Below are 72,089 nucleotides of genomic sequence, written 5' to 3' on the forward strand. Positions count from 1 at the left end.
AAAACCTTACATTTAGAAAACAGAAGAATTGTTATCCCCTGTAGCATACGTACAAGCAGCAGGCTCCCCAGGGCACTGCTAAGGGATGGACTGGAAGCCATGGAAAATACACACATTTGCATGCAAGACCGTGGAGTGCCCACTGGACAGTCTCCAACCACTCTGCAGACTCCTGGAGGTGCAGAGAGCGCATTTCAGTCTGCACCACAAGTCAAATTCACTCTTGCTGGCATAAGCAGGTGAACAGTTCCACTGTATGTATGTGCAAAGCAGATTAAAAGATCAGATTAATAATTTTTATGAAAAGTAGTCACCGCATATGGCAAAGTCATTTTCATGTCTAGTGTCTCAACCATTCCCTTTTTAGTACCCCGAAGGGGATTAGAGAAATTGGACTAATTGCTTAACAAATTGCCTTTGTAAACCAAAGGCATTTTTAAATGGTATGAGACCAGAAAAGTTTTATTTTCTTGCTCTTTTATAACTAAAGGTGTCCAAACTAATATTTTTTTTAAACTTTGGCACTATAAGTGGGTCTCAAGCTGAGCTTTTATTTACCAAGTCATAGCTGAAAGCCAGTTCTGATGTCCAAGTTATAAAAAATGCCTGAAAACAGCAACTTCTAATGGAAAAGCTGAAGTTGCCCGAGCTTTGGTGAGGTAAATCTGCCACTGTAATAATCTGTTTTTTTCTATATGCCTCACCTCACCTCAGTCTTTTTGTGAGGAATTTATATTGCTAGAATAGAATTCCCCAGTGGAATGTGTATTCTTTATAGTATTGATGAATTAACCCCCCCTGTTTCGTTCAGATGTGGAATTTTTGTTCTTGTTTACCTGCTTTAATGTTCTGAACAACCCTTTATATACTGCATATCAAGTATTGACCACTTTGCTGTCTTATTTCCAGTAAAAATTACTAGCAGTTATGTTAAAATTTGACTAAACTCCTTTTTAGTGTGTCTTCCAGAAAAGCTTCCCTGCATAGCAGAGCACACACTTTCCTTAATCTTGGCATTTTGCTCCTCAGCTGCCGTCATTCCATCTGAAGCATTTACTTTGAAATGCCTGCCAAATATTTTTGCCCTGGTACCACAATAACAGCGCAGCAATGTGGGAGTGATTCAACTTGGTGCGTTTACAATGAGAGCAGCCTACAGAGAAGCAGGCTCAGGAAAGTGGTCTGTGCAGTAGGTTCTCCTCGTGAGATCCAAATCTTAAGCCGATCTGCTAAACCTCATCGAAAGTCATGCTTTCTCATTCTTGTAAGTCATTGTGTCTTCTGATAAACAAGACAGCTTGGATGTGACTCTTTTGGGTTTTGTTGTCCACTTTACTTTTAGAAATCAAGTTAAAAATAGTACCTTCTAGAAAGAGCTGCGTTAGGCAATGTCTTCAGTAGTGCTAATCTGTGTAGCTCTACTGAGATCAGAGGAGCTCTCCTGATTCACCCCAGCTGTCTCCCTGGCCCCTTTTTGTGGGTAGTTAACTCTTGCACAGGTGCTGAGGTTGTTTGGGCAGCACATCACCTGTCCATGTGTTTTCCCTCAGGAGAATGCAAAGCACATCACAGACCCTGCTGTTAAACTTCAGCGCTGAGGTATAGGGAGCATTCTGCAACAGTCAGGATCTCCAGGCTTCAGCTCATTCAGATTCTGGCTGCCTTGTAAATCTTTCTTGCCCCACTTCAGTGGAGATAAGAGGGATTGTATGCTAGAGGTTCAGCTGAGAAAGACCACCCAAGTCATAGCTTGTTTCACTTCTGCTGACCTCCTCTGATATGCCCATCAAAGCAGTGATTAAAATACAGAGCAGGAACTTTGTGTAGTGCAAATGTGTTCCATCAATCTCCTTTTCATCTGGCTCTTCAAATACTTCAGACCTGAGTAAGCAGCTGAAAATTTTGCAAACAAGAATGAGTAGATGTAAAGACAGGTTTTTTTCCCCCTGTTCTGGAGCAGGACGATCTGTTTACCTTTCCTAAGGAGCTGTCAATGGAGTGGTCATCATGAAATATGAATTCACAAATGGTGCACTCCTAGGAAAACAAGTACATGTAGAAACTTGTTCCTTCTATTTTCAAGAGGTTAGTGTTTTGTTTTTTTGGGGTTTTTTTCCCTCTGCTATTTGAGTTTGGCAGCAGGCTTTCAGTTTTAGTTCCAGTGCAGCCTTTTAATAGACATTTAGTTGCCTGCTGTAACTAGATGGGTCTGAACCTGCAAACATTTTACTCACCTGTTTGGCTACAGTTGTAAAAGCACATAGGTCAGGAAAGTCAAACAAGTGAATGAGTGGGGGACCACGATGCATTCATTTTATATGTGCTGCTACATGCATAAACAATAAGAAACCCACTCTACCCTTTAAACAGTCTCCTGTGTTATTCTCCTATCCACTCTATGCTATTGGTGTCTTTTCATCGCCAGCCTAATGCTACTGGCTCTAATAGATAATTTTCCATATGTGAGATAAAACCTCTACCTGAAAAAAGAAAGGAGGGTTTTTTTAGGAGACCTAAAGAGTAAAGGGGGCATTGCTGGGGGCATTGCATTGCTCTTACAATACATGAACATACTCCATCAAGCAGGAACCGGTTGCTTCATTGAGCGCTGTGGGGAGCCTGACCCACAGCCGGGACCACAAGCATCCGCAGGGAGGAGACCGTACAGCTGGTGCGGAGCTTGGGCTCAGGAGTGTGGGCTATCCACGGCCTCCTTTCTTGGGCCCGCCATTGTCTCTCCCTGCCTGCAAGGCACCACACACACATATCCATCTGTCTCCAGACGCAGCTTGATATACAGTGCAATTCCTTATGTGGGCTTTCTGAAGCTTAGTTCTATATATATCTGCCCTCTCCTGTAGCTCCAGGCCTCACAGACTCATACAACACATACACCCATACAGATAAATGCAACAGAAACCTCTTGCTTCTGCAGTGTTTTGGGCTTTGCACACCCACACAGGGGCTTTATTTAGTTTGGTCTGTAATCTTTGGATATGGGATGTTCTTGCTAAATCATCTTGATGTCTAGGAGACGTGCACTGGAGGAAATCCAAGTACAGCTGTCGGGCAGAGCCATGCTCACGTGTACCAGGATCTTGTGCTGGGCTCTGTTGGAGGGGTGTACCATTCTCTGCATACCATCATGGTCTCCTACACCCTTTGCAAAGGTAGAGATATCTGAAGAGCATGAATAAAGTTGTCTGCGTTTTGACTGGCCATTGTGTGGAGGAAAGGAATGAAGTCTTTGGACATTTCCCTGTTTCATGAGCACCCACAGAGGTGGCATTTATAAAAGAGCCCTTAGCACCCCTGCAGCCCAGCCCTGTTGAAGTCAGGTGCACTGCACTCAGTTTCACTTGGGCCAGCCCCTTCAAGGTGATGCAGACCTGCATGCCTCTGTACTTGCCTGTAAGTGAGCATATATGTACATTAACCACGTGATCACAGTAACACATAGCCACTTCTGCTGATGTGATTTTGACTGGTGTGATTTCTAGAGAGTCACCATTTCAGCTCTCCACTATTATGCTTGGTTGAGATGGGAGGTGAGGGTAAAGGAAGACTACAGGGTCCTGTGTGAGTATTTCAGGGTGTCCAGATCACTGAGCCAGATTCTTTAAACCACCAAAAAGTCACCTATGATTTGGTTCTCTAGTCATATAATCTGAGGTCCCCTCCTGCAGCCAGTAAACGTAGATATACACCTTTGGGGTGTAATCAATCTTAACATAGGTGTCTAGGGGATACATACAGTGAAACTTCCTTTGGAGGTACCCATCATTTTCCATTAACTTCATAAATAAAACTGTATGAATTGAGACAAAATGTCTGCAATTTGGACAGATTAAGTTAGGTGGGACAAATTTGCACCCAGATCCCACTCATAACACCTATAAGTCACCTTTCAGCTCAGCAACAAGACTAAAAAACCAAGGATTGTCCCCAGTAAATTCCAACCCACATCTGCCCCTGAGTTAAGAAACCTTATTTTTCTGTTTGGGAATTTCTCTAAATTCTCTCATGTTAGTGTTTGGTGCCTTTTAGGAGGCTTGGAAAGATTTGATACGCTAGCAAGTCAAAGAGTCACCTGTTCTAGATCTCTTCATTCTCTCCAAGTAAAAAATAAATGAGAAAAAATGTTTTGAAGGTACTCAGGTGGCAATCAGGGATAGATCAGAGCAAACAGGAGAAGGAATGATCTGTGCAGGTGGTTGCTGAGAGAAGCTGGGCTCTTGTACTCTGCCATTGTTTTTGCAGGTGAGATCTTTGCCTTCATAAGCTGAGGAAGTCTACAGGCTGGATGGGTTTGAAAGACAGACATCTGCCTTTGAATTCTATTGTTATTATCATGGAATCATTTTACATAATTGACACCTTTTACAAAAAAAGGTGGTTTGGAAGATATTTTGTTTATACTGTAGCTAAACTCTGCCTGAGTTGTCTAGTCCCACTGAACCATACAGTATATTCATCAATGCATAGTTCTCTTGCATTTCAGTATTTGTTATGAAAACCAAAATTCTTACTCTGAGCTATTTATGCTGGCAGTACTTCAAAGGGAGAAACTGCTTTACTTCATACCAGCCTCTGTAGCAGTGGGGAAGAATACCTTTCCTAAGATCATTTATATCTTGTTAACCTTTCGATGCAGATTTGTCTGAACAGATTTTTTTCCTTTATTACATACCTGCAATGACAGGAACTTGTTTGATAAGACACTGACATAAGAAGATAAGTGTTCTTGTTTAGTGAAAGTAAATTGACCTGTGAATCAAAACATCTTTTAGTTTCTTTCTTCACTTGTTGGCAAAACAAATACAAGAATTTCCAAGCTGCAGAAACATAATATCCTATTCCTTGCATGGAAGGGCAGCAGCCATCATGCACTCTTGCTGCCAGAGCTGGGAACAATGGGTTGATCCTCCAAACTGTGGCAGAGCACTAGCAAAAAGGGACATTTTTGGTCAGGGTAGAGCAAAATCATTTAGTTTTCTGTCAACAGCTCCTCCATTTGTTTCCCAGAGTCTTTACCATACACACGTGCAAGTCTTCCACTCTGGGCTGTGCCTTGACTTGTAGTATAATCAAGACACTCACAAGACCAGCTAAATTATTGCCATCAGCTCCCATTTATCTGCTCTTTTAATTCCTTCCAGAAAAGGTTCAAGAGTTATTGTTTGTTTTGCAGAAGGAAAGCATCAGACATGCCTTTGTGGGAGCCAAGATGCCAGAACTGCAGCCATGCCATAGTGTGGAGGTGGGTGTGCTCTGCCAAGGCAGCGTGGGGGGACTTCTCCAACTGGCAGGGGAGGCTGCGCTGCCGTGCTGAGCACACCCGTGTTGCATTTGTCCTCTGCCAGGGAAAATTTAAGCACAGCAGGATACGGCCAGCAGTGATTTGAGCACGTAAACCATGCCCGCTCTAAATGAAGAGAAAACCCTGCATTGCCCCAGGATCTGCTTGTTTCCATGAGTTTAGAAGTATGTGAGGCCAAGCTAAAACTGTCTATGCCCAAAGCACCGTGCAACACTCCATGCTGTGATGCCTTTGGATTGCCAGCTCACTGAGATGCGTGGGTGAGAACTAACCTCACTGCCCCTACCTGCTTGCAGATTCCATCAAATGTTGCCTTTTCCCAGATGTTGTTCAGAAAGGGGAGATGCTGATATAATCATTATATTGTATGGTGGGCACAGGTCTTGTGGCATCACAGCAGTCTAGAGCTGAAGTGCATGTGTATTTCGAGTAACTGGAAGTGGAAGATGGTACACCATTAAAATGCAGTTGCATTGAATGCCATAATAAGTGAAAAATAAGACAGCAGTACTCAGAAAAGCTCCAGATTACAATAGTTGTGTAATGACTCTTGCAACACACCTAATTTTGTTCAGGTAAGATCAAGCCACACTTACCTGTCCAGGATTTCTTCCTGGAACAGGTATATGTTTATCCACAGGTTTTATAACTTAGGACAGAGATTAGGTCTCATTTCCCTGAAGCTAAACAGAAGTACAATGCAAACTCAATTTTTTCCCAGTTTTCAGCATAGAACGGCTGTGTTTATGTTAGCAACCAGTGCCGGGGCAATGGGGCCAGCTCCATAGAGCTAAACAGTTGGTGTTGAGGCTGCTATACACATCTTTTAAGGTGATTTACTCTGGGCTAGGGCTAATCTGATCCCACAGACCAAATACCCAAGAGCAGCTAGGCTGCATCAGGCAGGCCAAAATGCAGTAAATGGGCATAAATGGGAGGTTTGCTTTGAAAGCACACTTCTGAGAGGAATTAAAGTTCAAATGCCCTGTAGTGTTAGTGTAAGTGTACCTTGAGTCTCCTCTGTTCCCCTCCTGGACAGTCTTCGCCTCTGAGTGGAGTACATCAGGTCTAACACAGTTCTTCAAAAGCACAAATGCTCTTCTAACAGCAACTGTAATACACTTCATTTGGTAATTGTGTGTCCCTGTGTGGATATTCACGAGAGTCTTGAAAGGTATTTGTGGGTCATTGCATGAGCCATTCAAGGAGGGTGTCAGAAGTGCTACTGTGTGTTACGAGAGTGCCCCTTCTGCAGAAATAGAAAAGTACTGACAGGGAAAACCAGAAGAAACGTCTGAAGTGTGAAAACAGATTATTCAAAGCTTCTGTCTCCGTCATTTGTGGTTTGTCGAACACAAATAAATGCAATTGCTGCAAACCTTGTGGAACAGCAAGTGATGAAGTCTCAGAATTTATGTGTTATCTGTGATGCGTACGTAATAAATGATAACTAAACACCCAAGTGGTTACACACATGATAATGTATTTCGGCTATCACATGTTTTCAGTTATTTTTTGATTTATGTATTTTCTATTGCTTGCAATGTTCTCTTAAATGTCTCTGACTTATTTTCCTACACCAACTTCATCTTTCTTTTGCTTGGCAGAGTTTGATATTTTTTCAGCTTACCATTGGGGGCATTCAAATTATTTATTTATTTTTATATGAACAGCATAAGTGCTCCAGCACAACTTCTTGGAAAAGTGCTAGGTTTAACCTCATTCTGTCATCTGTACAGTAGCCAAGCAGGGCACATTGTTAGTACTCTGTGAACAATGGGTATTATTGTTATATTAACTTGGTTTCATTTCTTGGGGGAGAAAAGAAAGATTGGTGGATTTAGTACGAGATAAACTAAATAACAGGCACATGCCCAATTTGGATTTTACTGAGAGCAATAGAGTAACTCCAGTTAACATCACTGGGAATGGGGTTAAGCTTTTAGGATTACATCTGTTTCACCATCTGTAGTCATCCATATGTTAGATTTCTAACCTCACCCATAGGCTCTCCACATCCGTGGAGAGAAGCCGTAACCTCCTGAGGGGCGTTGGTCCATCCTAAGGTGCCTGGGAAATGTGTGGTGAATTGTCCTCCCTCTGCTGATTGCATCATTCTGCTTTCCAAATTGTTAATGTTACAAGTTTTTTTACTGGAGTATCTTGAGCTATGAATATCCCACAGTGGTGTTTTGAACACAGTGAATTTCTGCTAGAGTTTGGGCAGCATTCTCAAAGCCCACAGCTGAGCAACACTGAGCTTGCTCATGCAGAGGAGCATCGGGGAGCAATACCCAAGCTCTGGGTGGATGACTTAACTCTGGAACAGGAGCTGGCTTTAGCCCACATTGTGCCTGGCTTGATTAGCCTTGAAATAGCCATTCCTTATCACCGTTTCCCTTAGCATCAATATTGCTCTCAGGCTCGAGGGCTATTGTTTCCAGGCAGCTTTTCCTCTATGGCTGAAGGCTTCATGCAGAGGTCACTCACTTCATTTTCCATCTGTAATGACTGCAAAATCAGCCTTGTATGCTGCACCTGAATGGCGGAGTCATTCACTGACACATTCCTTTTCATTTACAGTTTATTAAATGAAGTTCACCATGGCTTGAGTGCTGAGCTGAATGGATGGCATCTTAGGAGGGGCAGAGCTTCCCCTGGCCTAAGCTGAGGACACATTTTATGTCGTGTTTCTCTGCTAACTAGGAGAAATTCTGACATATCAGATATTATTGTTATGTGCCTTCTGTGTCCTGTCGCTGCTAAAAGTAGATGTGGGGTGCCATCACAAACGAAATATATTCAATGCTTTTGAGGAAGTCTGAGACTGTTTGCCACCTGTGCATTGCTGGAAAGATCAAAACTGAGAATAGATGCACTGAAAATCAGCACTTGTTCTGTCTGAACTAATAAGAGCTGGGCTTTCAGGCTTGAGCAGAGGTAGAATGGATCTTGATGTATTCATCCCCTTGTAAACTGCAGACTCTTCTATTGATCCCCTTAGCAGATCTCTGGGGATACTCTTGAGACACCCACAATAATGTGGCAGATCTAAGTCAGATTTTCATGGACTGGAATGCAAGGAGCACAGTGGATAAGTAGAGTTTGGAGCTGAATCCTGAGCAATTATTCTCATTTATTATAAGATATCTTCACAGGACTTTGACAGAGGTTGTGCTTATCCTACGTGCAGAGCCACTGGGTCTTACACCCAGCATGAGGCTCAGGCACTGCTTCCTGCCGCCCCTGCCACTGTGGCCACGTCCCACACATGTAAAGCGCAGGCAGAAGTCACAAATCCCAGTTGCTGCCTAGCTTGACAGCATGTCCTCAGCCATGTGCCCCCCTCCCACGCACATAAGCGTTTTTGGCCATCGCCCAGCACAGTTCTGCTTCATGCAACAAAGGAGATAACTCTTAGGAAGTCTCCCTATCTGCTGAAAGGTCCCTTTGCATTTCGAAGTTACACCAGCTCAGATACAGTGTGGTTTATTTTAAGCTTTGAAGTCAAGCTAAGAGTAGTTTAAAATATGTTAAACTTTAAAGTGAATTCAGAGCACTTGAACTTTGGAGCAGTTTTTAAAATATCGTAACTGAAAATCACTGCAGCATTGACAATAAGCGAAGTGTTGAGAGAAGAAGCTGCAGCTTGCAGGAGAGTATGAAAATATGTTAGAAACAACTTTCTGCCAGAGACAAGGGGACAGCTGATATCTAAAGCAGGAAAAAAATCTCTGGGGTTAAGAAGAAAAAAAATATCTGAAAGCGTTCCAAAACATTTCACCAAAGAAAGTCCAAGTGTTAGTGACAGATGTTAATGATGTTGCTTAATGCTTGACTGGCAGGTAGTCAGATACTTGTGAGCTGAGTGTGGCTTAAGAGCTTACTTGAAAGCAAATAGAAGCTTGAAATGAGGCAACACGGGTTCCCAGTTCTGTGAGGAACATGGGAACTGCTGTGAGCTGTGAACACACATCTGTTTAGCCCAATATCCTGTCTTCAGCATTGGCCAGCAGCAGATGCTTTGGAAAAGGAAAGAAATACAGCATGTATGTAACATTCCTTCTCCTCCTATAATCCCCCAGATCCTGGCAGTCAACAGTTTAGGGACTTCCTAATGCCAGACATTGCATCTGGACTGTTGTTTTTAATAGCCATCAATGGACCTATCTTCCACAACTTTGACTAATCCTTTTTTGAAGCCATTTATACTTTAGGCCTCTGCAGTATCTTATGGCAGCAAGCCCTTGGGTTGAATTATGCCGTGTGTTAGAAAGAACTCCCTGGTGTCTGTTTTGAACCTGGTTCTCAGTAATTTCACCAGGTGTCCCAGTTCCTGCACAGTTAAAACCAGCGATGACTGTCCCTTGCTCAGGCTCTTAAGGCTGGCTCATTTTAAAGATGCAGTTTCCCTTAACCAAGCAGAGAATTCTTGCGCCCTAAAACCTGCTCTGTATCTCTGTTGCCCTCTCTGTTATACATTGCTTCAAATAGGGTCATCCTACAGGATTTAAAAAATGAGAACACCATGTTATACTACTTCCTGTACCTTCTGCGTATTTATAATCTCTATATAGTGGACTGTGTTCACATATGCTTAAAAAGAATACAAACCCTTTTGAAAACCAGTGCAATTGCCTCTTCTGTTTCTTGTTCCTCTTACAAAAGCTGATATGGTGGGTTCCCAAGGGCAGTAGAAGGTGACAAAGGGAGGAGTGAAATGATTCTTGTTTCAGGGCATCTCCGCTGACTGCCCCCAGCATCACTGCAGGGCTGTAGGGACCACCTCCAGCTGGGCTTCCCCTCTCCCCACTGCAGTTTTGGGGCCACCACCACAGTGATCGTTGCAGTGGGGAAGCTGGAGAAGACCATAGATGTCTCTTGCATTGCACTGCGCTAATTGGACTGCCTAATCTGCCTGTGACAGCTGTCCCAGCAGAAGGGTGTGAAGTGTTTTCCAACAGGATGAGCTCTTCTCCCCCTTCTTTTCTTTGCCCGAAGAGAGACCTTTCACTGCCTGGTGAGGGAGAAGCCCTGGCTTTGGAGTCCAGCTACAGTTACATGAGAAGCGATCCTGTTTCCCATGGCCTCCTTTTTAAAGTATTGTTACAGCTGCTAACTTGTGCTTTTTCCTCACGAGGAGTCCCTGGTTCCTGTCCTCCCCACAGCACTTTCCACCCTGCAGTGGGAGGCTCCGCGGAAAAGCAGCCGGGTTGCCCTGAGCATCTCAGCCACACAAAGAGAAAACCAGACAATTTCCAAGCAAGCTCTTGATTTACGAGCACTTACCCAGCTAAGGTGATTAGCCCAAAATGTTGACCTAAAGCCGCCAGTGGGAGGCAGCTCTGTTGCTGCTGTAATTGGGCTTACCTCATACCCTCAGATCAGTATCTGATTTATCACCACAGCAGTTCTGCCCTAAAGTACTGAGCCTAAATGTTCTCCTGCTTCCCTGGTGGAGAAATCACAGGGAGATAGGTTTAGAGCCAAATTTTCAGAGGCAGCTTCCAAACTTTTTCATCTCTTTCAGCCCTTGAGCTTTTGAGTGCATTACAAATGAAATAGGTGAACACTCCAAAATCGGGAAGGTTGCTTCATTAAGCACAGAAAATCTAGGTGCCCGATGACAGACCAGATTCCTCTCCCATTAATATTCTACTCTGTGGTCATGGACACCATCCATGAGCTATCCAAGGGTGTTCCCACAAAATATCTGCACCATAATCTGAAAAATAGAAAAGCATGGTAATGACCTATGGTGGATGCTCCAGTGGCCGTGGTCACTGGAAACAGCTAGTCTGGCTTTGGGGCATTAAAGCCCAATTAGGCCACTGAGGTTTAAATATGCACATACATGTTTTGCTGAATTGGTGCCACACTGCACAAAAATTACATTTCTGACTCTGAATTTTGAATGTACAAATACTTTGGCACCAGAAAGAGAGCATGCAAAGAGTTAGAGGCACGAGTCTGCAGGGCATATTGAGGCCCTTGTGAAATATGGCCCTGGATTTTGGCAGCTGAAGTTGACTTCATAGCCAGAGGGTGAAGCAAAATATATTCAAATTTCTATAGTAAACACATCTAACAGACCTTAACTTTAGCAGTGAGTCTATTACCACTTGCATTCAAAAATTGCATTTTTAATCTGTTATGTCGTTTACTGCTATTTAAAACCTTTTCTGCTCCATTAAAATAGTTATGTTAATATGTACTACAGGAGAACTTGCTCTTGAAATGACAATGTTTGGGTTTAATCCTTACATTTCTTTGAACAAGTTTGTACATACTTCCTCAGCTCTAAAAAGAAGCTATCCTTCACGTTTAGCAATGGTGAATTTGAAACAAAAACGAAATGGTGTGTTGCACATGAAAATTGAGCCTGGATAATTGTGAAGGGTCTTTTTGACAGTCACTGCGCTGTAGCTAGAAGGTCACTGCTAAATTGTGGAGCAATTACAGTCCTCAGAAGAACTGCTTGACTTCTGTTTTACGCTGCAGTAACTTAATGAAGTAAAATTGGACCAGTGCCACGACATTTAAGGAACTGTGTTTTGAAGCCTCCTTCACACCAAAGTAATTTGCTGTGACATGTCGCACATGTCTCAGAAACACATTTAGAGATAAATCATTAAAATGTCAGCGATCATTGCACTGTAGCCATGCGCTGAGGATGTCATGCCAACATTCACTACATTTCTCACCTGCTACAGGAGATGTGTGTCAGAGAAGGTGAATGGCCAACAGAGGAGTCATTTCAGAGGTTTGTGTTCAGCTGTATCCCTGTGGCTGAAGTTGCTGTGTTCATACTTTTCTCCCCTGCATAAACACTAGAGCGATTTCTCGCACATCATGGACAGTCATTGCTGCATGGTGGGAAGTGGTGCAGTTTACAGTGGGGTTTTTTCACTGTGACTGGAAAGAGACTGGAAAGACCCTTCACTCACACACTTGAATCTAAATGTCTTGGTTGGTTCAAAGCTATTTATGTAGCACATCTCCTAAATAATGAACAGCAAATGCTGACCAAAAGGATTAGCCTGCCAGCCCCCTAGCCTATCAGCAGTACCTCACTGTGCTCTTTTATTACTGCCTTCCATTTCCATTTGTGTAGCCAGATTTTAGGGAAGATGTTCTGCCCACAAGTGCTGCTGTTGCCCGTGTTTTAACCCATTCACAGCTTTCATTCACAGTGCGGTTTCTGTTGTGAAGCTCTCCTTGTTGCAGAAACTCTTCATGACACTGAAGACCTGCTCACCTGCTGTTCACAGCTGGTCTGGGACCCAAAATGAGAAGCTATTTGCAAAATGAGAAACATTTGGAAAGAGTGGCACCATGAATTAGTCTAGGTTTAGGTAGATTTCCTCCAGACTAACAAACACCATATTGGATTGAGAAGCAGCTGCCGGTAGAAATCTTCCGGAGAGAGGGAGACTTTGGCTTTCTTCCTCTTGCTGATTTCTTCCCTTGAAATGAAGCACTTGAGATTTTTTTATATCTTCCAAGTTCAGAGCTATGAACACTTAAAAATTCAAGCATGGTTTTGTTGGTTCTTGCTATTTCTCTGTTGACAAGGAAGAAAAAAGCCTTAGGAAAAGTTCCAGTCCCACAACTGATTCCACAAAAGCTCATGTTTGTGTATTAAATCACTGCCTGAGCTCTGGGGCTGCCTGCTGACCATCAGCTACAGAGTTAACATGCTAAACATGGAAAACACAAATCCACAAATTACAGATACAACGACCATGATCTTGGAAACCACTGATTTTCTTTATCTACTGGCAAATAAATGCTTAGAGACAGAAATTAGTCTTTAAATATAATTCCATATGCTTAAGCTTTTCAAATTTGTAGAATTCTGCATTCTTGCAGAACGGTTGTCACCTTTCTGGGAATTCAGACTGGCATTTCTTGGAACCTGTATTGTACCTTTCTGCTCGCTAAAGTCCTGGTGTTGTAAGCTGATTCCACCTCTGCACCGCACCATAACTTAAAGGGTGCTTCAAAACAAACAGCAGTAGATTGATTTACATGCCTGGATACTATTGGAATTGCAAGGCCTTTGTTCTCATGTTTGTTTTTATTTCTAAGAAGATATCTTTCTAGGATAACTTTTTAGGGAACTGCTTTAAGTCATGTTTTACTTGTGTCATACTCTAACTCATATTTTTCCCTTTAAAAATTGAACGGTTATTACATTACAAAAAATCTTCATTTTCCAACTCCTGTAAATGCATCTTTTCAGCCAATTCCAGCGCTGTTAAGAAAATGGAGGAGGAGGGGTAATGCTGCTTAAATTCCTGAGCAGGTTGCAGGTGCATTTGTTTGTATTAAAAGGAACGTCTAACAGAATCCTCCTTTGTGACACACTATAGCAACTTTTCAATTTTCTCTCATTAGCTGGTGGTACTTCCTCCTCAATAAGGTACTATTGTGCTGCCTCAAACCTGATCTGGGAAACACTGTGGAGCTGTCAAGTCATCAACCTTAAAAAATGGATAGTTAATCTTTTCAGGTGACTTGTTTCATTTCCTGTAGCTCATGTAAAATCCAAATATTTAGCTACTACAAACAGTGAGTTCTTCACCTGGGTTTCACTGATAAAGCAACAAAGATTATTGCTTCTAAATTTTTTTCATTTTCTTTTTTCTTTTCTGCAGTTTGAAAATTAATGCCTCTGGGTAAATAGAGCCTCATTTCTAGAGGCACAATAGGACACTTCATTAAGAAGGCATATAATTACATTTTGTGAGGTTTTTAGTTTTGTTTACATGGATTTTAAAAATATATGTCACCTTTCATTTTTTCTGGTACTCTCAGATTTTTGGTTCCCATCCTTTGGATATGGTGCACGGAGAGCATTAGACTACCAAGTCTTTCATTGACCTAGTCATGGGGATGGAGGATGCTTCATGCAGGATCAGACTCCCCACTGTCAAAAAGGCTCCATCACCACAGCTTATTTGCTTATTCTTTTGACCTGCTTTAAGACTCTTTTGCGCTTTGGTATCACCTTCCTGACAATCCTATACTAGTTGAGAAAGGATAGATTGTGATGAATAAAAAGTGAATCGGGCATTTTTATCTCAATAGAAATAAAGGACAAATCACCTACAACAAAACAGGCGATAATGGTAGATGGATCTTATAAACTCCATGGTGAGTCCCAGCATCATAGAAAAGGCTAAAGCAAAAGGATTTTTGCTAGTGGGATATAACACATAATTAAACCATTTTGCATTATAAGAGCATTAGAATAAAATGGGCAAAGCCTCTGCTTCCTGAAAGCAATACAGTTGTGTGTGGCTGTTCTTTTTTGTTTATTTTGGGATTTGAGTGGGCATTTATGAGGCTGGTCTTTCTAGCCAGAGCCTTTGGGATCCTCTTTGTGCTTTGGTGGAGACGCACTGAAACCTGAGGGTTCAGGAAGGCACATACAGAGGGGACACAGCAAGACAGGAGTCCTGAGAAGCAAAGAGCTGGTGAAATCCACGGCAGTGTCTAAAGAGGAAACCCAAAGAAAAGCCTGAGAGCTGCCCTCTTTATGGATTGCGTGTTTAAGACAATAAAAATTAGATACTTAGGAAAAAGAAAAGAAAGATCCTGTATTGCGGAGAAACACTTTCAGTCTACCTGTTGGGGCAGGGACAGATTCCATCTCAGAGCTGGCAGAAAGCAGAGGGAGAGAAGATTACCTCTGAAAAGGGTTGCCCTACTCTTTGCTTTTTTTTTTTTTTTTTTTTTTTTTTTTTAAACGTGATTCTTGGAAGATGTGACATGAAATCAAGCTGCACAGTCTTATGTGGTGCCAGTGACATCAGAGGTTTCCCTTACAGACTAGAAAGCACAAGTAGGCAGTGTTTTCTGAAAGCTGCACCAAAGCAAAAATTCCTGAAGTTTTTAAGTGGAGGTACCTGTGGTGCATTCATTTCACATCCCAGTACACATCTCTGATTTCTGGGCTACTCCTCTGAAAGGTGGGCTATTGTTCAGGAATTTAGTGTGCAAAAGAGGACAGTAGTGGAGGGGAAAGAAGCAGAAGAGAGAGGGAATTTAGGAAGACAGCAGGAAAGAGAGAACGCAGGATACAATTTAAAGGGGTAACTATGGGGTAATAAAACAGATTTACCCCTGGTCAAGAAAGCAAGTTTTCCCCCCCCTCAGAGTGACTATCACACTAGAACATAACCTACACGTTATCACGCAGAACTACACACTCCCTAGGTTTGGGCTGTAAATTAGCGTCTGAAGTCTGGTAAGTGTGGGCTTGGTTCCCTCTGAGCTCACTCTGACAGCCCTCCCGCGCTATAATATATTAATATAGTCATGATAGCCTGGAGATATAACTGTGACGGCACAGAACTTGATGTGCCCCCGGTGAGCTCTTAATCCTTCTGTTTCACGGTGTTCTCACTGCTCAAAAGCATTGCAGTTTACAGCGCAAAAAACCCCCAGCACGTTAATTTTACAATGCTGAATACCAAAGGAAGCATGATAGATAACATTTACATTTTGTACCAAATAAATTTCCAGTAACAAATATTATTACAACAAATACCAAAGGAACTTAGAATTGCTAAGCTATTTTGGAATTGCTTTTCCATTGACTTTCGGAGCACCCCATAATCCTTCCCTATATATCAGTTCAGAAACTCTGAAGCCTCCTTTATCACAACCAGCTGACCCAATCTCAGCTGTTCTTTGAAAATAAAACCACATGCTTTCTTAGTTACTCCATGTGGAGATCCATTTAGTCCCTCTCTTCCGATAGCTTTTGTTGCCAAAAAAAAGTTTTATGAAACAGCAGTAGCTGCTCCACAGTTGGACTTGAATCTAGCTTCTAGGCAGGATCCCCAGGTTCATCTCTATGCCTCAAACAACCGCCCCCAATAAGCCCTACCTTCTGGAGTTTTGTCTCCTTAACCTTATGCTGTGGCAGAGCTTTTCCCCCTGGACGCCTGATCAATTGGAGCTGATTACTCACTATGTGCGCACATTCCACCCTTCACTTCTGGAACGCTTTCCTAACTTTTTTTGGGTTGTCATACCTTCAAAATTACTTGGCCCACAAGCACTGCATATGTTTTGTTTTGTTAGCCTCACTAAGAAGAGGCTGTGTTTGGGCAGGTTGTATTTAATGTAAACATTCATAAAAATAAACTGACCTTTTGCTGACTCCAGGTTTTGGTGCAGCAATGACTTAGCTGAAAAAGAGGTAGAAGAACATGGTTTTGCAGGTAGGAGACAGAAATACAACAGGCTACTGACCTGGGAAATGCAGAAAGCTGCCAGAGGATGAGCTGGGAAGTGGTGGAGGAAGGAGGCAGGAAAGCTGCCAGGCCACAGGCAGGGAGGAAGGTGAGAAGAAGGCTCAGCACAAAACACTGCTGTTCCAGTACAGCTATGAATGAATGCATATGAGTGGAGTCATACAGCATGTAGTGACAGGGAACACCACTACTTCTACCTCTCATAACCTGCTCAAAATCTGTGGGACGTCATGAGATGAGCTAGCTGGACAACGTGGACTGAAGCTGTGAGCTGAAGATCCACTGGTCACTCCTCTCCATCACTCTGTTACCACCAAGATGATGCAGACCTTGCCAGCAAGTATGGGGGAAATCATCTAGTAACATGGACTACAACTGCCCAAGACTGAAGCAGCACAGCACAGGATTGATGCTGAAGGGGAAAGAAAACCACACAGCAGGCCTGGTGAAAGCACATTTCCCTTCCTGTCTATAAAACGAATAATTTGGGTTTCCTCTCAGGTGTTAAGCTCTTTCAATGCAGCACTAATACTGTTTAAATCTCTGCTTTGCTGGAAGACCTCATCCCACCTTGCTGAGTGCTGAGATTTCAGATATTTGTACCTTCTTTGATGGTCTGCAACAACTATCAGGAAGATATTGATGCTTAGGGAAGTCCAGGCACACCTCCTCTGGGACACCCCGGCTGGCACCAGTATGTCAGCTAAGCCCTCCTGCTTCTCGCAGAGTTTCAAATCAAAGCTCATCAGGGTTTCATGACTTTGTTGTCAGTGAATGCCATGGCCTCAGCCATGTTTTACAGAACCTACAAAAGATGTGTTGCAGCAGCCAGACTGACAGCAGCCTTGTGCCCGTGGAGCACTGACATGCTTGACGACAAGGCTAAAGCAGAGCAGGGCAGGACATCGTAGCGAGAGGCTTTGGTTCAGCATTAAACCTTCAGCCCATCAGGCCTTGTCTGGCTTCCCGGCTCACGGCTCTGGCTTGCCCCACGGCAGCAGCCACACAGCCCCTCTTACTCAGCATCTGGGGATGTTGTGGTTTTAGGAGAAAGGAAGAGGGAAGGAGGCAACGAGGAGAGATCATGAGAGAACACTGGGAACTGGTGCGGCCTGGAAAGAGTTTCTTGCAGGTATAGTATTTTGGCACAGACATCACAAGGCAGGGTCTGGGTATTTCTGTAGTGATATAACTGTGTAACAGCTCACTCGCTTCATGGGGATGTTGGAGGCATGGCAGAAAATTGTGTCAATGACCTTGTTTGACCTCTTTGCACAAATTCACAGCTCCTGCATCTGTGATGCAAAGCCATAATGTCCTTTAAAACAAGCTATTCATAGATACAAGGGAATCTGATTCCATGCTTCTTGTTTGCTTTTTCTGCCTTTACCTTAAAGCCATCTGCATAGTTCTTGGAAGTCCCAAGAGATCTGTTCTGCTGCAGAAATGGCAATGTGATTATAAAAAGATTTGCAAGATTGAGAACAAGAGAAAATGAATTGTCCTTATACAGCACCTTGGGACCAAAGGATGCTGACAGCTGTGCACCTTGAACTGTTCTCCTGGCAGTGGTGCAATGATATGATAAATGTAGTTTAAGGATGACTGGGAATTCTGAAGCTGAGCATTTTTTATGTTTAGTTTTGACATTTTAAAGCAAAAAATTACCATTCTTCTGTTTGAAACAACCTTTTATTTCAAAATGTTACCTATAGTGATAGCTATACATACTGCTTGTTAAATGGTCCCAACAAAAAGATTGAAATATTGTGAAATTACTGAAGAAACTACCAAACCTAGAAGTAGCTTATGAAGCTTCTATGAGCAGTTTTTGCAAAGTCCCAGTTCATGAAGTTTTTTGAGATCATGATTGTTCTTCCCACAGTGAAAGGAACTGTGAATGAAAGACTCAAAGACATCCATATGTGAAGAAACTATTTCCCACTGTCTTTGAGAATGCCTGGGAAACATAAGGAAACCACTGACAATTAGTGGCCACGTAAAATAGTTTGCTTTTCCGCTTTGTAATCATAAAATGCATTCATCTGGCAGCCCTGGTTTTGAAGGAACTGGTTTAATGGATCCATCCATGGCAGATGTTACATTTGCTACAGTGACTGTAAATTGATTCTGGGAATTTGCAGCATCTTCCCAGACAATGCATGTGAGTGTGCAATCCCTTTTCACAGAGAACCCTGTTAGAAAAGGAACACAACTGCAAAAATAATGAAAGAAACAAACCAGCAACCCTCCTGGCTGCAACAGGCAACATCAAACCAGCCTTCCACTGGCCTGTGGTTCCCACTCAATATTCTTTAGTTCCCAGGGTCAAAACAAAGTATAGCAGTAGTTCACTAATCAGTTACATATAAATACATTATTTTCTAATTTAGGTTTTCAGGGAACTAAATAATAACCTAACATATTTTCAATGAAAACTTTAGGTGTATAATTTCTCTTTGCTTAAGTTGGCTATGAGTTGTGGGTAATTATCTCAGTATCTCAGTATCACAGTTATCTCAGTGTCTTTTACACTCATCTAGTGTTTTCTTAAAAACTTTCATAATCAACTAAAATGCTACAGCAATAGTGACGGTTTCTGGACACCTATACTTCCCTGTCCTCTCTTTGTATCTTATTTGCCAGATAAATATTTGCTTGCTGTTTGGAGTCTGAAAACCAGCACCTTTCATACTGTCCTCCATGCCCACGTGTGATGAATCATAAATCTTTCATTTCTTCTTGCCTTTCGAAGGTCCGCCTCAGCAGTGACATTTTTTTACTTCATTGTGTATCTTTTTTGGCTGCCTGGTTTAGCTTTTACTGCATTCATCAGGTGATACCCTAGAAGGATCCCTACTGAGATCTTGACAAGGTGTTTTGTTTTGCCTTTCTCATAGGTACTTTGACCCTGCTGGGCTCTGGCCTGATGGGGCTCGGTCTCACACTGACTCAGAACCTGCAGTTTGTGTTTGCCTATGGTGGGAAAAATTAAGGTAGCTTGAACCTAAGAACTTTGGTATGAAATGTTATGTAAAATGATGATAAAGGCATGCATTAATCTTCTTGGCTTAAAATTTACTTAAAACATATTCTTTGGGGTTTTTCTACTCTTTTGAGGGACAATGTTCATAATAGTTGCAAGACTAACAAGTGTTCCCTTGCTTTTTTCTCATATCGGATTGTCTCTTATGGTCTTCTGAAGGTGATGTCAGTCAGGCTTAATTTTATATTCCAAATGCTAGTTGTGAAATAGTGACTTAATCTTACCATCTTGTGACTCCTTTATGGGGAAATTGTGATGTACAAACTTTCTGACACACTCATTGTGTGTCTTCTCTACCCGAACACATGTGGCCATATGCCATAGTTTTGTTTATGGAATGTGGACAGCTAAATGGGATGGGACTTTGGAGAAAAAACAACTGCAAAGAAAAAATGAGAGAGCAAGCTAATCTGAAGAGAAGGTGGCAGGTGAGAAGAAGAAAATCAAAGTGGTAATGTAAGACAGACTAAGAGGAGCCAGGGGCAGACCCAAGTCCACTGTAAATCACCTGTTTCCATAATAGTCCAAAACCAGCACTTTTGTTTTTCTGCTTGAAACCTGAAAGCAAAAAAACACTTTGAGAGCTTGGGTCACTTTTGTATATGGTGTGGATCACGTGCAAGAGCCTGGCGGGGCCTGACTGTCAAAACCGAATATAATTAATTACTCAGTTGTCATCCATTTTATGTGTGTTTCAGATGCAAATTCCCCAAGAAGCTTGATTTCGATTTTTCCAAATCATCTCTTTTCATGGCCTACTACAGAAGAGCATTGCCCTTGAGACATAAATTCTAGCTGAAGATAGACACAGCATAAGCTATAGCTGCTTCAAGAAACACACGTTTCAGATGGTGCCCGAACAAACCGTGGAAGTGGGATGTGCAGAGACTGCCAGAAAATCCACCGCTGGTCTATTTTGCATTGATCAAATAAAGAAGGAAAAGTGCCGATTCCTGGAAATAAAAAAGTGTGCAGTAGAGTTTACTCTGCCTGATGGATCAAATGATGGAGCAAGAGAGGAAGATGATGTAAATACAGACCCTGTGCTTGCGTGTGTGTGTGCCTGAGTGTGCTGGAGGCAGCAGAGGTGGGCTGAGGGGCTGACTCAGTTCTACTAGGCTGGGGGAGACTTTCCTTTTTTGATACTGTCTGACTATAACTAACAAAGCCTCTTGCTTTGATCTTGTGGCAGTGGAAATCCGGCTAAAGCTGCCGTTTTGAAAGTTTGTGGTTCCTTTCATTATTTCATTGCCTACCCTGAGTAAAAGAAACAATGTGGTTTGTTTTAAATTGATGGCTGTGTATTCATTACTGCAGTGACTCTGAACATTTTCCTCTGCTAGGTCTCTGTAAGCTCAGCCCCTGACTATTGTTCAACTTCTGAGACTCAGAGGTAAAAGGTATGTCCTCCTGTAACCACACCGTAAATAACTTTCATGGTGGTGACCAATGTGAAGTGAATCATTGGTCTCGGGAAGGAGGTCTCAGGAAGAAATGTGTCCTTAAACCAGCCCCTGAATCATGTTGATATTGAGTTCAGCAGCAAAGCCCCAGTCCCCAGGAGCACAGGCACTGAGAAAGGGACTGATCGTCCTGGGACACTGTAACAAACACAGCACTGGAGACACGAGGGAAATAAATCTGTTGTGACTTTACTCCCACCTCATCTATACCATCCCATACTACTACTGCCATTAACCTTTTTACATCCTCCAACTCCTTCGGCAGATATTTCAGCTACTCCTTTTTCCTCTGTCCCAGATTACTTTTTAAACTCTTTGGAGCAGGGGCGATTTTTGCTCTTTGTTTTATTCCTTACTCTTCATTTGAGCTTGACATTGCTGTCATAAAAATATTTTTTAAAATAATACAGATGGAATGCAATTGATTTGGTGTCTTTCATGAATAATAAATCATTAAAAATAAATGTTAATTTGAGGAACATCTTTAGCTGACAGCACTGTGTTTTCTCAAATATTAAAACATTTTATTTGTTACAAGATGTCATTGCATCAGCTTAACTAATAAATTCTTGTGCAGAAAACTGTGCTGAAAAAAGCCCCCAAGTTTCTAACTCCTGGGAAATTTAATTAAAAAAAAAAAAAAATTTGGTCCAGACTGGAACACAAACTGCTTTTTCTTCACTCTTTCTCTCTCTCTGTTGCGTTCTTTCACAGCTCTCCTAAGCCAGAGCTATCTTGACCATAACTCCATTGGAAGCCCTGGGGTCTCCCTGAATTTCTGGTTCCATCTGTGGAAACAAGGGATGAGAACTAGTCACCTTAATGGAGGCTCCCAAGTCCAAAAAAATTCCTGAATTTCTAACTCCCTAAAGCCTCCCAGATGGATCTGGGTATGGGACCCCTGCCCCCATTATCACGCTATGGCCCATTGGCAGGAAGATATTTTTCAAATGGAGTTGGGTACCCTCATCTTCCCATCCTGTCCACATGTCCTGCACCGAGAGCAGCGTGGGCTGGTGAGAGAGGCCAGGAGCTGCTCAATCCCATACTCTTGGCTGCAGGAGCAGGGAGACATGAGGATGTTAAAGGAGCTGAACCAAGCTGTGGGCAACTTCAGAGGCCACCATAAGCTCACACATCTCTAGCTGAGCCTGGCTGCTCAGAATTGTGTCCATGGGAAGTCCTTTCACTGACAGCTGATGGTGATGCTAGGGAAAAAAAAAGAAAAAGCCACCAATGTTTCTGGGGTCCCTTTTGCCAAGGGTCATTGAAATCAGCAAGTACTTCTGCAGTCAGAATACAGCATACAGAAAATAATGCAGATTTGGATAACGAGGAGAAAAAGAAATATTAAACTGCTTCCTCTTCCCAGAATATCTTCCAGCATCTGTCCTGAATAAGGAAATTGCATTTTAGGAATGGAATACTCTAATAGAAAAAAAAAACATAAATCCTGTGCATTAAGAGAAGGAGAGCACCAATGTCTGCATCATCAGAACAGTCTCTGACACACATACTAGTAATGCTGTACAGCTCTGCTGGTCTGTGGAAATAAAGAAAGTGAGTTTGATACAGCAGGGAATTAACCTTATCTTACAGACACTTGCTGGTCCAGTTTGGATGAGCAGCCAGGATTTCAGGCGTGCGAGTCCTTCTGCAAGTGCAAAAGATGCTGAAATGCAACTTCAGGCTTTTCCCAACCTCATTGCCTTTGTGGCTTCACGGTTGTCCCCTTCATGTTAATTCTCTACCTAGTATTTGCACCTCAGGTTTCCCTGTTTTCTGAGAACACCAAAGCCACAGCTCAGCAAAAGTGGTGGATGTGGAGTGATTCAGATACGCACCTGAACCTTTCAGAAATGGATTAAGGAGATCTGCTTTTTCTCATCTTCCAAATGATTAATGATATATTTACATTTTACATTTTTCTGTTTCTGCAGAAACAGCAAGGTCACTCTGTACTTGTAGGAAGCTGAGGAGAAGCCCTGGACAGAGCAGCGGGACACCCCCCCAGAGCACACAGCCAGAGCATCTCCAGGGGCTGGAGGACTTTCATTGTTAGCTTGCCTTCCTTGGTGGAAAGAAAATGAAGCGACTGAAGTTTGAGATTGAATATAAAAGTGTCATAAAGTGTTACCATTGAGAAGGCAGGCCCAGCCATGTTTTTCAAAACTTCCCATATCTTCCCTGCCTTTTGACAGCTTCTCAGATAACTCACATGGTGAAGCAGACATGTTGCTGCAGCAAGCACCAGGTGGAAAAAATCAAAGTAACAGCCTGCTGCAAGGCTCTTGTTAGCATGGCAAGTTTCATATCGACACCTGGTGTGCAGACACCCCGTCCTCCACACACACGCACCGAGCCCGGCTTTTAAAGAGCTGTTTGCCGTCGCCTCTGTGCTCCAGAAATCACTCCTGCCTGTAATAATTTAATTTCATTCAACAGCAAAAACAGAGGGAGAAAGAGGCGTTTTTAAATGCCAGGGTCATTGGCTAATTTTTCTGTCTAAAATACTTAGTGGGAAACAGTGCATTAAAGGTTTGCTCACAAAGCTCTCACTGAGGCTGCAAAGTTATTCCCATGAGAAGCTGGAGCCAAGAGCAGGGTGTGTAGGAGTGACCGCTCACCAGTGTGCTTGTGACTCACTGTTGGCAAAATGAGCACCTGTGCGTCCTCCGGAGCTCCTGGGGAGCAAGGGGTGATGCCCTGAGAGCTGGACCCGATGGAGTCTGCCTGCTTTAAAGAGCAACTGGTGATGCAACTCCATTCGGCACATGAACAGCTTTTCCCTTCTGAATAGCCGTAGTTGTCAAAATAGCAAACCTGGGCTTCACCATTGCAAAAATCAGGCTTTGATACATCGTGTCTCTTTGCCAGACATCTAACAGTAAAGAAACTGCTTGGTTCAGAGGTTCACAGAATATGAGCCAAACCTCATATTTTAAGACAAAAAAATTAATTTCTTAGGTTTTTACTGCTGCCACAATTCCTGAGCTGCCAAGGTAGGGTGTCTCATTTTTAGGTATTTTAAAAACTGATTTGGTTAAAAAAGCTTCAGCCATTGTCCTAAACAGCTGACAGGTTCCCACCAGCCCTCCCTGTGCCAGCTGGCTCTTGTATTCACAGAGTGTCTTGGCAAATGGTCAAATACAACACACATTTTAAGCAGCTGGATTAACCTAGAGATTCTTACCAGAACCTTTTCATCTGCTTTTCAGAGACAGACCACTGCCATTTAATTATACTTTAATTGAATGAAAAAACAAGTCAATACCTAATTAATTGGGGTTACAGAAGAATGGAAACGCAGAGCTCTGGATTCTGAAACACAGCATTCAAATGACAGCCTCGCTAATTTTAGCTACATTTGGAATTTATTTGTGATTTTTTTTTTCTGCCCTTCCCTTCCCTCCTGTTGTAAGTTCACATGGGAAACAAAAAACATCAGTTCCATGCTTTGATAAGTTCTGTAACAAAAGTTGCTGTTTTATCTGCTGTAGAGATTGCCTGTTAAAGGATGCTGGTGTTCTTGCAGTTTTACATCATTCAGAGTGCTGTTCACTTTTATTTTTTATCTCAGAGTATAATCAAAACAGCAGTAGTCTTACTTAAAATTTCACAGTCTACATCATGATAGTGTTTGCAGTGTTTTAAATGAGGACCACATGTTCCGCCCCAAATCTATTTAACAGTGGTATACAGATGTTGGAACCAATTATGGAGGACAGCTCTACTTATGTATCCTAATAGTTAAATATATAACACTTAGTTATTAGAGACAACACCACCCATCCAAAACTTTGCTGCCACCAAAATGGAGCACAGGGAGGCAAAAGCTTTTTGTAAGACCTAAGTGTCACACTTCCCATCCGTATCACTTCCTTCCCTACTACAGGAGCCAAACAGTATGCCACATTGTATAACAACTCTCAAGACATGAAGTATAAAGAATTTATGAAGAGAAAGGACTATATTTCTTTGCCACGTTGTGTTTATACAGAGCAGATGAATGATATAATAATTCATCACATTGCATCAGAACAGATCATTCTGTTTTGTTGTGATTTGCATCCAAACTCACAGCTGAAGGTACTCTTGATTACCATTGGCAGCTGGGTCATATCTGTTGACATGATTCAAATGCCATGAGGTTAATAATGAATTCTTTAATCTTTTAACATTTTTGCTGTCCGAACTATGTGAAACAAACAAAGCCAAATGGGCAAATAATGTCTCCTAAAATGGGTGATAAAGTGAACTCATGCAAATAAAGCATGTTTTTCCCCAATCACTTTACATTTGTTTCTGTATCATTCACAATATCAAAAAATATATATATCTCAATGTAATGGCAAATGGTGCCCTGCTTTGCTCACAGTCTTCACATTTTTCCAGTGAGCTTGCATCCACATTCGAACATCCTTAGACATGGCCAGTTTCTGTGGCTGAAAATACCTGCCACCACATGTTTTTGAGATAAAGGTTTTCATTTATCTACTACTAAGCCTGAAAACAACATTTAGTAAAATGAGTCAATAAAGAGAAACCTGATTAGAGCAACAGGATCCAAAGCCTAACTCATTTTTGGACAAAGTCCCCTAACAGAGAAGGTTTTGCATAGGTACAAATGCAATTTATCCATTGTTGCGGTGTGTCTTTGCTCCCACTCTCATGAAAATAGAAGGGAGGATTCCCATGTGGGTAGGTATTGAGGTAGAAGCTAAGATGTTAGGAGAAATTCTCTGAAATGTCTTTGAAATTCAGATTGAACCCTGTGGTGTCTGGGTTGACGCTTGATGCAGCTTCAGTTCTGTGAGGTAGGGCTGTACCTTTATTTTCCTTGCAAGGGTCGTAAAGGATTTCTGATCACTGGAAATGACATGAACCAGGAAGCAGGTTGAAATTGCCTTTTCTTGGTGATCCTAACGTGCATCTCAGAAGGAGGAATGAGACAAGGAGTTTTGAAGGCTGGGCCATGAAGCATGGAGGTGGGGATGTGTGCATCTATTCAGAGTCTGAGCAGATGAAGGAGGAGAAGGGGAGATGAGCAGGCTGTCCTGGGAAGGGGAGCAGAGGTGGCATGGCTCCCCAGGAAGAGGGACAGCTTGGCAGAGGAAGGTGTTTTTGATGAATCTCATGCAGCTGGTGCAAGAGCTGGCTGTGAGACTAACTGCCAGCTCTCCCAAAACCTCTTCTGGTACAGCCCTTTCTGGATCGTTATAACAGGCAGTCAAACCACAGGCTAGCTCATAAGAAAGAATTTGCCTTGTTTTACTTGTAATAATCCAGCTTCCTGTGAAAATGATGTGAAGAAAACATCAACAAGATAAACAGATTTTGAAGGTTTCAAAATGGTATCAAAACCCAGCACATTCATCTTTAGCAGTGAGCCTCACTTTGTTCTTTCATACGTACACAGTTGTAGCATTGGTAGAAGACCTCAGGGCATGCTAATATTTGTAGAGTTTCAGATCTTCAGTGAAAGGTGCAGTGTATTTATTTGGTTAAATGAGAGAGTAGGCTCGATGCTGATGATGGGACATGAGGCACTTGGAAAACATGAGAACAGGAATACTTTGATGTTGCTCAATCTAAATAAAGCGGACAGAGGCTTTCTGAAAGGTCTTTGCTTGCACACCTCAGCTGTAACATGAGGGTGACCAGACCACCCTCTAGTGGGATGAGACTGCATTTCAGCTTGTAATGTGTTAACTGTTTTAGCTACAAAACCATATTTCTGTTTCCTTTTGCCTTGGAGATCTTTCCAGATGAAAGGTAAGATCAGATATGCATCTGTACAAGCAGTGTGGGAGGGCTCCTATCCTAAAGGCTCTTCAAACTTCCCCTGCTCAAAGGGCTTCTGACTCAGAGCAGTGGGACTTGGTGTCCTGATACTGAAAAATGGAGCTGCCTCTCCCATGTCTTTGCTTCTGAAATATTAAAGTAGACATATCTGTTTCTTCTTGTTCTTTTCATCACAACAACAGGTCTAATTGACACATGCAAAATAACAGTAAGGAATTGCTAGGCTATGGGGGGAAGGAATGGGATCCAGAGAGGAAAATCTGTAAGAACCTGGGAGCAGCAGAAGAAATAGGAAAACCTTTTCCTAATCAGAGTTGGTCACATGAAAAAGAAAAAAAATCTACTTGTGAAAAAATATTTCAACAGATGAGTGTAGAGGGAAAAATACCACGAATGATATATTTCACAATTATTATTTGGTACTGCCAGAGCTTCCTCATTTAAGAAAAATGCAAGGTAAAACTCCAGTTGACACACCTTGGAAAACTCCTCTGCCCGGACATGAGACATAGCCATCAGTCCCAGTATCAGGCGCACCCAGAGCACCAGCTCATGTGGAAGGGAGAAGTCACGCAGCACCACGAAGGCGAACAGGAGACTCTCCCGGCAGGGGTCCTGATGTCCAGTCCTCCCCAGAGGCACGCATGAAAGCTGCCACGTGGCATTTGTAGACCATGTTTCTGCCACGGCTGGGTGGCAAGTCCAAGCTTTGGCAGGCAAGGTCAGGAGCAGGGGGAAGCAGCAGTGCAGTGCAATGGAGCAGTGCAGTGCAATGGCACCTTGGTTCCAGGAGGAATGTGAAGGTCTGTCGTGGAGGGGTGCTGACTGCAGTTTCCAGCTCAGTTAGCCAGGACTTGCTGCTCTCCTTCCCCAAAGTCTTCTCCTAGGCCATAAGCTCTCAGGAAAAGAGACTATGTCTTCCTCTGCATATGAGAAATATCAGGCTTGTTTTCAACACCATTGCAGCCTGAATAAATTGAAGTATTACGTATAATGGTAAACATATGCTGTCCCTGCCTCATGCCCATGGTGTTCCCTAGTTGGGGAACAGCCTCTTGAAAACTGACGTCCCTTACCACTGCTTTGTCTTTATTTCAGTCTTTCAAGCCCTGCTTCAACGGAGGTATCTGAAAAACATCAGCTAGCTAATATGGCTAAGTGATGAGTGGCCTCAGATGGTAGCCATGGAACAAAAGAAAAGAATCACATGTTTTTTGTGTCTCTCTCACCTTTGGTCTATTGTTTGGGTTTTGACTTATCACTTCTACTACTGTAGCCCCAAGAGGCTGGAGACTAAAATCCTCACAGCTAGAGCAGGTCTGTGCTAGTTGCTCTCCATGTGTTCGTGCACATATACACAAACATTCTGGGCACAGAGGAGACTGAGATCTGCGTAGGGTAAACAGTCAAAGAGTTTCTTTTTAATAGACGTGATGATGTGGTCTTTTCTAGTCTCTTTTCATACAGTCTATTCAAAAAAGAAATGTCTTAGTTTTGTTTTAAATCTTGACTTAGAAGAAAGTATTTGCCATGATACAAAATTAGCTGTTCTGTTAAGCTTACCACCTTGTATTTCTTCTGGAAATGAAAATATTTGTTGAGAAATCAGACAGTGTGGTGACAAAGATCTGAAAAATTACAAATACCTTCATTGGTATTCTTATCTGGATTATAATGACTCAGCATTGAGTCACTGAGATACAGCTTCTTTTTTATTCTATGGTTGAGAAGACTTAGGGTTTGAGCTGCCTGCAGTGAAGACACACTGATAACATAAAATGGTTTTGAGGTCTTAAAGAATGTGATACAAAGTTGTTTTTCAACCACTTTCCCATTGCGGTCACCTAAAAATTTCCAGTGGATGTAAGTAAGCTTGTAAAGCAAAAGATGCCTTTTCTTTGTTACCTTTCACTGACCCCTCAGAAGTACCCATGGACCTTGGGAAGTTTGCAGACCGTAAACCAAAAATGGCTGTGTTGCTGGGTAATGTCATTGTTTTAGTTGACCAAACTCAAGCGATGAAAGCTTCAGAGAGGTTTGGTTAGTCCTTCAACCATTCAGAGAACGTGAAAGGTGACTTTTAAGGCATGATTTCTTCAGATGATCTTATAGAGGTTGATTTTATGGCTCTATGTCTTGTGACCGGTGCAGACTGCAGAAGCTAAGTCACAGCTTCCCACTGCAGCTGTCAGCCAGCCATCTCCACATGTGCTGCTGGAGAGCAGCCCCCAGGCTGCTCCATCTCCTGCCAGCTACAAATGGCCACAGAAAGCCAGAAACACAGCAGAGGACTGAGGTACCAGACCTAACACCTTCCTTTCCCACAGTTACAGTGGTGAAGTGTAATGGTATTGTTTTCTGTCTCGAAAAAAAAAAAAAAAAAAAAAAGGCACTGTGCTGTGTAATTTTGAGCTAGAGCACTCTCTCACCGGGAAAAAACATTGCCTGTTTGAGTTATCAGTACCACTTCCAGTCATATGCAAGCATCTCTCAGAGGACTCCTGACTAATCATTTACTGGATTTGTCTTCACTTGCCTCAAAAAAGCCTCAGCAGCTCTCAGTCAGAGGTGGTATGTCTGAAACAACTCCATGGGGTTGGATGCTCAGCCATCCTTGCTCACTGAAATTTGGAGTAAATCATGTTGTGAATGAAGTAAGTCTCTTGAAAATTGCCTGGGCAGTTACAATTGCAAGATGGGTAAAAAATGTTCCTTGGCCATGCAAAGCAGCCCTTGTGTGACAGAAGCAGGAATAATCCTTAAACCTAGGACAAACTGTACCTAACACAGGCATGCTCAGAAGTGGACAGGGTCCTCATGAGCATGTCTGTGTGGGAAAGGCTGGGCACAGGTGGAGCCTTATTTGCTCTGATACAGCAGAGAGCACTCAGGCTGAGGGCATCAGTTTCAGCTGGTTCCTCACAGAGGTCAAATCACTCCTAAAGAATTTGCTTTCAAGTTGTAACAGTCCTCAGTAATCAGAGAGGGAAGATCAATATATTCCCACCCAAAGAATCACAAATCACTCTCACCTGGAGCCCCTGGAAGAGTTTCCAGGAAGGACCAAATTCCTCTGAGACACTTCTGACTTTGTGCTAGGGTTGCCAGCGCTGCAAGCAGCATGCAGATAGCAGGCAGAGTGTGCAGGTGGCATGCAGATAGCTTGTTTGGTTTGGGGTTTACAAGATTAGTAAATAAATAAAAAAACCAAACACTTTATTGCTTTCCTAGGCTCACTGTACATCATAGGCTTCTTCCAGGTTTATTTTCCCCTTCTGCTGTTGTACAGTCCCAAGGTATTTAGGGATTTCCTGCAGAACTTCTCATCCTACACGCCTCAGCCATTTTTCCTCTGCTTTTCTTTCTTCTCCTTTCTTACATTGCAGGTTCTCCATGTTTTTTCCATACTGTTCTCCCCATTCCCTGTTTTCTATGACCCTTCATACCACTGACCATCCTGCAAGGAACCAGGAACCTTTTACCTCCTCCTATGCAATGGAGTTCTTTTCATCACTATTTTGCATAGCCTAGAAGTGCTCTACCGTTTCCCTTATTCTCTCTCATCCTTTTTCTCTTCTCTCTTTGGCAAGGCACTGGTCTGTGAAAAATGAAGCCTGAGATTTGGCAGCACTAAGATGGCAGAAGAAAAACGGGGAAGGGGTATGTAGATAACTGCTAAGTAGTTGACTTTATGGCTGGGAGTGTTCCCCATTTTCTCCTTTAGTTTCTGTTTTTAATTTTCCCTGGGCTAGAAGGGTTTGGCTCATGGGCACCTTCAAACATTCCCTGGAGATTTTAGATTGGTTGACCGGTAAATTAAAAGCCATTGTACTATGAGCAAATACAGGCTTAACCAACAATAACAGGGTAACAACTGTAAGCACTGGTAGGTCTTTATCACATCTCTCTTAAAGCCATCTCTTCTTCCGGCTTCTCAGTCATACCCTTCTTAATTGTTTGTGTCTAGAAGCTGTTCCATATCTTTCTCCTAAACCAAACCCCTCAATTTATTTAAAACCAAACCAAAACATCCCAGCCCTCCCAAGACAGTCTGTTTTTCCACTTGATTTCCAAAAGAAACAAGGTTTAGCAGGGAATTATATCACTTGCAACTCTGTCTGCTGCTCACCTGAGAGCCTGCCTGTATAAGACCAAATGCATAGACTGCTTCAGCCACACTTGACTAACACAGAGATGTCTCTAATGTGCTAGATTCTTACGAACGTCATTAAAGTTGTCACACAGCTTGAGAAGAAAGACTCAGATTAGTGGTGTCTGTGTGGGAAAGGAGGGCAGAATTTTCTGTTTCTGGCATGCAGTGCGGTGAGCACATCCTCTCTGTCACCAGCTTCACACCCATATAATTTTGGTTGGACAACCTGCATTTGTATCTCTAAACCTGCCACTGTGCAAACCACCTCTTGCTTGGAGGGGGTCTGAGAGGAGCTCGGGGGGGTCTCTCAAACTCATGTGCTGAAAAAAGTGAGGGGGGGCAAAGAGGAGAGGTCCTCAGAAACCATCTCATTTCTTTTCCCTGGAGTCAGATTTAGATGCTCACTCTGGGACTACGTGCATTGCAAGGTGAAGCTCTCGGTGAGATGCTGAATGGAACATGTTCAGAAAATAGCAGAGGAAGCAGCATAACTGCATCAGTATAACTGCATCAGTATGTCTTTCCAGCAAGGTAAATGAGCCTTTGGCTGTACAGAGGGAGCTTGGTGTGCCTATCTGTGACAAGAGTTGATCTCTACACCTCAAGGGCTCTGCAACAGCAATCTTCTTTTCTGACAAATATTAAAGCAATTCTAACTTCTTGCTTACAGATGGCAATGTTCTGTAGTTTCTGCTCCTCATGAGAAATACTTGACCCCATTGTGTGCCATGGAGACTTCAGTAGAAATTCCCTGAATGGGAACTAAAAAGACCTTGCAGAATCAGGCCCATGCTAGAACATGCTAGTGACAGCTGAAAAGAATGATCTGGCTTGATGTCAGACTCAGCCCCAGACACAACACACACACTGTATTTACTGAAATCCCAGCTTTTTTTACAGAGCCTATAGGTTAAATACTGCTTTGAAATGTCTCTCCTTAACCTAGAGTCATAAAATAGATGAAATGAAACAGTTGCTGTACTACATTGAAATAGCTGAACTGTTCCTGCTAAATTGTCTTGCAATTGCATGTCGCAGATTGAAGGGTGTGAGGGGAGCAGGGGGAAATCACTGTTTCCTAACAGGGCCAAGTTACTCAGTGGGCCATATAACCAGCTTAGTTCCATTACAGTCAAACTTTTCTTTTTTTTTCCAATGTCATTCCCACATTTCTTTGAGGACTTGAAATTATTTAAGATGGTATTGAGAAAAACCTGGAAAGTCCTAATAGATGTGTGTTGCAATGTCTGCCTGCCCTGCAGTGAACTTATTCTGCAGCCTACAATAGCATGATGTGAAATGCAGTCTAGTCTTTTTCTGCCACATTTAGGCTAAGGACAATGAATAATGTGCATAAAACTATACAAAACAACAGGCAAATTTGCAAGAACCACAGCATTATAGATAAGAAAAAATGCTGACAATCAGATTCCATCTCTTTGATACAACACTGAATAGTACTTCAGTCCTAAAGCAAGAGTGATGCCTGTGGCCATATCTACATCTACAGCAGGCTAAGTTCCACAGCCACCAGTCTGCACTTTGGTTATATTCTGGCACCACGTTAGCCTTGTTAGCTCCATCTATCTGTACTTTTTTTTTTTTTTTTTGGGGGGGGGGCGTGCAGGGAGGAAGGCTGGAGAGGCAGGAAGACAGTACCAGTGTACTCCAGTAGTCTTTATATTTAACAAAGAGTGTGGTGCAGCAGGAATAGATCTGTTGAGCAAACCAGTTGGGCTGAAGACCCAGTATTTACACTTCCTGTGTTTCATGGAGGCGTTTTGCACCAGCTATAATCTGGTCCCAATGACTGAATGCCCATTAGCACCTGGATTTGCATCAGGTGCCCTTCTGCAGTACATCTTCCAGTTTACTCTGCTCTGACAGGGAATTGCATTTGTGTGCTCCCAGCACCAAGGTACCTTAAATGGGATTCACCCCAAAAGCAGACTTCTTATTTGTAATGGAATGCTAACGGAGATGCTCTTTACACAAGACTGTTCAGGATGAGTGGTGGATCAAGGTGGTGACACATGCTGCACAATGCATCCATCCCTTCCTAGAAATGTAACCAATTAATTCCCTCATGAGGCACTTGGTTTGGGCCATAGCATTTGGCTTCATAAAAATACTGCTATTTTAACTAATGTTTCAATGAGCAACAAGACTTCAGCACTGAGCTGGATCATAATTTTCAGTAATACCCTTTTGGGCTGCTTAGAACCGTTCTCCAACAGCTATACCCAGGGAAGACAGCCAAGCGGGGGAACTGGTGAGATGAGTATGTTCAAAAAATACATAAATGAATTCAATGGACCTGAATTCTGCTCTGCATCTTTCCTTGTTAACCAAGGCCTTAAAGGGGTTGCTCCTTCAACAAAAATTGGAGCAGGAACTACCCTATTCTGCATTTCAGTAGGAAGGAGCAACCAAGGTCAAGAAATTGAAGGTGAGTCTTCTAAATGTACATCTGAAACCTGTTCAGAGAACGCAGAAAATGAAGACCCTCTTATCCTGTTCAGACTTACAAAATCTTTCTTTTCTGTCTCCATCTATTTCTTCTCTTTGTAGTGAAGCATGACATGTTGTTGTGGGAGCCATCATAGGTCATGCTAGGTTCAGCTTATGAAGACAGCCTAGAGAGGAGATCAGAGGAGTAGCCCATATCACAGCTCTGACAAGTATCTCAAGACTGGTGAACTAAAATAAATTTCCCATTTCTTTCACAAAACAAGAGGGAACATTCACACTTGAGAATGTCTCAACTTTTTAAATTTTCTGAATCTGTGTTTTCAGAACTTCCCATCTCCAAATGGTTTTCTGATGCTCCCTGCTCAAACAAAATTTGGTAACATGAAAATTTACCTCCCTGGAAAAAAATCTGGGTTTTTTTATTACTTTTTTTGCTTCTGTGCCATGATCCCTTCTCCAAATGGACACTGTTAGCCAAGAACTGTGTCAAATGTGAGTGTAATTTACATTCTCTCCTCAAGACTGAAATTTATTTGCTTCTACATTGTCCGTTCACCTAGCTCATTAGGTTTTTCCTTATTAGGTTTGTTAAATCTCTCCCTGGTCTTAATCAACCTAATTAATATAATATCACCTGCAGATCTATTATTTTCCTGATCCATAAATATATGATGACAGAGTTCTTGGAGGTACCTTCTGTTTGAGGTTTGAAAATTCACCACTTGCTCTTTTCTGTTTCCTGGACAGGTTTTGTTCCATAATAACAGTGCTTCTTCTTCACCTGAACCACTCTTCAGTAGCAGAACTGACTGAAATTTTTCCTGATGCAAAGGGCTGGCTGCTTTGGCAGAGAGTCATCACAGTGGCTATTCAACCAGTCTGCTGCTCAGAAGGCTGCTCAGCTGCCCAGGTCTGCAGCTCCTCTCTGTTGCACTAGTTCAATTACCTGCCTAGGATTCTTTTTCAAACAAAAATCAGCTCTCATACTTTCAAGAATGCTTTCAAGGAATTGCTATCCTATGGCAAATGACCTCCTTTCATTTTCTTTAAACACAGAATAAAAGAGGGTCTAGAAATATTAAATTTTCTGAGACATGAGGAGTGTTCACTTTCATTCAGAAGTCTCTTGCTAATGACCTGGTTTAATGATTTTCCAAGAAGTTCTCCTCTACCTGATTTTTTTTTTTTTTGCAATCAGATCACTTTAAAAGCTTGGTGAATGTCCTTTGCAGAAATCACAGTTATGGTCTGATCAGTATATTTTTTAGTGAAGACAGAAGAACCCACTCTTCTCCCAAAGCTGACCACACCAGCATCCTTTTTAAGGTAAAAAGCAGTGAATTTTGCTGGGCTATTTTAATTCCATGTAACGAGTTAAAATTTTAGAAGCTGACAACAGTGACATACCCATGATAGAAAAAGATACTAGCTAATAATAGAACCTATATCAAATTACCTCTTAGTCATTAGCTTCATAAAAGATGTTAAAATAACCACCATTTGCCATTGTTGTTGTTTATTTTAAACCCTTTCAACAAATGCTATATAAAGCAAATGCCAAATACTGAATAAAGACTAGCCAATCCCACTCCTGTTCTCAGCTGCCCTTTGCAGGTGCCTTCCCCTCCTCTTTCACTATACAGAGGATTTGCTGCCTCTCACTGAAAATCAGGGGGGGATAAATACTCCCCTTAGCACAATTAGGCATGTATTTTAACTTGGCCAATAGAACAATGCTAATAAAATGTGCCTGACCATTTGTTTTTAAAACAACAAAAGAAGAAAAGCAGAACAGAAATAACCCCCCCACACATTTTGTCAGTTAAATCCCCAGTATATTTCAGATAAAATAAAATATAGGAATAATTTAGGAATACAGAACCACCCTGTTTATTCCAATCTCCTGACCATTATGCCACAAAAATGCTAAGCAAAAAGGAACCACATTCAGGCAGCCTTTCATCCAGCTTCTGGAAAAGTTAAGAACATGAAAGTATATTAACAGAAGCACTGTTTCAGGACAAGGGTCCTTCTGGCCCAGCAGAGGCCATCAGCAGTACCCAGGGAAGAGTAAGAGCAAAGCAAATGTACATGCTACATCCTCAAACTGCTCTCCAGCCTCTGACTATCTCCAAGTTAGGAATTTCCTGAGCTTGATATGGTTTTTCTATTTAGTAATCCTCAATAAACTTCTGTTCTGAGTACTTGTCCAGTCTTCTCCTTGACTCCATGTCAACTTTTTGCATCTGTAACCTCCATCAGCAAGGAGCATCACAGATCCACTTTGCAAGACTCCTTTGGATTCACAGCAGACCAGCAGAAAGGTTGGTGGATGATGAGACTGGCAGACTGGATTGGGTTGGTGGCAGACTGGACTGAGATAGGTCTAATCCTTACTGAGAAAGATTCAAAATAATCAGCTCCCTCTTCCCTCTTTTGCACTGCTGCAAGCTCATAGGAGCTATGGCTAGGAGCAAAAAACAGTGCCCCAGCCCTAAAGGTACCTTTTTTTGATTTTTTCCTAGGACAGCATGTCGCTGCCCTAAGATGTCAGCACAGAGGTATCACCTCCCAGTGCTACTTGATGTTACTGGTGACAGCCATAAACATTCAAGAAGGCGATATACGCATACACAGATAGGACAGTGCCTGGACTGAGACAACCTTTCAATCTCTGAAACTGGGTGACACAGTAGGCAAAAATTCTCTGATGCTTGTTGCAACCTACCCACCTCACGCTGCTCACCACTGCAGTGTCCTTTGTGTTACTTGTTATTACAGTGACTGAGCATCTGAATTGCACTGTGCTCTGGATTGTGGGGGAAAAAAATAAGGGCAGAAACCTGGTTGCATCACTCAGTCTACCTCCCTGCAAAGGGAGATATGTTCCCTGCAGCAAATGTGAGCGTACTTACAGTTTTAAATGTCTCAAGTAATTGTGCTTTCACGTTTCCCTCACAAGACTATTCAACACTTCAAAGTAGCTCAAGCTTTTCCTGGCATTCTGTCTAAATATTCCCTTCTTAATCTCATCTCATTACCTCCTAAGTAATTGTATTCTGTCCTTGGGGTCTATTCACTTTGCACATTTACAGACTGCTACCCAATTCCCTTGAGTGTAAGCCTCACTCTGAGGCAAATGACACATTTTTACATTTGAAATTTTTTCCTTCAAACTATTCACAATTATTCTTGCAATCTCCCATACTAAGGTAGTCTCTACAGATAGATCAGAAGGTAAATTTCTGACTTGAGAGGCTTGCAACCTATCCTGCCTTCTTCCCCTCTTCTTTGAGCCTCTTGTCAACCCACACGTATTCATGTGAATATTCCTTTGAATTCAAATACCCTTTAAATGCCTTGAGTTTGTGAGGCTGGGATCAATACACAAAGTAGAAAAAAAGGAAATGGAAAGGAAAATACAGTGGGGGAAAAAAAATCTCCAAAACTCAAAAGACCTATAGTCGACCGTTAAGGGAGATTTTTCAACCCTTTCATAATCTGTGTCTGGTTTCCATTTCTCAGATGTAGTAAGTTAAAAGTATTCTTTTTCCCTTTTTGTAATTCTGCTTTAGAGAACAAGACCTAATAATTCTTCATTTATTGCCTTTTTTTGTATCCAGTTCTGAAAACAGTTCTTCTCTTTTTATCCCTCACCTAAGATTGTCTCTGACACACTTACATGATTGTAAGTGATTTATCTTTCTGGTCTTATTTTCAGCTTTCCTGAATGGCTTCCAGTTCACTGTGAATTATTTGATAGTATGGCAAAATATAATCTAAGCTTGCCATTTCTCTGGCTTTCTAGCAGATAGTTTGCTGGACTTGAAATACAGACATACTAGAGAGAAGGGGATGTTGTAGGGTTATAGTGTTCATCCAGTTCCCTACAGACCTGAGAGAATGGGTTGGTTTAGCAGGAATACAGAATAGTGATTTTTCTCAGTTCTGCCTGAATCCAGAAAGTGCTGGATCGTGTTTTTTATTCAGCTGCATGGCTGGTGGCTAGGCTGTGTGGCTGTCAGTCCTGGGGCAAGGTCTACTTTCCAGGCACTGCTTAGAATCCATCGTGCCAGAGCTGGTGCAGACCAAGCCCAGATGCTTGGACCTCACCATGGACTAACTGATGAGCGAGTGAGATCTCACCCCACTGGTCTGTGTTGCCACTTGCCTAGAGATGACTGTTCCAAAACTAGCTTGGTTGTGACTATGCATTGCAGGAGTAGTCGAGATAGATCAAAGTATTTGGAAGACTGGAGGTATTTTAATACAGGGATATGTGGCACATCTTGCTATTCGTATCCAATTTTACCCTTGTAAAGTGCTTGAATTTGGAACTTACATGTGGACATGATTTAGCAGCCCTGCTTTCTTAGCTTTGTCAGGCATGGAAAATGGAATGTCATGGGTAAATGTGACCCCAACGTTGTTCTCATTGTCTGTTGTGGGATGTGCCGGCTCTCAGCAGCAGGATGAGATACTTTCAATTTCAGAAGGAATCTGCTGCGATGATTGCCTTCATGGTGCCCATTCTCGGCTCCATCTGCAGCCCAGCCTGGCAGTTGCATGCTGCGGTAGCAGTGGTGGGAACTGCCTGGGGCTGCAGGAGCGAAGCATAGGGCTGCTGCCATCAGCACAAGCCCATTGCGTGACGACCCCACTCAGCCCTGAGCTCGTCTGGGAGGAGGTGGTATGGCAAGGGGAGCTCCCAGGAGGATCTGCGGCTTCTTCTGGAGGTAATGGAAGCAGAAACACCACTGGCACAGGGGGAAGCGGCTCCTCCAGACCCAGTGGGTCTGCACTATTTTACATCAGTTGAGGATTTAATCTCATGCTTGAAGTACATCACTAAACTGAATGAGAACAGCACTGCTAAATGCCTTCCTGTTTAAATGATGAACTCAGCGTCTGAAAGAGTATCAAATATTTATGATATGGAGGAAGCAAACACGGTTGCTAAAATGAAGCACAGTTGAAATAAGGATACAGAGGGAATCTGAGTCCTTCCTTCTTTTCATTGCCTGACCTCAGTCTTACTTGCCCTGACTTTGTGATGAGGTAACTCCACTGCTTCCCACTGGTTTGTACCAGTGCAACTGCAATCAAAACTAAATTTTTATCTTCAGCTGTTTATCCCCTTTTAAACAGAAATGCTGAATAAAGAGATTTGGAAATTCCTCTCCACAACTTCTTGCCTAACCTAAACAGGTTATATGGCCTTTTGGCCATCAGCAACTGTCTCAGCTCCTGGCAACCCCCCAGCCACATCCATGGTTTCACATCAGGCCCCTCAGTGGGTAAGCAGAAGCACTACTCTGCCCACTGCAAAAGATCTTCACTCCCTGTCTGGTGGGCTCCCCGTATCAGCCCTGTCATCTGACGTTGTAGTAAATGGTATGAATACTCCTTGGCATGTGCCTTTTAGAAACTGACCCTCCCCAAATTACTCTAAAATAGTCCACAAAAAATATCTGTGGACAAAGGTAGTGAGGCAGCTGCTTGCAGAGCAGGGTGTGGGTTAAGATGCGCCAGGTCCACCTGCGTTGCCACAAGTAAAGGAAATTCTATGTGCTGGTACTTTCAGCTACCACTATGCCACAGAAGTCAATAATTTTAGTTTATCATTATTGTTTCATATTTCCATGCCTTAAAACATTTTGAAAGCTCTGGCTAACTCTCCTGCTTTCAACTGAAAGCAGAAAGCATTGGACTGGCCATGCACTCTGCAAACACATCAGACCATGCTCTCCAGGCTACTTTGGTGAAGGCCTCGTTCATGGAATGACAAGGCTAGTTCCAAGTCATATCATGTGCAACTCATCTTTTCGAAGGCTTCATTTTTAGTTCATTTTTAATGTATTCTTTCCATTTTTTTTATGCTAGTCACATATATGGCAAACTGAATAAATTGCTTTCAAGCCCACTGAACATGGACAGGCACCAGCTTTCTGCTCTCTGCTATTTAATGGGACGGTTACTGGTGAAAGACTATGCCAATGACTAAAACAGACAGCTGAAGTTCAAGGAATTTTTACAAGTTTTCCAAGATTTCTGATAGGAATTCCCTAGCCTTGTTATGCTAGGGATTCCCTTTTGAAGCTCCTGTGAGGAGTAAAACAATTTATGCAAAAGTGTCATGGTTGAAAGACTTCTTTTTTTTTAATATAAGTCCATATTTCTGCACATCAGCTGGTGTGGATCTGGATCTCAGTGGCACAGCATGACGCAGGGAAAGGCTATGATAAGCCAACAAAAGGTGAGTGTAGGGATGCCCACACAGCCTCCCTTGTTGAAAACCATGCAGACAGCAGAGTGACAGCACAGGGTGCTGCAAAGAGGAACCCACACAGGGGGTCTGTGAGTGTAAACCCGGGGGTCATTCTCACTGCTGTGTGCATTGTCAAGTTGTATGGAGTGACCTTGTAATCCAAAGAGTGGGTGGGATGTGCATGTAAAAGTGTGTATGTGAAAGAATGTATGTGTAACCAAAACTTCCCTGGATTAGCTGTGCAAGGGTGGCTAGAAATTTACATGTGTTTGCTGATGTTTTGCAAGTGCTTAGTATTGCAGTTTATCTGTTGTATGGTTGATATTGACCCTGAAGGTATAGTTCACTTGTTGCCACTTAATTATGCATAATTTATAAATCAATAAAGCTCTTTGATTCTGATTTGGTGTGAACCACACGAGCTGAGTGGTTTTTTTCCTGTGGTAGGTGCACACTCTGTGTGATTTTGGGCAGAAACTACCTTGGGGTCTGTTTTCTAATTACAGTTATAATTTAGATAAGACACTACTAATGTGGTATTCAAAATCTCATCACAAATGTAGACCAAAGCATATTTTATGCCCCTTTTCACTACCTTAGTAAACACTACCATTTAGGAAATGAAGCAAAATGGATACACGCTTTCCCTGAGGTTTGTTTTTTGAATCAGTTACTGCATTAGAAATTCCATTATAGCTATTGTCATTGCACTGCAGCTACAGTTCCTGTTGTCAAGATAAACCAATGCCTGGCAATTTAAGACAGTGCAGACACAAACTAACACAGCTGGTTTATTGCCCTCCAGATCACCTGTCCCAGCTAGCAGAGCTCAGGCTTTCCCCATGCCTGCAAGGAGTACATTGTACAAGTAAATAAGTAACAAATGGGAAAATATAGCCAGGTTCCACATTAATAAGAAACTGTGCCATATGGATTTTTGGGGTCTTGCAGAGTTAGAGATGGGTCATTTGTGATGTATCAGTCTTCATTTTCCTCATCCATTTCCACCACACACTAATCTGATTGCCTTCTCTATTTAAAGCATACTGTTTCAAGTGGATCAGAATCTGCTAGAATAATTTCCTTTTGATTCTTAGATGTCTGCTTTTAATTCAGTAAGGAGTAGGATGTGTATAGGTAGCATGTCAGATACTTTGCCCCTTTTAACATAACTTCTAAAGTGTAAGAAGAAGCAATTTCCCTGCCCCATTTGGCATACAATTTAATTAGACAGCAGTCAGTCGAGTGCTAATGGGTGGGTGGTTCTATCACCTTAAAAAACCTAGGCAGATAATGAACTTTTATCTGCATTTGTTGTTCTTGTTGTTTTTCTATTTTATGTTCCCCCTAGGAAAGGCATTAGCAAAGAAGATCGTCCTAAGGAGGGTATCTGGGTCTCCCAGGATGGAGGGGTACGAGGATCACTCAAGGCAGAGAAGATGGCTGGGCAGAAATGTGATACAAGTTTGATAAGTCAAGGGAAGCGCATGACTATTTCTGAATGCTGTACTTAACCAGTTGGTAGAAATAATACTGAAGAAGAAGTATAGCTCAATTAGAAAGTGTTGGAATATTGTGAACCTAACATTTGTACAAGAGAGTCCTACCCTACAAACCACTTTCAAACTTGTCAAAGGAGTTATTAAACATGAGGAAATGGGTTATTTGTTGATACACTGAATTGAGATTTCTCCAAAGCTTGTGACATGATTCCTTACCAAGGAATGTTAAAGAAATCAAGTAGCTTTGGGAAAGGAGGAAAGCATCCTTTTTGAGTCATAACCATCAAAGATGTAGGAAATGAAGAGTAAGAATTTGATTTTTGTGGTGGAGTGGTTACAGACCCATAAAATAACTTCAGCATATTAATAATTAAAATATGGAAGGAAGCAAAGTTATTATTATTATTAATGATTCTGTATAATCAGATCTAAAGCTTATTTCAAAAGTTGCATCAGGATTTCATAATGCTAAAAGATTTGATGATAAAATGGAAGATGAAACTAAAGGTCAGCACATGCAAACTAAAGCATGTAGACCAGAACACCTTTAATGATAAGTTCACAGTGATGGAGTAGAAATTATTGCCACAAAGGAGAAAATGCTTGAAGACCCTATAGCTGTTTCCCCCCCAAAAAACCTAGCTCAGTGATCAGTGATGGTGGGGGGAAAAAAAGTAAAGAAGAATGTTAGGAATGATTAAGAAAGGAACTGGTGAATAGAAAATATTATTGTGCTGTCTTGTTGATCTGTGATGCCCTCTCATCCTGATCACTGCCCAAAAGGATATAAGAAAACTGGAAAAGATAAATGAAAATGTCATAAACATTAGAATGTCTATGGAGTTACTTCCAGGCAGTGAAAAACTGAGTAAAAGTGCTTCTCTGCTTGGAAAAAGAAAGAGCAAGAGGGGTACAAGAGAGAAACATAAAACCGTAAGTGATATAGAAGACATGGAAAAAAAGGAAAATATTCACATTTTATCACATGAGCTATAGACGCATTTAGTGAAATTTGAGATTCAGGGGTTTAAATAAAAAATATATTTTTACACAGTTCAGAATACAGTGCAGAATTTGTTGCTGTCAGATGTTGTCAAGGAAAAACATACACACAGATTCAAAAGGAATTCTGCAAATTAATCGGAAATAAACCTCTTGATGGCTATTAACTGTAACAGTACAAATGCAACCTTAATGCAGGAAGGCCCCACCCATCAACATCCAGAAGCTGGGAAGGATCGCTGTGTACTCACCTTGCACCTGTGTCTTTTACTCTTTCATTTTTTGAACACTGAGAAAGACTAGAGAGACAGAAAGATGTGCATAGCTTTAAGAAAAGACTGCCTTGAATCATGTTCCTGCATTTATTTTACTTCCCTGGCAGAAAAGGGGAGCTGAAAGGATGGAAAATTCCTTTCAAGATGCAGGTGTTTGAAGGGATGCTTTGGGCCAAGTTTGACCTTGGGATTCCTTCCATCTTATCATGGTCCAGATGTCAGGGGGATGAGGGTGTCTCCCCCCTCACTGCTAGTGCTGCAGATCACCCCTAAGTCAGTATTATCTCAGAAATTTCAGAGCCATTGGTGACTTAAAAGCACAAAACCATTGACAACTAAATGTGACTTGCTGATTTACCTCCTGCCTGTCACGCTTAGAGAAGAGCCAGAGACAGATATCTGTTGCAACAAGTCTGCCACTGACACAAATGAAACCTGTAAACAACTGCTTTCCTCCATAAAAATCTCCGTTTCTTCTGTCAGTCGTCACCAAAAGCAGCTAATCCCCACCCAGCAATCACCACATGCACTGGCTTCGCTCGCCCATGGCTTTATTGCATATCCCACACAAAATTGATAGCAGTTTCCTTTTTGTAGACAAAACATTTACGATTATCTCATTTGTCCTAGCAACAAAAATAACGATACATATTCAATCTGTCATACAAAATGGTCTGAAAACACTTTACAGATACAAAAAAAAAAAAAATAATCCAGGATGTCTGTATGAAAGGACAAAAGAAAAGAAGTAGGTCTTCCTCAGTTTTTCAGCTGGAATTCCAAAGCATACCATGTTTCTTTCCAAACCGCATTTTATTCTTTTCAAAGTATTTGGAAGACCCAAAATTACATGTTTCTTCTGGATGTGGTATTGCTATTATAGGGGTTTACTTGGTATCATTTTTTCTTTTGCCTGATCTTTTAAGGTTTAGAAACTCACCCTGCTCACCCTACACCAAATTCTGATGAAAACCTAATATGGCAAGAAAAGTTTAAGAGCCTGGAATATCCACTCACATTTTTAGAATGTTTATAATGCTGATTTTTTCCTGATACTGTACTTTTTAAAAGTTTTGGTGGACAGATGGTAGCAATATACAGACCGCCTCTGTGAAATCAGCAGCATAAATTCATTTACCAATACACTAGCTAATTTCAGGTGCAGAAATATGTAATGTGAATACGGAAAAATATGCTTATTTCATACATAACTTTTGACTGCCCTAATATCATTTTTTTTCCCTTGAGGAGCTTACAGAACTATTAAGCCACCTTGAGTTTCAAACAATTACTGTCTTACTCTCTTAGAATCATAGAATCATTTAGGTTGGAAAAGAACTTTGGGATCATCAAGTCCAACTGTTAACCCAGGACTGCCAAGTCCATCACTAAACCATGTCCCTAAGCATCACATCTACAAGTTTTTAAATACCTCCAGGGATGGTGATTCCACCAGGTCCCTGGGCAGCCTGTTCAACACTTCACCACCCTTTCTGTGAAAAAAAATTTCCTGAGATCCAATCTAAACCTCCCCTGGCACAACTTGAGGCTGTTTCCTCTTGTCCTGTCCCTTTTTACCTGGGAGAAGGGACCGACCCCACCTGCCTACCCCCTCCCTTCAGGCAGCTGCAGAGAGTGATAAGGTCTCCCCTCAGCCTCCTCCTCTCCAGGCTGAACACCCCCAGCTCCCTCAGCTGCTCCTCACAGGACTTGTGCCCCAGCCCCTTCCCCAGCCCCGCTGCCCTTCCCTGGACACGCTCCAGCCCCTCGACGTCCCTCCTGCAGCGAGGGGCCCGACACTGAACCCAGGGTTCGAGGTGCGGCCTCACCAGTGCCCGGTACAGGGGGCGGTCACTGCCCTGGCCCTGCTGGCCACACTGTTTCTGACACCAGCCAGGACGCTGCTGGCCCCTTGGCCACCTGGGCACACTGGGGGCTCATGCCCAGCCGGCTGTCAGCCAGCACCCCCAGGCCCTTTCCCACCGGGCAGTTCCCAGCCCCCTGCCCCAGCCTGTAGCGCTGCCCGGGGCTGGTGTGACCCACGGGCAGGGCCCGGCACTGAGCCTGGTTGAACCTCACACCACTGGCCTCGGCCCATCGGCCCAGCCTGCCCAGACCCCTCTGCAGAGCCTCCTGCCCTCCAGCAGACCAACACTCCCACCCAACCTGGTGTCATCTGCAAACTCACTGAGGGTGCACTTGATCCCCTCGTCCAGATCGTCAGTAAAGATACTAAACAGGACTGGCCCCAATCCTGAGCCCTGGGGAACACCACTTGTGACTGGCCACCAGTTGAATGTAACTCCACTCACCACCACTCTTCGGGCTTGGCTGTCCAGCCATCTTTTAACCCAGCACAAAGTACACCCATCCAAGCCATGAACAGCAAGTTTCTCCAGGAGAATGCTGTGGGAGACAGGTCAAAGGCTTTGCTAAGGTCCAGATAGACAACACCCACAGCCCTTGCCTCACCCACTAAACAGGTCATCTTGTCACAGAAGGAGGTCAGGTTCATCAAGCAGGACCTGCCTTTCATAACCCCGTGCTGGCTGGGCCTGATCCCCCAGTTGCCCTGCACGTGCCACATGGTGGTGGTCAGGATGATCCACTCCATAACCCTCCCCAGCACCGAGGTCAGGCTGACAGGCCTGTAGTTTCCTAGATCTTGTATTTGCTTATGGGTCAACTGTCTGCTTATGCACACCCTACAGCAAGGACTGTTGGGGAGCTGTAATATCTCAGAGGTCTGCTGTTAGTGGCATGGAGCAGAGCTAAATATGTGCCTCTATCTGTCCTGCAGAACCACTCCCTACCCCTTGCTATAGAAGAAGCACCAGGTGGAAAGAGGTCCTGCCAAACACCGTGGGCAGGGAATGGGGAGAAGTGGGCAGGAGTCTCCCCAGGCTCTGTTCATCTACGCAGGCTGAGGCTCAGCATCCTCTTCCTGAGCTGTGGAGTGTTTTCTTGCTTGTTCACAATTTTTAATTCTCTCTTGTCATTTGCAGTTGCATTTTGCTTTCCCCTTTAATTACACACATCTCCTGTTCTAACAAATACCCTTGTTGCTCATAGCTGTTTTCCTGTAATTCAGAAAAAAAATTAAATTTCATTTCACTGTTAAAAAACCCCCATCCAGATAATTTAAAAATACTGAAACAAAATGTTTTAACCTAATCCAATACTTTCTCCTGTTTTCATTCAGAACTGGTTGTTGAATTTGATCAGAATTTGCAAATACTTTTGGTCTTCCCCAAAAGCCAGTAACTGCTGTATGTACTGTGGAAAAAAACCCTGCTAATCTCACCCTTCACACTGATTATGCATGACATGACAGGTGCCTTTTTAAAACGGAAATACACTTCACTTTCCTAAAGTACTGGTATAAACGGAATAGTTTAAAAATCTAATCTCTTCTCATTTTAGTCTGGTAAATCTCCCAGTGTCTTCGGAGGCCTCTGAACTGAAGCCTTGCATAGTTCTTTCCTTTTGCTGTGAGTCTTTCCACTGAAAAGAGTAACAAAGGTCAAACTGATTTCAATATGATACTGATTATGTGTCTTGTATGTACCACATTTTTTCAGCATGTTTAATGGAAATATTCCTTAGACAAGTGAATTTTCTTGATTTTTTTTATCTACTTCTTACTCAAAAAAATATACAAGAATGCTTAAGAGAGACATGACTTGCATCTTTCAATTAACAATGAACATGTACAAATGTAAATATTTAATTCTGTGCCCTCCATTTCATACAGTAATAATTGGATACGTTGATTCAGAACTAATCCAGAAAACAGGAGATCAAAAATCTATGTTATGACTATTGTGAATGGACAAACAGGGAGAGAGGAGAGTACTTCAGGCAAAACAATTTTCTCATAAGGTATACCTATGGGGGCAGAAGGAATTTAGACTGTTTGAAAAACTGAGTTGCAAACCCGTAAATATTTTCAGCTTTGATAGGAAGCCAAAATCTTTTAATGTAAAAACGTCTGTGCAATGTGGGAACTGCAGGTCAAGCACCTCATCTCTTTAACATCTTGTACAGTCTGGTTTCAACAGCTAGATTCCATCCTTCCATGATTTGAAATTATTTTGTTCGCTTGTTCCCTGGCAGCAAAGGATTATGAATGTTTTTCAGTCCTAATTTTAAGTAATCAGATAACAGACAGAGAATCAATAGTTTGCCTGTGAAATTATATTACACTTATGATCACGTAGTTATTCCTTTTATTAGTTAAATGTGAACATTCTGCTAGACAGCATCTAAAATCTATTCAAGATAAAAAGACTTCTTCAACTGTCTTTTTTTGGATGACAGTTTTAGCAATGTTATGCGATTGTTTCTAGCTATTATTTTGGCTTCTCATGGTGTTTTATCACTCTAGTAATGTATGATACCTTGTTCAGTTCTTTGCCCACACTGGGGAGAAGTTACAAGAAAGCCCCAACATCTGGAAAACATAGAAAATCAAATCCAGTTTTTATGTGAGAGTTTGTCCATTTAGAGATTAATTGATCACGACCTGGAATTTCATGAGAAAGAAACTTTGGAGAACAGACAAATTGAAGGATTATAAATAAGACATGCATTTTTAGCAGTGAAATTAACCAAACATTGGAAAAGCTTACCTTCAAAAGAGGTTCTGTCTTTCTTGGAAGTCTTTATTTGTAACAGAAGCATGAGCCTGATGCAGGTGAGGGTCTGTCGTGTGTTATGGGAGGGTATAACTAGGTGAGAACTGAGTAGGGAGGGCTGTAGGGAAGGGGAGGAATGTCGTGGAGACTGAGATGGTCCTGCATACCCTCAATTTCCTCGTAAGTTCTAATAAAAATGTGCATTCATTACCATCAATGCTCCCTCCCAAATAATATAGAAAATCTTTGTGGGTGTAAAAAGTGTGAGAAGGAAGAAGAGCTCAACCCAGAGTGTCATGAGCACTGGAAAGTTTGGGAAACAGTCCAGATTTCAAAGAGATACTTAACTGCATTCTTCAAATATCTCTGTGAAACCCAGTTACACATCACACAGAAATGGTATACTCATTGTCCTGGGATAATTTCTAACTGGAATTTGGCCAGACCTTTTTAAGCAGAAAGGCGGGCAGGGGAACAATCCTGTCATTAAATGTCCTTGTCATTTTATCTTCATTCCTCTGATTTGTTGCAGATGTTGCTTTGGAAAGTGTTTTAGTGCCTTTCTCGCTTCAATTACCATCAGTTCACACTCAGTTCATAATGGCAGAATAATTGAGCAGGGGGACTAGTTCACCATCCTTGTGGATCTTTTTGACATCTACTTGTGGTTCCTCTATTTCTTTATCTTGCAGCATGTTTTTCCTTAGAAAATTAAATTTGAAAGTGTTTGAAGGTTTGAAAAAAGGACAGAGATTGATTATAGTTTGGGAACTTTATTTCAACATCTGATTAACTTTTTATGGATTACAATGACAAGCCCTAAGCAAAGACTGTAATAACTCTGTTTATTGAGTCTGAGTAGGACTCAATATGAAGTCAGCACAGAGTGAAATTCACAAATTTTTTCTTTCTACAGTCAAGTTAATAAAACATAATAACAATAACATTTTTAAAGTAAATTCCATTAGACAAAGTCTAGGTGCATGTATTTATAGTGTTTACACAGAAGAGTAAAGTCAACCAAGCATTTATTGTGTCTGTATTTCCTTATCCATCATTTATTGAGGAATTTATTTTTAATACATTAATATAATCAGTAAATAGATTTTGCTTTTATAAGTCTTGGAATTTTAATTCAAGAATATTTTTTTTTGAAACTTTGCAGACAGAGGGTTGGTATCCAGCTAGTGTAATTCTCCTGTGTAATGTAATTCACTGACCATGATAAAATATTAGATTAGCTATACCAATAAAGTTAGTCGTTCATAATAATTGAAAATTAAGTAAGAGAAAAGGTGTTTTCAAGACATTTTCAGCAGCATTGTAATTGCTTTTCTATAACAACATTTCTAAATGGCAACCAAAAGGTTGGTATCTATGGAGAATTGGAAATTGTAATTGTACAAGGTGGTGATTTGGCAGTCTTTCTGGAAACAAATCGAGAGAGATATAATTATACAAGACTTTCAGATCTACAGTGTCAAAAACTGAACTCATTTCTGAATCTGGCAGACATGTCTTTGCCAGCCTAAGGAAATATCGAGTTTTTTGTGTGTTTAGTTTGAAATGAGGTTGAGCATTGGATTTGTTATGTCCATATGCTTGCAAACACAAATATTATTCCTTCTATCAGTAAGTTAGAAAAAACACCAAAACAATGCAGATTAACAGTCAATGAATACAAATGTTCAAACACAATTTGAAATTTTAGAAGACAGTTCAGATAAGCTTTTCCTAAACTTCAGTACACAGATTTATAAATGGATACCTGGATACTTTTTTCACAGTGTCACGCACCCTCTTCAGAACAGAATAAGATGGTATTAGGTACTCGATTCACACAATGGCGAGAAATTAACTCACTGATTCTCCTGCTTTTCTTTCTATTGCCCTTTGGCAAAAAAAAACAAAAACAAAAACAAAAAAAAAAAACCCCACAAAAAAAAAAACCCAACAACAACAAAAAAAACAAACAAACACAAACCTAAGGGCATTTTGAAAAAGAGGAGGTTTTTTTTGCTAACTTGGGTTGTGTAATCCTCTTAGCTCTGAACAGGCTGTTCTGACAACATTTGCATTGGCAGTGGATGGAGAGAGCACTTTTCTGACCAAGCAGTAGTCTGAATATGATCTATTCATGGTGTTCTCTTCGCATTCAGATTCACAGACAAGACAACCAGCCTTGCCTGAACCCTCCCATCCTTGACTGCCTTTGACTGGGGAGCACATGTGTTCTCTGATTTCTGTTCCTGTTGAACCTCTGCCTGGTCCACAGGCTCAGCAGAGCTATCAGGCTAAGACAATACCCCTTGCTCACCTTCAGGAGTCTTCCCAACCTTACATATTCCCATCGGTTTCCTCATCCAACCCCAAGGAAAAAGAAACTTGCATGGCTCCTGTCACAATGCTGTGACACACTGGGGGCTCTGGCATTCCCATAGTCGTGCACGACAGAGGGGTCTTCTGCTTGGCCCATTAAGGTGGGACCAGCCAAGTTTAGCAGGTGTTAAGTATTGTGGCACTGAAAGGCACAGCATCCTGGCACCACTCACAAACAACTAAATTCAGTCCTTGTCTTTGGCCTTAGTACATTGGCGAATGTGGGAGCCATCATCCAGCCAAATCTTGAGAAAGTGCCTTAAGGATTCAAGCTTTCATCCTGCTTTCTCTGTAACACGTCCATTTCCTCTCACTGCACCCCTTCTTGCGCAGACATTTGCGCCCTAATCTTTCAAATCCACTGCCAGGAGTTTTTTCCATACTCCCTCTATCAGCTCAGCCCCTGTAGGATTTCGCAGTGTTGTCAGATAGGTCAGGGGTTCTGTGGCAAGTTAAACTTTTCTCCTGAGTTTTTTCTTGATTTACTTTTACTACTGAGGAATTTGGGGAACCTCAGTCATCCCCTCTAGGTACAAGAAACAGAAATTTTCTTCCCCAGCAGGAGTTAGGACTTCAGCTGAATTCACATAACGCTATTGCTTAACATTTCCAGCCATTTTCAGATAGCTCATATCTCGGAGTCTAAAGCTTCTGTCATACCTGTGGAGATTTTTTTGCACAAAGCAAACTGAGTTCAAACTGAGTTCTCTGTCTGCAGTGTTCACTACATCATCATCAGGCTCCTAGTTGTCTGGATTGCAAGTTGGATGAGGCTGGCTTTCTTTTCTCATTTTTTTTCATATCCCAGCTTCTTACTTATGCCCAAAAATTCTCCAGGGGCAGAAAGTGTCTACAAGACTTTAATGAGGAGACTAGTCTTGGATGGGGAAAACTTTTCCTAACCTGATATTTAAAGACACAGTTCAGAATTAACTACAGAAGTACTGAAAAAATGCATCTCATTCCCTTTACATTGCAGTTAGAACATCAAGAGGGATTCATCAGGAGAAAGAGCTTTTTTTACAATGCTTAATCTGTATTCCTGTGGCAATTCTATTACTCTCAAAAAATTATTTTTTCAGGGAGTTTAATAAGTCATTTTAACTCCATATTTACCTGAGCTTAATGTTTACTCATACATTGTAGCTCTAATCTTGAGAATTTTCTCATACTTTTAATTATTGCTTGTATACTACTTCATTATTCTGTATGTCTTTTACACAAATAAAGTGTCTATTATTATAGCATGAGGTTTTCCTTTTAGCTTTATAATATATATCAATATATAAAATAATTCTGAATATACATGAATAATTTTTAAAAAATAATCTTATCCTCAGAGAGAATTTTTAATGCCTTTGCTTGAGTTTTGCACTGGGGGGGGGTGGGGGGGGGATGGGGAATATAGCGAAACAGTGCTACACCCTTTACCAAAACGTAAAGGTACAAAGGGGCTGTGTATTGAATGTGTAAAGCAGAACTGGGAAGGAACCAACACCAAAGCAATATTCATATTCTCCAGCGCAGTGGTACTACCTGTGCCGCTGAGTGCCATGGAAAATATGATGATTCGGTTACTGGGCCCAGTCCTTCATACTATGCAAAAGAATAACTTTACTCATGTGAATCTTCTCAGGGAAGCTCATTGTATAACTCACATGCATAAAATTGCCCCTATGCAGAAATACTCAAGTGATTAGGATCACAGTTTTTAATGAGTAATTCATATAAAAATTTCCAGCTGATATATGTGTTTAAAACATTTTGCTGCTCTTTGAGGGCACCCAAGTTCTTCTAAAAGCTTTTTGGCCTATGCATGGAATTACACATAGGAAAAAAAAGAAGGTGGTGCATATATTATCCACACATTTTTCAGAAAGAGTTATTCTGTTGACATACAGAGAATTTACTGACTGAGCCTCCTCACATAGTGAGAGAAAATTGTTTCCCAGTGACTTTTTGTATGTATTATCAACTTCACCTTGAGAATCCAAGTTATTTTTTAATACTTCTCAAATTTTGCTTCTTTTCAAGGGTGGGGGAAGGATGGAAGATATTGCATTTGATATTTATATTATTATTACTGCACATAAGTTTGTGTCAAGTTGTAAATACCTTGCTCAATTTTTTAAATCCTTCTGATGTCTGACAAGGAGTTGGAGATATATAAACGTTAAATTCTGGTTATTTTCCATGTTACCATAGTCTGCAGTTCTATTATAAACTGTCATCTGTAATATAATCAAAGGAAAATTGGTAGGAAACCTTATTGTAGTCCAAGGAACATTCCTTTTTACATGAATTTACTGACTTTAACAGGATTTAGACTGTCTGGCTCAATCTAGAGCTTTTGGAAAAGCTAGGAAAGACTGAGTCAGAAAATAACTGGGTTGTTTATGGGATGTCCCCAAAACTTACCTTGATTTACAGCAGTATGTAATGTCACAAAAAATGCTTCCCCATTGAGTCAGGGCCTTTCAATCACTAAAAATGTGTCTGTATCATCCTTAATGAAGTGTCTGTACCTTTCTCGTTGCTGACTGGCACCACTGTCAATTTGTAGATTAAAAAAATCATTAGCAAATTAAGGGTTGTGTAGGTCTGCTTGTCTTCCTTCTCTCTGCTTTCCTGTTACTGCTTGGCTTTTAGACACAGCTTGTTATTTGCGTTTGAACTGACAATAGCACAAGGGAGTGTTTGCCTTGGACCACACAGGACACATGGTAGGAATGCACGCTTCAAATACAGAATAAAGCTGTTGTCTTTGCTCCAGGGAGCTTACAGTTTTGCAGCTTGAAAGGAGTTTCTTACCCTGTAGCAGTGCCCTGCTCTGGCAAGAGCAGTCTCTGTCTCCCTTGGATGGACAGCAGAGCCTGCTCTTCTCAAGAGTGCTTGGACACACACTTCTGCCGAGTGCCCCAACCACCAACCTGACCATGGACATCATAACTGAAGAAGGTGCTTGTTCCTGATCTCACCAGGAGCCAGGACATAGCTACCCATGCACAAAGCAGAAAAAGAAAACCTGATACTGGTGGCAGGGTATGAACTCAAGACAAGATAAAGCCAGGGGTTTCAGGACCTGCTGCCTTGAATGTGCATGTATTTACTCAAAATCATTATGGTTAAAACCAAAGTAACTGGACAGCAGAGAGCAAAGCTGTATTCTGTCTTATCCATTTGAATGCCCTACGCATCCTTCTTGCTTCTAAGTTGGTCCAGTTTCAAAATGCAAGTTTGGAAACATATGCTAAGGAGACCTGCTTAGGGACATTGAGGAGGTGGGCCCAGGCCTGGGGCAATGCTCTAACTACGGGGCTATCACATCGGCAGTGGATGCTGGGGCTGCCATCCATATATTCCATATCTGATGGGGCTAGTGAGATTACTGAGATGTGAGAAATCATAAACTTACAGAATGGCAGAGATTCAAAGGGACCTTGTCAGATCATCTAGTCAACCCCCCCTGCTCAAGCAGGGACAGCTAGCACAACTTGCCCAGGACCATGTGCAGATGGCTTTGGAATATCTACAAGGATGGAGAATCCACTACCTTTTTGGGCAACCTATCCCTTTGTCTGGTCACCCTCACAGGAAAAGCAGTGTTCCCTGATGTTCAGTCAGAACCTCCCGTGTTTCAGTTTGTGTCCTTTGACTCTTGTCTGGTGACAGGGCACTACTGAGAAGGGCTGGCTCCCTCACCTTCATTCCTTTCCTTCAGGTATTTATATACATTGAAAAAATCCCCCTGAGGCTTCTCTCCTCTAGGCTGGTAAGTCCTAGCTCTCACACCCTTTCCCCATATGAACAGTCCCTTAATCATCTTTGTGATCCTTCACTGTGTTTGTTCCAGTAAATCCCATTCACATTAGGTCCCTAGGCTTTTAGCCAAAGAGATGGAAACCCAACTTTGTGGACTGCTCACCTTCTGAATGGGCCTGATTTTCTCATACAGCTATTGAAAACAAGTCCTGAAGTCTGCCTGGCTGAAACCTCTGTGGGCTTTCAAAGGTACTGGAAGTCTCTCTCCAGTTTCAGGGAACTTCTCTTATTTTAGGTTGATGAAATCATTCCACTCTTCTTTCCATCTGCCCTGTGTCAGGTACCTACATTTCTGTGAGCCAGTGCCGAAGTGCCTAACCAGAGAATTAGACCTGGAGGGCTGTGTTTTGTCCAAAGTGTAAAACAGTAGATAACACATACCAGCTCAGCAAGGACAATCAGGAGGCAAAGAGATAATACTGGTCTGCCAATTTGGTCTGCCAATGTCTGAGTTCTTTCATGGCTGGATCACTCCCTAAAATTTAGACAAGCTCAGCAGTAGCTGGACAACATTGTTATTAAGTGCCATGTTGGTTGCTTTCAGGGGATCAGCGAAGTCCTGACCTTTAAAACGCTTCTTCATAAACTGAGCTCTGCACTTAAAATTGCTGTAGCAGTATCTGGGACTGGGGCCTTTACAGTATCACTCTGGTTTCTAATAAGCACATCTTTTATCAAGAATCCACATATTAGCATTAATCTAGTGAGCAGGGATGTTTAAGAGAGCAGCACTTTTTAAATTTAAATATAATCAGCATTACTCAGTGGGACTGAAACAATCCCATTTTTTGAATGTATTAGCATACTTTCACCCAGTCCCCCCTAAATTCATACAAATTTTTCCACTACCTTTTCCTATGGGGTTTTACCCTCAATATTTTATTTTCTTGTACTTTGAATTATTATATTTCCATTTTTCTTTTAAATAAACATTCTTTGCTTTTCTATTATCACTAGACTTGCAGTCTCATTCCCATTAATTTAATTGCTTCTTTTTTGTTTTAAATTTCCTACAATAGTTAGAGTTTACTGTAGTTTTCTGTATGGTATAATGTATCGAGATTAATTTCCTTCTTATTATACCTGAGGTTAGCCACATTGTAGGTAAGGACAAAATTACATTCCCATTTAAGCCTACTTTCCAGTCCATCCCTTAACATCAACTAAGCTCCTTGATTTGCTACAGAGAAACTGTCAGAGCAGGTCTGTGTTTCCCCTGCCTTTTGCCTTGCTGCCTGGAAACACAGTGGGAGCTTCCAGCTGGGGTTTGCTCTCCAGAAGATTGCATGTTGAGCAGTGCCATAGACTGAGAGGAGCAACATGAAAGGAGGCAGGGTTGCAGCACAGGCACGGTGGCTCTCAGCAAAACTTGCTTCCACGATCCATGCATGCCATGCTAGCCTAAATGACCTTGGGAGCCTTCATGAACAAACAGGGTGCTAGGAACAAAGAAGGATGGTTCATTTAATACTTATAGCTCTGGTCTCTGGGTGTTGGAAACAGCCATTGGGGCAGGATTCATCTCACACATCTGTAGCTCTTTATACACTGAAGGAGCTAGACCTCAGCTAATCCAAAGAGAAATGGAGGCTCAGTGCCAGTACAGAGGTGTCTAGAGATAACTGATGTGTTCAAGTAAGCTCCCTGGTCTCTGGCAGCTGGGCAAGGACCCCATGTCTCCTGCAAGCCATTTGTCATATCTACGAGTCTTGTACAGATGTCCTGGATATCTTTGGGCATTTAAAGTGGAACTAGGTGCATAAATCCCTTCAGACTTCTTTATAGCATCATTTCAAGACAGAACCTAGAATAGCTTGCGAGAACTATCCTTGAGAAGTGCTAATTTCTTCCCATTTTCTTTCATGGGAGTCTCAACATGTAGCTCAGGCCTGTCAATGTCAACAGTGTCCACCTCAGTGTAAGCCCCTAAGGCCATTTTCAGCACCCAAGGGCATGCTTCCTTGTCCCTACTGCAGACCTGTTAGGCCTCCTCAGAGCTGCCACATACAGACCCAGGACCTGTGAGACACTCACTCCTTCCAGACCAGCAGGAGAAGCCAGACCAGACACCTGAGGGCACCTCAAATGGTAATAGCTTCTAATGATAAGGCAAATAAGTCCTGCTCCCAGCTGCTGGCAGGGCTCCAGGCTGCTCTTACTGGATGTCCACTGCCTGTAACAGGAGCTCAGACATTTAGCTCGTGTGCAGACACCAAAATGTAAGTGCTTTACATTAGAGCTGAATCTTCTCTAAAATTAGGTGAGATGAATTGCCACATTGATGCCTTCTCAGCATTCAGGGTTAGCTGCTAGCAATCAACTGGTTTTTCTTGCCTTGCTTTCTTGGGGTTTCCTCTTTTCCTTGCCATGGCCACAGTCATAGCTGCAACAGCAACGTTAAGGAAACTGGTGGTGGTGCTTGCTGGTGTGCAGCAGGGAAAGTGAAAGGGGTTACTGAGCTGTAACCCATACCAAACCACACGAAGTACCATATGCCATATATATGTAATAAAGATATGATGAAAAAATTGGCAATGCTGGCTGGAGTAACAATAATGTACACTACACTTCATGACTTGTTATTCATGTGTGTCCTTTTCAAAGCCACAGGCTTTAAAAGAATTATTGGAGAAGAGGTATGTTAAAGTACTGGTTCTGTAACTATTTGAAGTGGGTCTGCAATATTTGTCTTGTAAACTTTTTGCAACAGTGGCAGGGAGTACAGAGACTCAGTTCAGTTCCACCTTCCTTTTCCATCACCTCTACCATATCAATAAGAAGATGTGGTGTAGCACTGCCAGCAACATCTGCAGAAAAAAAAATAATAAAAAAATTGCAACAACTCACACTTCATGAAACATTATAGTGGAAAAGAAAATGTGTTCCAAATCACCTTGAAGTTCTGGAGTTAATTCATCATTAAGCATAAGAGACACAAGTGCTGCAGACTTCTGTATTGTTTCCATCGTGGAAAGCCCTAGGTTTTGCAGTCTCTCAGCATGGAAAACTGTATGATCACACATCAGTGTGTATATTTTAGTTTGTGCATTTACCAACTATTCACCACCTACTTAAAATCAAGCAAACTAAAAAGAAAAAAAAAATGCAAGGCACTAATTTTACAGTGAACTGTTAACTAAAGACATGCCATGCTTCTAAGCTTCCCTTTCTGCAAATGGCTCAGCACAGGCAAGTTTTAATACTTGTATGGATCAACATCTGTACTAGGAAAGATCATTGTTTTGGCAACACCATAGCTGTTACCTTTTATGCTAGAACTTGTACATGAAAGGAGCAAAGTTTTAATCACAAAAACTAAGACAAGAATACATAAAACAATTTAATAAAAAGGCATTGAGATGGCCCAATCACATCCCAGACCACTGGGAAACAAGAAGTGCAAGAAAAGAATGGGGCACTTCAGTTTTGGTCAACACTGCTAGACTGTATTGTTTTTCTCATGGTGCAACAGAACGATTCTTAAATGTATATGGCAACCTTACGTGGCTTTGCAATAGCAAGAATTGTTGAAAAATGCACGTCGTTTGGACAACAAATGACAAGGAGAAAAATCGAAGGTACCACGCAGATATGGGAATACATGTGCAGCCGGCAGTGCAGCCACGTGTGGCTGTGTAGTCTGCCTGCTCTTGGGGATGCTGGCCCAGGGCAGAGTAAATGTGAGTAGATCCACACAAATGGCTCAGAGGGCCACAATCTGGTCCCCATTGCAGGGTGAGACGAGAGCTTGTGTACAACCTGAGTTTCTACAGCTTGGGCTGTTGCTCTCTGCGTAACACTTTAGCCAACCTTTGATCTTAACAGATTGCAAAGTTCCTCTTTTCCAGATAAGACTGTTCCCTTTCATTATTTTTCCATAGCATTTTATACCATAGTTCACTTTTTGTTCTGGTACAAACTTCCATGCTCGTAAATGGAAGTTTACCTTCTAACAAGCCACATCTCTGGTTTTGGTAATCTCTAATTTATAATATTCCCTCTTTTCTTCTCCAGAATGTAGTTCAGGCACACTTGAGACAATGCAGCAGTACTAGCACCCAGAAACTGGCGATTCCAATTTTTCCAGATATTTATCACTTAGTGTTATAACTGCAGTGATTGTTTTTGAACAGCTCCTCTCATCGAAAACATTTAATACAGTGAATAATTTCCCCTAAAGGGTCTGGGGCATCATGGCAGGTATTTGACAACTGAGAAGCTGTAGCAACATTCAAAGCATATGTTAAGGCTTGCAGTTCAATTAGAATGCTGAGTGGCAGCTTCAAAATTTAACATGAGTTCAGTGCCTGTTCTGGGGATTGACTGGGAAAATACAGTTTGGAAATGCCCACAGATAGGAACACAAGGAAGTTCCAAAAAACAAGAAACAGATGGTGTCTAGAGAGGTCTGGATTTTTCTGCTACAATAAAAGATGGACAGTTCTCTTGACCACATGATATGTGTTGGCTATGAAAATCCAGGATTTTTGTAATTAAATTACTGGCACTCAAAGACCTGGGAATTTAAGACAAGGCGTCCAAACCTTAGATTCTCTCCCTTCCGGCAAACAGTCATTCCTGTAAGAAACAGCATGCCTGTAATTCCACTGGGTTCTATAAAACCTCTATTCTTTCAGGCATAATAGGAATGAACCTTTTTCATTATTACTGGAGCCCTGTTCAAATGCGATTACAATAAATTCATACAAAAATGCAGCTCGGTAATACAAAGTGACTACCAAAAAGTAACTACCTACTTTCAAATACAGAACTGAACAAATGGGATTCAATGTGAAAACTCCTTTGGATTTCAGGAGGACTGAAATTTCACCCTTTGTTATTTCTGCAGTAAGTTTTCTTTTAAAATGTTTGCTAAAAACAAAAATGTCTTCCTTGTTCCAGGTTTGTTTTCTGAGAAAAATATTTTTAAACTGTTGAAATCAACTTCTTAAATCATCCAAAATCTCTTTGCTGCCTGGTTATGCCCTTTGAAATGAATGGCACTCCTTGTAAAGTTGAAGCACTACCTTGTCTGAGTAAGGTTGGCAGATCTCAGAAACTAAATTATTTCTGGACTGCTGGCATACATGTTAAGATTCAGCTGAAAAAGGCCTTTCTGCCAAGGTATAAATTCTCAGACATTGTTGTTTATGGATGAAAAGCTGACATGCTCTTCAAAGTTATGTCTCAAATGCAATGCTATAATTTCTATAGGTTTAAGGAATAAATTTTATTGATGAAACATAGTAATTAATCATGCCTCTTCAGTAGATGGAAATGTGTAAATGTAGTTGTCATTCATGTCAATGACCAAGGGGACATTCATGGTTTCAGCTGTAGAACAATAGAAACCTGAAAATGACTGTGCTTATTGTCTGTGAAACAATGAAAAACTGTGGTAGGTACATTTTACAGCCATGTCATAAAACATATCTGAGTAAGAACATATGCTTTTTTGATCATTAGGGTTTTTCCAATTGGATGAGCCAAACTGCACAATACTGCAGGATTTACTTTGATTTCTATAATGAATCACTAAAGCAATCCCACAAGGCTATCCGATGTAATAAAAGATTAACTATTTCCTAGTACAGAGAGTCATGTTTATGGAGATGTGCCAGTAAATTGTCTAATTCAGCCTAGCAGAAATGTAGCTCTGACTACATAGTAGATATTTACTCTAATTAAAGCTGATCTGTTCATGACAAGTCCTGTGTAGTTGCAACTTCTATTAGATCTCGATACATCACTGTGCCTCGAGAGACCTAGAAAAGTGATATTGGGACACCAAAACCTGAACTGAAACCAGCTGCTGGCCCCACTTAGACATTGTCCCACAGAGGCAAAATAAGTACTTTTTGAAACAAATTACAGAAATCTTGTAGAAGTAGAAAGTAGAAGTAAAAATATCCTTCCTCACATATATATTTACTGTGCCTTTACAATAAAATCTGTTCTCATGAGATCATGGAATTATACAGAATCATTCACACAATACTTTTTGCCTGTACTTTGGGAGGAAAATTTCTTTATAAGGAGAGTGGATTTTACCACTTCATAGATTTAACCATTCTACAAAAAGGCAGCTAAGCTTTCCAAATCACTGTGTACATCTGTGACTATCCTGAGCACATTATTTTAAGTTTTCCATCTCAGAAATGTCTGTCTGATGAGAACAATGTTCCCTCTACAGAGGCTTTGCAAATCAGGAGAAGAAAAAGAAGACTGACAAGTACGGCAGTTCTCAGGATAGGAGTGTGGTTTCTTCTTGGGTTTTGGGTGTTTTTTCTTGTGTTTAAGTCATGGCTTGAATACATTTAGTGACTTACCACAGAGGAGAGAATTAGTGTTAGCGGTCCAAATGATGCTGTTTTCTTGATAAAACTATGAGATAAGACATGTTAGCTTAAACTTCACTGTTGGAGGTTTAAATCAGCACATTTGACTCTCCATTTGGCAGGAATTCTGTGTGTCAGCTACAACAGGGCAACCAACATGCACATGATAATTTACATACATATGTTTGTTCCTGATAAATGCCTCCAGAATCAGCTTAAGGTACCATGTATACTAGATTAACTAAGATGTGCTACTGCTAAAATGCAGTAAGAAAATACCTTCGCAACACTTCATAGTCTAGCAAAATTTGGCAGTTAGATGTGAGTTCCGTTTCCATCAGTGACATTATTTGTCAAGAGCTTGATACATTATAGCTTAATTTTTCATTGGAAGTATTAATATTGACTTAGTAAAGTACATGAGGAGATAGCTGATTTATCATTCAGCCCAGTTTCTCTATTTATACATACCTCCAGGTTCTATTTTTGGATGGTCCTTTCAACCTCGGTAAAAACTTACATCTTTCTTCTAAAATTTGAGTACCAGATATGGAATGTGGCCTTTGGTTTTTGTTTGGCCTGCATATTTCTAAAGTTGCTATGAAATGAGTATGTTAGCTTTAATTGAGAGTTTGAGGGATATTTTCTTAAATTCCAGGATCTGAATAAATGGGGAATTGTCATTAATCTACATTCACCAAACAGGTGTTAGTCTGACTGATATACTCTATGGAAGCTGGAATTGAAGTTGGGAATTTTTTCTGTGTCTTGCTAAACAAAAAATAAAAAATTTTAGGTAAGCATCTCTGTAACTGAAAAGAAGCATGAATTTACAGGAAATCAGGACCAGAAAAAAAAATAGCATTCTACTTTGAAAATGGCAGGGTAACCAGGGCCTTATATTGATCTTATACCTTTTCTGTCATTGAAGGACAAACAGTCAACGATCAAATGCTGTAAACCCCCTAAATAAACAAGAAATTATTTTGTTATTTTGCCTGCAGGTTCGTAGTTAAAAAAAAAAAAATACATATTAGGAAATAGCAGTTAAAGCCTCTGATATTTATGAGGTGGTTAATTTTTAATTTCATTTTTGAGAGGAAAGTTGTCTAAGATTCGGTAGACTTAGGGCCAACCTTCTACTTTGTGTCCGAAATCTTCTGACCCTGGAGAAATTATAAGTCAGTTCTTGACTCCGTGCTGCTGTACCTACAGTCCCTACTGACCCCATGGGACTATGCTGAGACCAAAGGTGTACGGTCCCCATGGGCAAAGTAAAGCAGCTTTGGGCAGGAGGTTGATTTAAGGCAGGTCTTTTTCCCCTTAGATTTCACAGGAAATATCCACAAGTGCTACAAGCAAAAACAAATCATAGGAAGGATAGAAAACTACCATAGGGAAGTGTTGCTCAAGGCAACTCTCTGCACCAAAGTTGTGTGGGGAGGAGAAGGTGCCTCCTTCAAATGAGATAGTTTCTTGAAAAGGTACTAAGTATCAGAATTTGGGCCAAAATTCAGATGAAATAAAACATTGATCTCAAGGTAGGCCTACTCATTGCAAATAGAAATTAGCACTAATATAAAGCCTGTATCTTAATAAAGTAGAATCAATGGAATATATTAGAAAATTATTTAACAGTCCTTCTCATGGGCTCAACTTTAAAGAAATGTAAGCTGGCAGTAGTAAGTGAAGCCAGTGCTGAGGTGTGCTGAAGAATGTCTTCACACAGTCATTCATATATGAGATAATGCTTAAGAATTTTAAAAAAGAAAGAGTACAAAACAAAAGAAATCTATTGTGCTGACTTTACTGGAAAAGCAATTAGACTGAGTGAACATTTTTAGAAAACTAACCCTGCTTGCTACTGTATTTATAGTTGCAGCTCACAAATTATTTTCACATGTTAATAATTTTTTTTTTCCACAATAGTATTACTTATTGTCTGGTAAGCATATAATTGTTATATTAAATTCTGTATTTCCCTACAGTTTGACCTCTATTGACATCTCTGAATTTGTGGCAAGCTATTTTAAAAGAGCAGAAACATATCACAGCCAGCAGCCTTACACCAGTATAAATATTTTCTACTGTGCTAATGCTCAGAGTTCACTTTCTGGCAGCTGACCAAGAATTTTGCATAGGAATGCACTGAGCTGGAGACCCCTATCTAATAAATTTTATCTGACACACTCAAACATCCACTTTTATTACCATGCCTGATTTTCCCATGCTCATACAATTTAAAGCTACAGCTTCTCCCTTTCTTTTCTTTGAAGAAAGAGTAGTATTTTCAAACAGAATATCACAAGGACATATTACCATGAGCACTTTCATCTGTGGAAGCTTAATACAAAAGAATGTGTACTATGTTTTCAAAAAAGCACATTCTCCCACCAGTCCCACCACCCTTCCACAAACAGCCCCAAACAATGCAGACATTTGTACTGTTTATGGGCTGCAATTTTTTTGCGCCGCAGGATAACCAAGTCCTAGTCCTGAAGTTCTCAAATCTATATGTGAAGTGCCATGAATTTTGCAGTATTTCAGAGGACTTTGCCCCATCAGTATGCTTTGTCCAGGGTCTAATCACTGACCATATGTATTAGAGTAAAAACACTATGTAAGATACCTGTTACACTGCTATGATGAATTACCAACAGTAGGGAACCTAGGCCTTCAACCTCACTGGCCATGTCGTCCCTATCTATCAGGAACATTTCCATATGTCACTGCAGCAGTGAGGTGACATCCAGGAAGGTCACTGATCATCACAGGGCTTTCAAGGCCATCCTGCTAATAGTGCACATCTTAGAGGATGAAAAGCACAGGAGGGTCACAATATTTGGAAATTGGATCGATATGGATCTTTTCCTGGTGGCTTAGGTGGAAATCAAGAACTACCCCAAAGAAGATTTTTAATGGATTGATTAAATTTTTCCCTATTCCTGTGCTTATCAGTAACTTTTAACTTTGTCTAATGTTCAAAATGTTGCTTGGTTTAAAGCTATAATATAAAAATAAAAACAAACAACCCCCTCACCCAAAAAAATGTTAAAAAAAAGCATGCAGAAAAGGAGCCACCTTACTAAACAATAAAAAGATTTCCCACAGTCAATAACTTTTTTCCTCCTAGGCAAAATGGAAAGTCTCCTAAAGTCAAGGACACCCTGCATTGACTCCAATGAATCTTGCATTATTACCCCATAATGTAAATTTACAACAAAGCAGAAAAGTCTGCCCTGAGCTTTTGAAAATGTAATTTCATCAAATATAACATTTTAAGTTTTTTTTCTCACCAAGAAAACTGAAGCTGATCCTTTATCTTTGGAAAAAAAGTGAATTATGCAGAAAGTCAGAGAATTTGGATATTGATCTTTTTAAATTTTCCATAGCGACAAATGTAAAAAAGTAAAATAGTGAGTGAAAAGCATTTTATTTTCTTTTTTTTTCAATTTTTTCCCCAAAATAAACAATTTGCAACTGAAACCCAGTGACAAACAAAAAAATCCCCCAAAGCCACCTATATTATACCATGTAAAATATACTTGAAATAGGTTTTAAAAAGAACACTTCAGCTAAGCTCACATACAAGCATCTAGAGTTGCTTGATTTCAAATAGCACTGTCACACATTCCCAACTTCAGTGCAAAACAGACACAAGCGAGTGTTTTTTGAAAATCTGTTTATTTGTCACTGACTTAAAATGTCAGCATAGTAGAATACCTGGGAAACATTTATGCACATCATAACACCCTTGCAAGTCAAACCTGGAATACAAAGCGAACAAAACCATAAATAGGTGTCCAAAAAGCCCTTTATTTATTTCATTTATTAAATTTCACTATGGTGTGAGGCTAGCAACTTCTCTATAAAGCAGCTAATCTGAAGTGACTACGGAGTCAGCTAATTTGCGCAGTAGCAGAGAGGAAAACCTCCTAAAAACCCCTCTCTGAATTATGCGCTATTTAAGGCGCAATCCTGGAAGGAGAAAGAGAGTTATTTGACTACAAGCTGTGACTATTTCCACCAAAGTCATCAGAGCTGCTCATGCACATGCTGAAGCAGAGCACAGGCATGGCAGAATTTGTCCTCCAGCACCAATCTGCAGAAGCATCAACAGCTTTGAAGCGGTCTGTGCAAAACCAGAAAGTCTGCAGCAGCAAAGGAGCATTTCTGTGGCCAGTGTCCTGCCTTACACAGCCGACTGCATGCAGTGTCTGGAGAAGGTTGTGTCTCTAACGCTGGCCCTTGCTCTACCTATGCTCCTTCCTCTGGAGCAGCTGGCTACCGTCTTGGGTAGTCTTATCTGCTGTGACTTGTCAAGACAAAATATTTGTTTAAAAAAGGATCAAATATTCATAGCTCATTTATGCATTCGTTTAAAAGGAGAAATGAGGCTTGTCATGCCAAAGCACGTGTGAGGCAAGGAAAGGAAGGGAAAGGAAGGGGAGGGAAAAAGCATTTTTTAACATGCAATATTTATATTTTTCTGTTCCTACTGTCTCCCTTCCTTTCCTCAGTGTCCTGATGCTGAGAGTTTGGGGAGGTTCAGCATGATTGCTGTAGCCATGTGATCCAGATCAAAACTTCTAACCCAGTCTTGCCACTGAATGTTGCTGGTTTGTATTTTGTTAATTTTTAGAAGTGATTCAGGCAAGCTATTATTTCTAGGAAACCCCTAAACTAACACTGAATAGGCTTGTCAGTCAACGCTTTCATATAAAAGTCAATGTGGAGCACAAAATGAGGATTTCATTAAGTATGGCTTTGTTGACAGACTGGTTATTTTCTATATAAGAAGAGTTGCAAGGCAGATTTCCATTGGTTCTGGGTGAACAGAGAGACATTATCATTTCCCTCCTTCATTTCTGCCATAGCACTACAAATATCTGACTTTTCTGAATGTAAAAAGGAAACATTACATTGTTTTCTGCTCACCCCAACATCTTCATTCCTCTTTGATCTCCACAGTCTTTAGTCTAGAGAGAAAAAAAGCAGTTCAGGATCATTAGGAAATTCTTTAAGGCTCTTATTCCAAATCTTTTCCCAAGAAAGAGAGCAATTAAGCCAGAATCACTGCTCTGTTACTGTAATGAGCACAAAAATAAAATCCTTAGAAACGTGTAAGAAACTGGGCATGCAAAAAAAATCCATTTTGGTCTAGCTGTAACACAAGTTAATTTTTGAAAGCAAAATGCTGTATTTTCTCCCTAGCAGGCTGTTTTAATCATATTTTAGACAAACATGTTCATGGGAAAAATGTTCCTGAACCTCTCTTGCATGTCTCTCTTTTCTTTTCAGAAGAGATGAAATCCAGTATGAAATCATAAAGGCCTGAAACAATGCATCTGGTGAAACAGGAATCCATGGCATGATCAACATACACTTTGTTTCTCAAAATACGGGCATTATTAGAGCTGAGATAGCAGAAACTGCCAAGACTGTGAATGTTCCCTCAGAGATGTTAAACAAAAATCACACACAAAATCTAATTTTACAAAAATTTAACAAAAAATCAGAATGGCAGTTTAATGTTCCAGATGTTAGACTTGTTGAACTAAATAACAGATGCAAGACAACAGGCTTTTCTGACTCTGCTATGTCATTTTTCAATACAAGATTCAGTTACTTAAAACTTTGCCATCAATATCTGTTTGAGCTGGGTATCTGCATCAGGCTGAAAATTGGGCCAGGGCTTGAATTCTGCTAAGCCCTTTCTGAAAATAAGGCTAAAGGAAGAGAGACATTTTCAGCACAAAGTGATTCTAGGGCATTTTCTTATTGGTTTTGTTGGGGTTTTGTTCAGTTGTTTGGTTTTTTTTCCAAGCCTGTGCTTAGAAGAAAAGACTTAATTTGGCAAGGTGATGTCAGAGCTGCAGTGTAACCCACCCTGTATCATCTGCCCCACAGAGACATAGATACTAGCAGTAAGACTCTGCAGAGTCTGCAGAGCCTGAGTGCACTTAAATTTCCCGTGGTTACTATGAATGCATGCCCAGTTCCCAAGAAGAAAATCCACAGCCTTCCTTCCTGTCCAGGGTTACTTGGGAGATAGAAACATAGTATCGTTTACGTTGAAAAAGACCTTTAAGATCATTGACTCAAACTGTTAACCTGATGTTGCCACCACTAAACCATGTCCTTAAGTGCCACACCTACATGTTTTTTAAATACCTCCAGGGTCGGTGACTCAACCACTTCCCTGGGTGACCTGTTCCAATGCTTGACTCTTTTCCTGGGGCTGTTACATCTGACTACACCAGGGAAGGGCAACTGGGATGGGGTGACCGTGCAGCATCTTTGCCATTTCTTAGAAGAAATGACTGGGCAAGACAAGGTTAGGTACTGGTTAAATTGAGAGATGCACCCATCTAAGGGGCATAGCCAAGGCAAAGGAGTCAAGACATCTGTGATCTTACCCAGATCCATGGGACAGATGAAAGGTCAGGAGGCAGGAACCAGGATGCAGGAGCAAGGACTGAACAGGTCCCTCAAAAAACACCCCAACCCCAAACACGTTGAAGAACAGCTTCAAAGTTTTCCTCCCCTATTTAAAAAGATGAGAGGTAACACAGCCAAGAATGCTTTGAGGCTAGTCCCCAGCTGAACAGGTTTGCCAGTGTCCTTTTTGTTTAGGTAGCAGTCCACTGCTGGTAAGTGCAGGCAAAGATGGCATGCTGCGGCTTAGACTACAATCATATGGAAAGGACCCCAGAGTGAGGAGTTAGGCTCAACAATCTTCTCATCAAGCTCCCTGAAAGCAACAGAGAAGAGCAGCAAGACTGTGTGTTTCACGTACTGTGCAAGCAGGTAGCCCCACAGGGAAAAAAAATCTGATCATTTAATTAAAGACTTTGTCAAAATGTATAGACACAAAGAGATCAAATTAGTATAGAACACCATTGCTAGCACTTCCCAGCTCTGGAGTATTTGTCTTTAATGCTTAAAAATGCCCTTATCAGTTGGGTAATTGTTTCTGGTAATATAACACTGCTTTGCGACCCCAAACAGACCTACAGAGATGAGACCTACTTGAAGACCTTGCAGTCTCTCTGCAGGGCCAAAGAAATCTGGGAAAGCAACAGAAAACCAGAAAGATTAGTCACTTTCTCAGTGGCACGTAGTTGAGTTGTATCTCTGGGAACAACATCTCCATCTCCCAGGTCTCATTTCATGGCCTGATCCTGGAGACTGACCACTGTTCATCACTTACAAAATGTCATGCCCTCAACATCTCTCTTCTTCAGGTGGGAGTTGCTGGGGTCTTAGCACATCCAAACATATACTCATTCACACCAGTGACCAGTTTATTTTTAAAAACCTTATCCACATATTTTGAAGACCTAGTTCCTAGAAAACCTTAAACCTTTAGTTAGTCTCAGTTGAAATCAGCAGGACTATTTGTTAAGTTCAAAGTTAGAGATATGCTTATTTCACCCTAATGCACCTGGACTGCTCACATGCTCAAAATGAAGCAGAGGAGCAAATGGTGGGGAACTGGGAATACGGCTTACAGAAACAAAGTCCAAGAGCCTTTGTTTGGGACTGAATTTCATGACAAGAGAAGGAATCTCCAAAGGCTGAGAGGTAGTTATTTGTGTTTTCTCAGAGACTGGGAAAAGTATAGAGGACGAAGGTATAAAATGGCTGAAAGGGATATAAAAACAAGAGCACTGAATACTTTCAAAATTAATAGAAACAGAGCTGAAGACTTGAAAGAGTTGAGACATTTTATCCCAGAGATTTTGTTTTAACAGAGCAAGTGCTGCCTGATTTTCAGTTGTTATTGCAAATAAACAGGCTGAAAAATACGCAAGCAACTTTTCCGTTGGTGCTGCTCCAGCAGGACCCCCAGCACAGCACATGGCCCTGTGGGAAGGAAGAGGTGGCTTGGCTCTGCCACTGTCATGTTGCATATAGCCAGCAAGACACTCCATCCCCCTATTTGCCCATTTTGCATATTTGCCTTTCGTGCGGCAGCTAGCACCCAGGGTTTTCTGAAACCATTGTATTGCAAATAGAATAATAAGAGTAATAAATAGTGATAAAGTCACTACTGTGTAGCTCACACACATATCTGATAGAAGTGCTGTGAAGATGGAAGCACACTGGGTTTTCTACAAAAATCCTGAGCAGCCAAGCTGACTGTGATTGTATCAGACTCTATATGGTTTTTTGTTATTAAAAGATCCAAGATCCATGACATAGCATTGCTACTCCTCTGCCTGCAAAGAGTGGGCTGTGAATGACAAAAGTCCTACTTGTGCATTTAGCCTTTTCGGTGCCAACTACACAGAATCTTCTTTTCTGATGTGTCAGTGATTATGCTGTTTGACTTGCTTGAAAAAAAAATGTAAAACTTTTTATAAGAAATGGCTTTTATCAGCAATCATTCATGCCTTTTTGGATTTTTGCATTCTTGTCTTTTATTTTTGTAATATTTTCAAATTTGATTTTAACTTATAGTGTGTCCTATGATTCACCAGATGTCAAAGAACCTTGAGGAATAAAATTATTGTTCTTTTGTTGTTGTTATTAATCATGGTCATGAGTAAAACAAAAGAAAAACCGGCTCCTGTTCTAGTTCAGTGGAGAATTTGGAAAGACAATGGCATAATTCATGCCAGTTAGATCAATCACCCCTTTCATATCTGTTATTCAGCCTATTAGGCAGTGTTTCGTGTTAATATTTCAGGGCCAAATTCAAACTTAGCTTCACAGCTGTGTTCCTAAAATGTGCAAATATGTGATGCATCTCAAGTGCATATTGAGAAACCATAAGCTTTCCACTGCCTGCCTGATTATTCTGCCATCTTCTGCAGTCTGCTGACCCACCTGCAATCCCCCATGTGATGGCTGCTGTCCATGTAGGTGGAACTGGGAAGGGGCAGTGGCAGTTCAGGGTACAACTGATGGGACAGGAATGCCTCATCTCTTGCATCTTTTTTACCAGGACCAGTTGCTGCCCTGGTTTCTGCTGGGGTACTGTTAATTTTCTTCTTAGTAGCTGGTACAGTGCTTTGTTTTGGATTTAGTATGAGAATAATGTTGATAACACAGAGATGTTTTAGTTGTCGCTAAGTAGTGCTTACTCTAAATCAAGGACTTTTCGGTTTCCCATGCTCTGCCAGTGAGCAGGTGCACAAGAAGCTGGGAGGGAGCACAGCCAGGGCAGCTGACCCGAACTAGCCAGGGGGATATTCCATACCACAGAACATCATGTGCAGTATATAAACTGGGAGAAGCTGGCTGGGGACTGCCCTTAATGTTTGGGGACTGGCTGGGCATCAGTGGTGGTGAGAAGTCATATTGTGCATCACTTTGATTTTTTCTTTTCTTTTGCATTTAATTCCTCTCTCCCTCTCTCTCCTTTTCATTACAGTTCATGTTACTGCCATTGTTGTTGTCGTTATTCTTATTGTTATTTTACTTTATTTCAATTATTAAATTGTTCTTATCTCAGCCCACGAGTTTTACCTTTTTTCCTGATTCTCCTCCCCAAGGGGGATCAGGGATCAGGAGTGAGTGGGTGACTGCCTGGTGCTTAGTTGCCAGCAGGGGTTAAACCATGACTGTTGCCATCCAGGACATTGCTAGGTATGGGAATTTTCTGGCATCACTCAGTTAAGCTGGATTCAAGGCTGCAAAGCCCACTATTTATGCAAAGCATGTGACCTTCTTGAGGATTTCTTGAGTCCCTAAGTTAAAGAACAAGATGAAATAAAAAGGGAAGGAGGTTACTAGTGAGAGAAAAATATAACAGTAAAGGCACTTACCCATGTTTGGTAACATACATGAGACAGCACAGAAATTCAATCCATAAAAGAACACTGTTTCAGTTACCATGAGATTTAAGGAAACTTTTTCAAAATTTTTTTTTGCTGGACACCTACTTTGACAGCTTCAGCAACACAGTGGATACTTTGGCAGCTCAGTAAGCTGAGTTCTGCTGTTGCATTGTTACCTACAGGGTCCACACTCTGTCAGAGAGCTTTGATGCACAATGAGGTACCTTTTACATCCTGAGAAGCCAGCAAGTAACTTGTCTCTTATCATACTCACAAGCTTACTGAAGGCTCAGCTGCTGATGCAAAACTAACTTAAATTTATTCTTTTACCTTCTGTACAACTGTGGTAGCAATTATCAATGTCCTTGGAAGGTTTGCTTTTGATGCTTCATATTTTTTTTAACATAGGTGGAAATTGGAACAACATGGATCTCACTGATTTCAGTGGATATATTTTACATTCAATAAAAAAAAACAACTCCCAGGATCAAGAACACGCTGAGGCAAAGAAGTTCTTTAATGCACAAAGAAGAGTTGTAGGTTTGGTCTCACATCTGGTGCATACTCTGGGACCCTCAAATGAAAATTATATGTAAGCAGTATAACATATATAGATACCCACCACCAGCCTTACTGGTTAGGTGAGACCAAAGCCAGAGCAGGCCAGATCAGTCAGAGAGGTGGGTCACAAGGAGTGAAATTAGTAGTCATGGCTAACACAGGAGAAAAGATGGCATTTCTGTAATTAAGGCATCATCAGCTCTGCATGGATGCAACAGGAAGACTAGTTCTTTGCTTTTAGACAGGTAGTTTTTCTGCCATTACCTGCATGGTGTTTAGAACAGCAGCTATCTTCTCCAAAAGTGTCTTATGCATTAAATTATATGCATATCGCAACTAGAGCTTCCTACACCTCATGAGACAGAAGGGACCCCATGATGCTGATTAGTTTGACTGAGGGTAGGAGATACACAGGCTCGCCAACACTAAACCATGGAATAGAAAAGTGTATAGGACAGGTGGCTGCAGACTCCTGGCCGTTGGTTGACTCTCGGTCAGGCCTTGCTTGAGTGGGCTTTCTGTGCAGTGTTGGTGAAACATTTTCTCCTTGCAGCAAAGGCTGTTAGACAGAGCATGCCCTAGCTTCATCCCAGCCTCCTGGGAAGTGAGACTTGGGACATTTGTCTCGCTCCCTCCCCTCACCAGGTGCTTCAGGTCTGGGATTTCCACCAGGTATGATGGACCTTGATCTACATGTGTGTCCCTTAGTGTAGCACCCTTTGAGGTAGCTGATCCCTTATCTGTCTACTGGGAGTATTGCCTTAATTTACATTGGCATGCTGTGCTCTTCCCAGGGGATTGTGAGTAAACTGGGTTTTATGCCAGTGGAAAAATAAGTGAACTGGGATTCCGTTTTCAGTCTTTTTTTTTTTTTTTTTTAAAGGATGCAAATTCTTTTACCAGGTTCTGCAGTGACATTCCTGCTCCTTCAGGCCAAGTGTCAGCTTGGAACAAGAAACACAGAGCCAGCAGAAACCCTTTATTTTCCAAATGTTTCGTGAATGCTTTTATGGATATTATTATTAAAAATTATATGAAAACTACTTATGTATTTTCATTCAAAATGTTGGAATGAAAATTATGACTGATCTTTTATTTCATTAAAGTCTGTGTTACATCCATACAAATAACCTAGGTGGATACCATGCTGTGTACAATGTCCAGTGGCAACATTATACCATGATCAGTTGTGTAAAATCATGTCCAGGAATAATTGCAAGTTTGGGGATTACTTTCACAGCTTAGTAGTTTTACCTGGCTAAAGGTCTAGTAACTGCTCTATGAGACACACCATCTCAAGGACAAACTTATGATAAATCTTTTCCAGTAATGATACCTTCAGGATTGTTAGGCATTGAAAAGTCAAAAGGAAGAAAAGGAAAGATTCAGAAATAGCCTTATGTTCTAGCATGCTTTCTGGGTGGTATCTGCGTGCCCATCTTTGAGCAGTGTCGTCCTGGAATGCCCAGTGACAGCCTCCTGCACAGCACAGGTACAGACAGCAAAGCCCAGGCTGGGCTGCAATTGCACTGCCTTAGTGCACAGCCAAGAGGTTTCTGAGGTAGGACACTCCACTCAGGAAAAAAACCGAAACAACAGCTGTCATCTTATGTATTGCAGGCAGCTATTAGTACAAAAGCATTTTGCTTTCTGATTTTACCCTCAACAATGTTCTGACCAAATTTGTTTTTACAGAAAGCTTCCCAGAAATTGTAGTTGATTACATTCAGACTAGCCTATTAGAAGGACTGTCTGAAATCAGCACTCTGACTTACAATATAAAGGAACAATATGTTACTTTGTAAGGAAAAATTGCTGAAGTGGGATGTGGTTTGCTTACCCTCTTAGTTCTTTCATATGATACTAGCTTGTTATTATATGTTGACAGAGTAAAAGCTAAGGAATTTATCTTCAAACACAAGCCTTATTTTCTTAGAACTTATTTCCAAAAGCCTAGTAAACCTATTTGGCAAATTACTGTAATTATT

This window comes from Falco biarmicus, chromosome 2 (genome assembly GCF_023638135.1).
Source record: "Falco biarmicus isolate bFalBia1 chromosome 2, bFalBia1.pri, whole genome shotgun sequence".
NCBI lineage: Eukaryota > Metazoa > Chordata > Aves > Falconiformes > Falconidae > Falco > Falco biarmicus.